At 46.8% G+C, this 52539-nt stretch overlaps 2 protein-coding genes across 2 annotated transcripts; both read left to right on the top strand.

Moving 5' to 3' along the window:
• The first annotated feature begins 4527 nt into the window (after positions 1 to 4527).
• Positions 4528 to 8158, top strand: LOC120850314. Its single transcript, XM_040222770.1, has one exon. It carries the CDS (start codon positions 4701 to 4703, stop codon positions 8001 to 8003), a length of 3303 nt encoding a protein of 1100 aa, XP_040078704.1. The 5' UTR covers positions 4528 to 4700; the 3' UTR covers positions 8004 to 8158.
• A 10458-nt stretch (positions 8159 to 18616) lies between these two features.
• LOC8039582 (4-pyridoxate dehydrogenase) lies at positions 18617 to 49222 on the top strand. The gene is made up of 11 exons (XM_029992775.2): positions 18617 to 18767; positions 30689 to 30891; positions 34285 to 34477; positions 36840 to 36971; positions 39372 to 39496; positions 40311 to 40478; positions 45119 to 45263; positions 45554 to 45717; positions 46517 to 46694; positions 47169 to 47388; positions 49054 to 49222. Exons 1-11 carry the CDS (start codon positions 18617 to 18619, stop codon positions 49220 to 49222), a joined length of 1848 nt encoding a protein of 615 aa, XP_029848635.2.
• Positions 49223 to 52539: the final 3317 nt, after the last annotated feature.

Here is a 52539-nt window from a genome sequence, read left to right as displayed (position 1 = left end):
CCACGTATAAAAAAAGAAAAAATGCATAAAGACGACTTATGCGCCAACCGCTCGACAAGTGCGCGTTACGTCAGTTATAGGTTCTGGTAGCGGTCTAAACGGTCCTTTTCAGGGCCCCCATATTTTGCAAACGGAGCTGTGTTTTTAATGCGGCACCCCGTGTCTCTGTAAAAAGTTCACAGGAAAGACCCAGCAAAGGTATGTGGTCCCCAACTTGGATATCGGGTGTTATGATTCAAATAAAAATTGTTCTTGCTTATTTCGCGCCTGTGATCAAAATAAATGCCGCAGTTGCAGTCGTCCCGCGGTGCTGTTGCTCGCCCATTGCCTCAGCTTCGTCGTCTTTGCTAGCGGCGCACCGGCGAAGCCGGCCTTTGATCCGAATAAATGCCGCCGTTGCAGTCGTCCCGCAATGTTGTTGCTTGCTCGATCGCCGTCGGCGTGTCTCAGCTTCGTCGTCTTTGCTAGCGGCGCACCGGCGGAGGCGGTTGATCTGACACGCCGCGTTCGGCTTTGGCTAGCAGACGGCGTTCGTAAAATGGCGTCAGCTGTTGCTAGCTTCACGCGACGGTAGCCTCTGTAGCGGTACTATGCGTGCTTCTATTCATTCGGCGTTCGTTGCCATGGTGACGGCGAGGAAAGCAGACGAACTTTTTGATGCGGAAGAACGCTGCGGCGCAGCGATACCAGGTGCGTTCTAAGGCCCTTCCCGCATGCTTTTCAATGGGCGGAAGGCGAACAAAAAGAGTTCGAAATAAGGACTTAACGCAGAAGGCTGCATTTCTCCAGCGCCTCATAATTTGACGAGCCTTGCACGAAAAGCATGTTTTTAGACCGGAGTTTGGAGATAGTTTTTTTTACAACAACATGGGTCTAAAGTATCAATGTGCCAACTTTTCCACTAACTAAAAAAAATTGGGGTGTGTGTGTCGTTATACAGCCTATAGAGCTTGGTCTGCTTCAACGGGCGACTTGTCTCCCAGTTGTATAGGCAAGAAATTTAGCTAATGCAGTACAACCTAGTCTCGGGTCTTCAACGTGCACCACGCAGTAGTGATACATGACCGCACGCCGGTACATGCTCATTCAGATCGAAATGGGCAGAGAAGAGGTGCAGAACCCAGGATCCCTGGGTTCTGCAGCGCGAGCTTTCGCTCCACGTGCTCCGAGCTGGTGTGCGCTAGCCCACTCGGCCACCGATCCTTTTCTTTTTTTTTTCTTTATTGCCAGACACTATTCATTTACAAAAAACACAGAAAAATTATAAAAAAGGGCAAGCTGAATTACGGCAGACGGATTAACAGGATCTTAATGTGACCAGACCGTCTAGGATTGACAACCAATCAGGCCCACCTCCCAAAACCTTGTACACTTCTCTAATCTGACTAATGCTGAGAAAAATAGTGACACACTGGTCGAGCATCTACATCAGCATGCCGCAACATGCGGCTTTTCCTGATACTGTGTAAACCAATAACCATAAGTAAATCAGACGCTACAGAGTCGGTTGGGGCAACAGGCAGGGAACGTATCCCATGTGAGCTTAAAAAGGGGTCATGAAACGATTTTCCTACTTCTTCCTCCATAGCTTTAATCCTCAGCTCAAATGCGAACTGTAAAATCACGTGGTCGTGACATTCCTTCGGCACCGGTGCGATAATCCTAGCTTCCACGGTGCTTTTTATGCACACCATAGAACTTGTCATTCCCCAGTGACAATAAGTTCCGTCAGGGCACTCATTGGCCACGAACGCGAATCCAAATATTCGTCGACGGATTGATTGTTGACGAGCGCATACGTCCGAGTGACGCAGTTCTCGTGTCCAATGCGTGAGCTGGGCTCTGATGACGTCAGTTTGGCGCCGGTGACGCGCTTTTGGAACCGCAGATGTATCATAGTGAAAAGGCGGAGAGCTTTCGAAGGCAAGAAGGTACAAAATAGTCCGCTATATTTTCAAATGTTCGTATTGAAAAGCTGACTTTTGACTTTCTAGCCTCTTTCTTTTGGCCAACTAAACGATATGCGATTAGTAAAGTCCCAATTTAAAATCATTCATCCCAACCCAAAATTCGTTTCATGGCCCCTTTAAAGGCAGTTCCTTTTTCAGAGTTCGCTGCATTGCATCCCAGTAGAACACCGCGTCCCAACAATCTAAAAACACATGCTCTATCAACTCGGGCCTTTTGCACAAGATACAGTTCACATTCCAGAGAACAAACAAAAACAAGTTCGGCTCCTTGCGGAGCATTACTGATTTCCCCCTTTATGTGGATAATTGAGGTGCATGTATGTATTAGATATATGTTATCTTATCAAGACGTGCGCGTTCAAAACGCCAAAAACATCGCGTTTTCCATCAATGACCACATCTCTTAAGAACTACTTTGCGCTGCGTATGAACAATGAGCAAAAATATTTTTTCTTGAGGTGAAGTACGTTAAAAGTTTAAATTAACAATAACTCTTTCTTCCGCATTGTTTTCTGTGATCGGATTGGCTCATTCATCGGTCGCATCATCCTATCAAGGCGCTTGACCGAAGCAATAATTTAGACAATCACCCTGGCTTTTGCTTCCTATGCCAGCTTTCTATAGAAGCTTACCAGCTAAAAGTTAACAATATCACAATCAGTGACAAAAAACAAATCGCCGAAGAATTTAACCTATATTTTCAATCTGTGTTCTCATGTACAGATATGTACACTCCAGTTGCCACCGCTGTAGCTACACTGAACGTCGATTTTATCTCCTTTCGTGGTGTCTTTGTCATGTTATTAAATCTGAATACAAAATCGAGCAGTGGGCCTGATAAGATACCGAACGCTTCTCCGTAGATATGCCGAATCTATTTCACGCTTTTTAACAGTCATTTTTCGTGCTTCTTTTCGTTCAAGTGTGCTTCCGAATGACTGGCGAACAGCGCGTGTAGTGCCAATTCATAAGAAGGATGATCATTCTGTTGTAAGCAATTTTCGTCCTATTTCTATCACTAGCAACTCATGCAAACCTATGGAACATATGGTTAGTAGCTATATTCGAAATTTCTCGGAAGAGAAGAGTTTTCTGACTTCTTTTCAACATGGTTTCCGGAGGGGGTACTCCACAATTACGCAACTAGTTACCACAGTCCATGACTTTGCTGCTACCCTAGACAAGTCTGGACAGGTCGATATTATTTTTTTAGATTTTTGTAAAGCATTCGATAAGGTCCCTCATGGTAAACTTATTTTTAAACTAGAGCGTCTTGGGCTACCACCAGAAATAGTTAACTGGATAGGATCCTATTTGTTCAATCGTAGCCAGTTTGTTGAAGTTGGTGGCCATTTTTCCGGTACCCTCGATGTTTCTTCTGGTGTTCCCCAGGGTAGTGTAATAGGTCCCCTGCTATTTCTGGTCTATATAAATGACATTGTATCAACTGTGAGTACTAATGTTAATATCCGCTTATTTGCAGATGATTGTGTTTTGTTTAAAACCATATCCTCTGTTGGTGACCAAAAAACGCTTAATTCTTCTCTTTCTCTAGTCGACGATTGGTGTAACGAATGGGAAATGCAACTGAATTCCGCGAAGACTGTTCACTTACGCATGACGAGGAAAATTAAACCTTTGAAATTCACATATCAAGTAAATAATGTTGCAGTAACCGAAGTAAGTGAATACAAATATCTTGGAGTAACCCTAACAAGCGATCTACGATGGTCAAAGCATATGGCTATTGAACTGATATGAATTTAATGAATCTGTACTTAATATGTATGATGTATTATATATGTACTATGTATTATATGTGTATGGTGTATTATATCTGTATGGTGTATTGCATATGGATGTTGTTGCTCGCCGCATGCCAAGAGGGGGTTAAGGCCTCGTCAGGCACTTTGTGCCTTTAGCCTTAAACCCCCTCTGCGGAACATGTATCCGCAGACACAAATAAAGAAAAAAAAAAAATATCCAAAACATCAGTTCCTCGGCTTTTCGAAAATTAGGTTTCCTACGACGCAAGTTAAAAAATGCTCCAACCTCCGTTAAACTCCAAGCTTATAACTCCTTGGTAAGGTCAAAAATAGAATATGCTAATATAATCTGGGATCCAAACACGAAAAAAGATGCATCAAAACTTGAGATGGTCCAAAGGAGAGCAGTTCGTTTTATTTATGGAATGTACAAGAGACTTGACTCCCCATCCTCCTTAATAGCGGCAAACAATATCACGTCCCTGGAACTGCGTAGGAAAATTGCAAGACTGAAGTTCTTGTATTTACTTTATAACAACAAGCTGTGCGTCGACTTAAGTTTATATATAACCTTGTTACGATGCGATGTTATCGCTTATCGCTGTCGCGGCCGCAGCAGAACTGCTGAGTCAGGGGGGCGTACATCTGGTGCTTGCTGCCGATATAAGCGGCATCGCCGGCAAGCTTTGCGCTCTTTTGGTTCCGGCTGCCGAACAATAAACGCTGCCAAATAAACGTCGGTCTCCGGATTCGTCGATTCTCCCGGAGAAACGTAACAGCTGGTGGCAGCGGTGGGATGGATCGACGACGCCGGGTTTCATGGGTGCTGTCGGTGAGTGCCTGAGGCTTCCTTTCCGTTCACCGAGCAGCTTAAGTGTTTAAGGCAGTTAGTTCTGTGGTGTCGCCAAACGGTTGATACGGGCGCTGGGCAAAAGTAGCCAAACTTTTTTGGAAATTTCTGAACATGGATCCGATAAATCTCGCGGCGATTGTGAAGCCCGATTTAATGCTCTTAGCGGAAGAGCTGGGTGTTAAAGTGGTCAAGGCCATGAGAAAGCCCGAGATTATCAAGGCCATTGAAGATTGTGGCGCGGGCGCCGACGAAATTTCCGAGTGTTGGAGCGAGGTGCAGAGGAGACGAAGGGAAGCGGAACTTCGCGCCGCCCAACGTGCCGCTCAAGAGGAGCTTCACGCGGCTCAAGAGGGGCTTCGCGTTGCTCGAGAAAAACTTGAGCTAGAAATGCTTCAACGTAACTTTGACGCTGGTGAGGCCATTGTGGTGGATAACAGCTCGAAAAAGTTTGACATGCGAGCCCTTTTGCAACCTTTTCGCGTCGGCGGAGACATGGGTCTCTATTTAGTAAATTTCGAACGGGTTTGCGATAAGATGGGTCTTGTAGAGTCGAGCTGGCCTCAAAGGCTCTTGAGTTTACTGCCAGCGGAGGTGGCCGACGTTTTGGCCCGACTAGATCCTACAGCAGCCGATGACTACGCGTCCGTAAAGTCTTGCCTGCTTAGGAAGTTCAGGTTGTCGCCTGAAGCTTTTCGACAGAAATTTCGAGAGACGAGGAAAGGACCGGACGAAAGTTACGCGGAGTTCGCTTATAAGCTTAAAGGCTTTCTGGAAAGTTGGCTCCGTGGTGTCAACTCTTACGAGGATCGTGAAAAGGTGCTGGAGCAGATAGCACTAGAGCAGTTTCTCTCCTGTATTCCGACAGGTCTAAAGGAGTGGATTCAGGATAGACCGGAAGTAGAAACGGTGCAGAAAGCTGCAGATTACGCGGATGAGTACTGCTCTAGGCACGGGAGGAAAGTTGTTGAAGAAAACCGTAGCTCAAACAGTTTCTACGAACGATGCGGACCTCGCACGTTCGTGAAGAAAGGCGCCGAAAAGGGCAAAGAGAGTGAAGTACCGACAAAGGGAGTGTCGGATTCAGACGAAAAGAAACGTAAAATGAAGGCGTTCGAGGAGCGTAAACCAATAGTGTGCTACAGGTGTAAACAGCCTGGTCATGTCGCTTCTGGTTGCCGCGTCCCTAAAGTTGCTCCCGTTAACTTGTGTCTGGGAGAAGCGGAGGACCTACTCAGGCCGTATCTGTACGACATGAAAGTAAATGGTAAATTCTGCAAAGGTTTACGAGATACCGGCGCCACGTATGATCTGGTACACTCGTCGCTAGTGGAGCAAGAACATTTTACAGGCGACTGTGTGTGGATCCGTCAGGCCTTGGAAAATCGGGCAGTTAGTCTGCCCGTAGCTAAGGTAAAACTAAACGGACCTTTCGGAGTAGTCGAAACGGAAGCAGCTGTTTCTGACGGAGTGCTTCCAAACTGTTCGTACATACTGTCAAACAGAACTGCAAGGCAATTGAGCGAGTCGGGTATACCGCTTGACATGAATCCTGTTCTAGTCGTCACGCGCTCAATGACAACTAGTGCAGTGCCGGAAACATTTCAGACGGAAGCGAGCGCGACGACTGGTAAAACCAGCAGCGGGCCCGATGAAGAGCCGAACGAAGGAGCTGACATGACCACGCTGGTTTCGCCGGAGAGCAGCAATTTTCGTGCGCTAGCCGGTGTAGATAAGCTTACGCTTATCGCCGAACAGTCATCAGACCCGAGTCTTTCAAAGTGTCGTGATAGCGTGGGAAAAGAAATCAAGCCGAACATCTCCTTCTTTATGAGCAACGGCATTCTTTACCGTAGTTTCAAGGACAAATCGGGGAACGAGGTAGATCAGATTGTCGTTCCATCCAAGTATAGAATTGCATTACTCGAGCTTGCTCACGGAGAAGGGTGGTCGGGACACCTAGGAATCACAAAGACCAAGTGCAGGCTTTTGGCAAAATATTATTGGCCGGGCTGCTTTAAGGAGGCTGAGCAATTCGTCCGTTCTTGCGACACCTGCCAAAGAACAGGACGACCAAACGAGCGCCGAAAGGCGCCTCTCACACTAGTGCCCCTAATCACGGAACCTTTCAAAAGGCTAGTGATAGACGTCGTAGGACCCCTACCTACAACTAAGACGGGTTTTAGGTACCTTCTAACGATATTATGCCCAGCCAGCATGTTCCCAGAAGCCGTTCCAATGAAAGAGCAGACATCGGTCGAAGTAGTAGATAACTTGCTCTCGGTCTTTTCTCGGATCGGGTTTCCTAGTGAAATTCAATGTGATCTGGGTAGCGTTTTTACCAGTGCTCTAACAACCAGCTTTTTCGAGAGGTGTGGCATTAAGATTGTTCACAGTTCTGTAAGCCACCCGCAAAGTAACAGCGTAGAGAGAGCGCACTCGGTAATGAAGCGCATTCTCAGGGCCCTTTGTCACGAACAGAAAAAAGAGTGGGACTTGGCATTGCCCGCTATGCTTTTCGCGTTGCGAACCGTTGCTCACGAGTCAACTGGTTTCACGCCAGCGGAACTGGTCTATGGACGTAATTTGCGTTCACCTTTGCGGTTGCTGCGCGAGGGCTGGGAGGGTGAAGCCGAGAACCCAACAGTGGTGGAGTATGTGCTTTCCTTACTAAACCGTCTCCACGAAACTCGTGAGCTAGTTGAGGCTAACCTGGGAAAAGCGCAGTCGCGAGGTAAAACCTACTATGACAAAAACAGCCGCCTCCGAACGTTTAAGGTGGGTGACCAAGTCCTACTTTTGAGGTCTTCTAAGGCTCATAAGTTGGAATTGCAATGGGAAGGACCAGCAACGGTCCAGCAGAGGCTATCCGAGACAAATTACGTGGTAAAACTGCCAGGTCGCAGAAAAGAGGTCCGCATATACCATTGCAACCTCATGAAGCCGTACGTGGAAAGGGTGCAAGTAGTCAGCATTGCACTAAACCAACCAGAGGAAGTTCCTACACGAATTCCTGAGCTGGGAAAAACCGACGGGATCCTGACAATCGCCGAAGTCGTAGAGGCCGCAGTCGATAAGACGCTCACCCAAAACCAGTTTTCGGATCTTACGGCATTAATTGGCAAATACCAAAAATTGTTTTCAACTATTCCCGGAAGAACGAGTCTAGTCGAACATGACATCGAAGTGAGGACTCGGTCAAATATTCAGTGTAAGGCCTATCGCTTTTCCCCCCGCCAAGAAAAGCTATTAAAGGAGTCCGTAGATCAAATGCTAGAGCTAGGGTTGATTGAGCGGTGCGAGAGCGACTTCGTGTTTCCTATGATTCTGGTAGAGACTCCAGGAAAAGAACCTCGTCCCTGTGTGGACTACCGAAAGTTAAACGCGGTAACGGTAACAAGTCTACCCAATCCCTAATATCGAAACTTGCCTTGAGAAAGTAAGCAAAGCCAAGTTCATCTCAACCATCGACCTCGTTAGAGGTTACTGGCAAGTGCCACTTACCGCGAACGCCAGTAACCTTGCCGCCTTCATGACCCCGTTTGGTGTTTTTTAAGCCGCTTGTCCTGAGCGTTGGACTGAAAAACGCACCCTATGCGTTTTCGAGACTGATAAATCTGGTACTGGTCGGAACCGAGTCTTTTGCGTTGCCGTACCTAGACGACGTCGCTATATTTTCGGACACGTGGAGAGAGCACGTTCAGCACCTAGAACAGGTGTTCTCGCGCCTGCAAGACGCAGGACTTACAGTCAAGGCGAAAAAGTGTAAGTTTGGCCGAGGCGAAGTATCGTATCTCGGACACGTAGTCGGTCAAAGAATGAGACGTCCACAAGAACTCAAGGTTCAGGCCATTAAAGAGTTTCCCTTGCCACAAACAAAAAAAGATTTGATGTCCTTTATCGGACTGGTGAATTACTACCACCAGTATATTCCCCATCTCTGAAAAGGCGAGTCCCCTGACGGATGCGCTCAAGAAAACTGAGCCCACTAAGATCAAATGGGACGATCGCAAGATACATGCGTTTGAGGCTCTTAAGTTAGCCTTGGCGACTCAGCCCGTATTAGTCAGCCCTGACTACACAAGACCCTTCTTAGTGCAGTGCGACGCCAGCGAAAAAGGACTCGGCGTCGTTCTAAGCCAAGAAAATGAAGGGGAAGAGCACCCCGTTTTGTTTGCCAGCAGGAAGCTAACTTCAAGGGAGCAAGCCTACAGTACCATCGAAAAAGAATGCGCTTGTCTCGTATGGGCTGTAGAAAAGCTTCGCTGCTATCTCTATGGTTCGGAGTTTATTTTAATTACAGATCATAGACCGCTCACATGGCTTCAGCAGCTGTCCCCCAAAAACGGTCGCTTGTTACGCTGGAGCTTGACCCTCCAGGAATATTCTTTCTTGGTTCGACATAAAAAAGGAAAGCTTCATGCGAACGCAGATTGTCTGAGCCGAGCGCTCTAACCGGCGCACAGTGCAATTTTCTGTTTCTTTTTGTCTCAGCTGCACATTTGTTAATAGTTCCATTCAATTTCATTCATTAGCTGTCTATTCCCGAAAGATCGGGAACGATATTCAAAAAATTCTGGCTGCGTTTGGGGCATATTTTGTAAGCTATTTCTTTTGAATAATTCGTGCTCTCGGTGAGTGGAAAGGGCGTTTCGGGTGCCTCCGCAGTTTCTGTGGTGCTTGGTTGTTGTTGGCCCTTCTCATTCCCCTCAGAAGCACGACGGACCTCTGTTGTCATCCCGACGTCCTGGCACCGACGGCACGTGACAGCCGCTGCTACTCCTGGGCCGCTGGCGACTTTGGCTCATGGTCGCAAGGATCGCCATCACCGCTCCTTCCTGCTCCTCTCGGACCGCACAGTCGACGCTTCCGACCAGTCAAGGACACTGAAAACTGCAGTGACGGTGTTGGGCCGCGCGTCGACGCTTCCGGCCAGTTTCGCAGACGGTGTTGGGCCCTGCGTCTCCAGGACTTCCCGCCCTTCGGATCAGCGCAAGCTGAACCTGTATTCGCTGCGAAGGTTTCTTCGAGCAACGACTGTAAAGTTCTGCGCAAGAAGCACTAGGATTACGCCGTTCGTTTGTCTGTCGAACATTCCCAAGGACATGCTTGAAACCTGGAGAGTCGCGGGAAAATTGTTTTATGCGGTTTCGCCCTAAAAGGGGGAGGAGTTGTTACGATGCGATGTTATCGCTTATCGCTGTCGCGGCCGCAGCAGAACTGCTGAGTCAGGGGGGCGTACCTCTGGTGCTTGCTGCCGATATAAGCGGCATCGCCGGCAAGCTTTGCGCTCTTTTGGTTCCGGCTGCCGAACAATAAACGCTGCCAAATAAACGTCGGTCTCCGGATTCGTCGATTCTCCCGGAGAAACGTAACAACCTCCTTATCTTCCAGAGCCACTATGAACCACCATCAGTTTTCTCTTCAACCAATATTTGCTCGAACCAACATTTTTAAGTTTTCATATATTCCACGCACCATATCAGATTGGAACGCCCTCCCTTGCAATGTATTCATAGCCCCTAATTTTAATAAAGCACTTGATCCTTTTTAGGTATTGCCATTGTGCTCTAGTGTTGTGAACCTTTTTGAACATATGTTGACTAACTTTTTTCCACGTTGATTGTTAGTTATGAGAGTGTTAGTTACTAAACATTATGAAAGCCATGTGTAATGATGGTTTACAAGTCTTTTGTACCCCACAGCTGCAAGGGCCTATCAAAAGGCCTGCAGTATGTAATAAATAAAATAAAATAAATAAAACATGTAGCTGTGCATGGGCGCCGCCATAAATGACCTTCAGTTTTTTGTTTCCTTTCGCTTCACTTCATAATTACTTCAGCAGGACAGATTATTGACACTTTAGGTGCTACTGCGTCCTTCTCCCCAGGCCTTTGCGGAGGCTTGTCAACGTCCGCTTCATTGGCTCGGCATCGCGGTAAGACAAGAGAAGGTCGGCAATGGCGGCTCAATCTGGCGCGTGTTTAAAGCGTCTATACTCCGCTTACCCTTAAGCTGAGACTAGAAGCTCCGCCTTCAGCACGAGCCTTCTGCCCTCGCCAACTCAAGTGTGAGCGCGCGATCGAAGCACTGCGGAAGTCAGCGAGCTCGCGCTGAAGGCGGAGCTTCCAGTCTCAGCTGAAGGGTGAACGGAGTACAGCCAGATGAAACGGTAAAACTGCCTGCAGTAGAGCACTGCACGGGCCGGAATTTCTAGGCCCGGCCCGGTTGAGGCACGGCCCGGCCCGGAAGAGACGCTGCCAGGGCCCGGCCCGGGCCCGGCAGAATTTTTAGACAGTAGCTTGAGCCCGGCCCGAGCCAGACAAAATCTTTTAAATATAAGCCTGAGCCCTGCCTGAGCCCGACAGATTATATAAATGAGCCCCGAAAAAGTTTGCAGGCTTTAACCTAAAAACTGTCTAAGCATAAAGCGAGCATATTTGATTTAAATTTCTTTCACACTGAAACCGAGCTTCTTTTTTTTTTTTTTTTTGACACAATGGATATTTCAACTTACACGATCAATTTTCGAGAATATGCGCGAAATATGCACGCCATAAGTGATTTTTAGAAGAAAGAAAAAAGTGGGCAATATTGTATTTATGTATTTCTTGAAGAGATATATATATATATACTGTATTGGACTTTTGTTGTTCAATTAGTTTCACGGAGAAAATTCCTATCTACATGTTTTTGTGAAGAAGCAATCGCATCCACGCCAGTACATCATCAAAAGGCTGTATCTTTAGTGGCATAGTCAGGCCCCCTGCGCAAAGTAAAGCTCACGTTTTTACTTCTTTCTTTTCTCCTTTTTTTTTTTTCCTTTGCTTTAAAAGCAGTGAGAAAAAACACTCATATTTTACCCTGCGACTGGAGTGCCTTGGTTTTCTCGACCGCACTTTCCCACTGTGCTGGTGGAATCTATACGTTTCCTTTTATCCACGTGAAAACTTTTCAAGTGCAAAATGTCGTTTTTTTTTCTTTCTTTTTTGAACGGCGTTGCAGTGCTTTTGCATTTCCCTTGTTTGTTCTCATTGAACCTAAAAGATCAGTGAGCACACTCCTTGTTATCGACAGTCTAGAATTTGCGGCACACGACTGCCCAACCACGGCCTGAAAGGCTGTGTTCAAGCCCGAGCCCGGCCCGGGCCCAAGAAAATGCTTACTACCTGGTCCAAGTCCGGTCCGCGGGCCGGGACGGGTTCGGGCCTTCGTTCTGACCCGAGCCCGTGCAGTGCTCTAGCCTGCAGCACGCGTTCTTGCCACTTCAAGATAGAAAAAGAATAGAACCCCATTTCTTTCTGCCATTTGCAGTGCCAAGAAGCCCGGATGATAGTAACTGATAGAATGGAGAACGACATGGAGTCTCTTTCGGATGTCCGAGCTCCAGCACGCACTCGTTGCCTTCCGCCGTGCTTTAGTATGCGCGTGCACGCTCGAAGCTCAGGAGACGCCGAAGCGTCATCGAAGGTGGAAAGCCCGGCCTTGAAGCAGGACAACTGTAAGACCTTCCTTGCGTTCTCATCTTCACGTGTGCTGCACGCTGCCGCAGAGGAAACATGCGTCAGCTGTTGAACGTTGCTTGTGCTGCCTCGAAAGGCACCCGCTACAACCGCTTCAACGGGAATATTGACCAAAGAGTACGGCGACTGCGATGACCCGATGGATAGTGATGGCATTGGCCCCGGATCAAGTGGTTGGCAGCACAATAGGAGATAGGGATCACAACCCCGTCCTCCACTTCTGGTCTCTTCGATTCTGCTTCTCGTGACACAAAGCCATACATGGTTAAATTACTTTCAGAATGTAATTTAATTACAATTACAATTACTTTGCTTCAAAAATAGTTTAACTACAGTTACAATTACTACTACGTGAAAGTACTTATTTACAATCACGAAGTACTTTTAAAAAGTAATTCAATTACTTTACAATTACTTATTTCTAAGAGTGACCCGACTTGGGCCATGTAACTTTAAACCAGTTGTATAGTAGAAGGGAACGTATTTGTTCATTCCTTGCCCCAAAAGTTTGAGGAGGCGTAAGCATCGCTGCATAAATGCCACGTATTGTACTCTCCTTTTGTGAATTTTGTTAAATTCATGATAGAACTTGACAGCTTAAGGCAATGAAGTTCTACGTTTCTTATATTTTCTTTTTATAAATAAAAATAAATTAGTTCATATGCTGGAAGACGCCAGATCGCTAAAGAAAAAAATTGGCCTGACAGAGTTTTGTCAGCCTGGGAAATGAAAATGCGACAATGAGTCATATATAAATATTTTGCAAGTGTTACTGTAAAACTAAAATCCACACGCGCTAATACGACCTCATTCACATGCAAACTTCATGGTATTGTAAATTATTTACATTGAGTTGAAATTATAATTGCTCAGGAATATATAAGAACCGATCCGGGGCTCCCGAATCATTAGTAACAATATTCACAGCTGCGAGGTCAGTCTCCAAGATTCTTATGCAAAAAATATACGAAGTAAAGTCAACAGAAAATAAAATTGAAAATAATACAAAGATACAATTATGCGACAGTACTGGAAAAGAAACATCAAGAGCTGGCAAAAAAAAAAATCTTTATAGACAATAAAATTTCCTAGCTCAACTCAAAGCTGAAGCTCAATTTTTGTTTTCTCAATATTTTGGCATTCTTACGTTATTGTTTTATTTCTTTATTTCTTTAATTTACAATACTGCAGGCCAGTTCTCTGGCTTAAGCAGGAGGCGCAAAATATACAATGGGTGCACATGAAAAAATGACAAAAACAATAATACAAAAGAAGACAAGGCCACTGCTGCGGAATGAATTATCGAATTTAGTACCGTTCTGATGCCTGAATTAAATTGGCTGACTGAATAATGGTTTCTAGTAGCAAGTTCCAGTCCGAAAAAGTGCGAGGAAAAAAACTATGTTTAAAGGTATTTGTTCTTGTGAAGATGGGCTGTAGTGCGTGATCCCTAGTGTGTCGCTGCTCGCACAGCAGACGGCGCAGCACGGCGCCGTTGAAGTAGGCTCCAAAGAGGATTGTCTCTCAGCCCGCAGTGTAAGCAACAAAACAAGAAACAATGCGACGCTATTTATGTTGTGCGTGTGTGTGAGTGCGTGTCTTTGTGCGTGTGTTTCACCGATAGCTAGGTTGCGTGTGCGCGCGCTGAGGCTTTCAGAGGTTCTGTCGGCGCCGCAAAGTTTTGCAAAAGTAATTGTAATCGTGCCTGACATTTTGCAATTACTGACACTAGAAAGTAATTAAATTACAATTCATTTTGGCCAAACGTAATTAATTACAATTACAAATTACCAAGAAAAGTAATTAAATTACAAAAATTTAAATACTGTAATTGAATTACTACCCAAGACAAAGCGCATGACTTGACGTAAGCAATCTGTCGAAATATCTATGCGGAACGCAAGTTCGTCTGCTTCTTTTGCGGGGGTTGTGGTGACGTCAGAGCGCTGAGCTCTGATTGGCTCTGATTGAAATGATAGTGGGCAGATCTCAAGGCAGCTTGCTTCGAGGTCTACCCACTATCCTTTCAATCAGAGCCAATCAGAGCCCGACGTTCTGACGTCACCACAACCCCCGCAAAAGAAGCAGACGAACTTGCGTTCCGCATACGGGTAGAGAAGCTGAGGGAGAGGATAAGAATAGAGCGCCTGGGGACGTGAGAGCGCCGATCTCTGGTTGGGATGACTAGTGGGTAAACGCAAACGCTAGCTGCCTTTGTCTTTACTTACTCTTCGAACGCGTTCAAACGGCGAACGGCGTTCGGTGCTGGTGTCCCTGCGCGCTTTCATGTCCCTGTTTTCCTCGAGCTGACAGGGTGCTGGAAGCGTACGTGCTCGCGGACAAATCATCTGCCCACCTTTCTTCGCAAACCCCGCTCGGCACGTGAGGCCGTGCAGAGGGCGCGATCACATGGTGCAGGATCGACAGTCCACCCTGTCGGCTTAGCTGTGAACGGAGCGTAATTTATTGACACGAATGACAGGCAGAGATACGCTTAAGGCAGTAGAAAGCTAAGCGTTCATTAGGGCGAACTCATTCCCAAAACAAAACCAGAGGAACAGGCGTCGCGGGCGTCGAAATCGGCGGTACAGTTGGATAAGCGCTGGTGAAAGACTGCCCCTCTGCAACCACGTGAAGGCTCTTTACATCGCGTACCACCCAGAAAGTCCTAAAATAACACTATGTACAAGCGGAAAATAAAGGGAACTTGCGAGTTATTTCTGTATCCTTCCAGAAACTAACGAAAAGATAGAAGAAGGGTTTGCGGCTGGGATTCTTACCTGGCACTTCTGTGTGAGATCCGGGCACGACCACTGCGCTACTCTCCTTTTTTTTGTATTACGTTTTGTTTGCCACTTGTTTTCGAGAATGCGGAAATATTGGAGTAATTTAGTAGTTGTTCAGTCACTCCTGCTGCGCTATCCGCGATCCGCTACGACCTCCGCTATTTGTAGCGTAGCGGAACTACCATTTTAAGTTTTAGTAGGACGTTCGCAACCCGCTACGGATTACAGCGTTACGAGAGCTAATGCAACGCCACTCAGCTGTTTCAGACACTAAGGCTCGCGTAAAACAGATTTGTAAAGCAATTCTTTTCATTTTTTTATTAACGTCGTTAAGATAATAGTATACTTTAATCTTTATTGAATAACGTGCTAATCGTTGCTTCTTTTGTATGCAAATTACTATTATGTTTGTAATTGAATACAACTCATGGCCAAGCTGTCCAAGACAATCCAATTTGAGTCGAGGGCCAAAGTAATCGAGAAAACTCTTCGACAATAAATTACAACAACTGTAGCTCTTCCGTTGTGTCGTTGTTCACCGAAATGTGAACGCCACGGAAAACCTTCCAATCTGCCTGCTCGCTCGCTGCCTTGGTCGGTTTTGTCCTCACGACAAAGCGGCCGAGCAAGTGGCTGCACCCTTTGCTCACAAAACCATGGATAGCGAAGATTTTATGTTGCCTTTTTTCTCTCGTGGCCGTATTTACCATGTTCGCCATAAATGGCTACTTGTTGCAGTCCTGGAACGGCTTTGTCGCGACTTTTTTCTCGCAGCAACCCCTCAGAACCGCGATCCCGAAGCGGACAGACCGGACAGGCGCGGCGTGACGGCCATCTTGAATTGCGTTCTTCGCTGGCTGTCCCTTATCTCGCCAAAACTCGTTCTCGCGAGACCCACGCTAGCACGCCGCGCTAGGCTCCTGGCTATTTTGATCAGATAGCTAGCAGCGCGCATGCGCATTAGCGTCGTCGCTCTAGCATATAGCGTAGCGGGAGCAGTGCTGAAAGTATCCCGTAAGCTGAGGGGGGGGGGGGGGGGGGGGGTAACGAGATGTACTAGATGTGCATAAAATAAACCCAACTGTTGACTTTGCCCACGGTGTATCTGCGACCCTCATATTGCTATTCCACAAATGTCACATCCCTGAAAACAAGCTATTTTATTGCAAGATATGATTTTGATTTGACTAATGTTGGGGGCTGTGGAGGAGGGTCTCGGAGCAGCCGTTAAAATCAGTGGGAGGTCTGAACCCCCTGAGACCCCTCAGGCTTCAAGTCCTGAATGGGAGAGCGAAAACGATCTACTGAAACTCTCTCTTGCCTAGTGTTGTCTTTATTCGAGGAGAACGCGCAAGCGTTCACAGGTAGATGTATTGAAAATTTTCAGTCGCAGACTGGTTATCAGTCAAGAAAACACTTGCCCAACTATTGAAGTGCGACGGTATGCACAGATATACAGTCTGTTAAAAGTATTATCACGCCGACTTCTGCATGGGGGGCTTATAAGGCGGTCAGAGTTGCATAGTGCATGGTCAACCCGTCGCAGATCTTAGCTGCCTATACTATTCCTTAGAGCGTGTGTTTTGTTTTTCGTGCCGATGCTGTCTGCTGTCGACAGGTGGAATCAGGACAGAGTTGGATTTATGCTCTTCCGACCCGTATCACAGAGCATCCGAGGGCTGCGTTCGGCGAGAAGGCAAGCACTTTTCACGATGAAGGTCTAGGAGCAACTCGCCAGAGAATGGGGTGCAAAATCTCGCGCTCAAGAACCCACCAGGGTTCATATGCTGAATTTTATCCCACCTCTGCCCGTTTTGATTTGGAGGATCAAAGCATTGTGCGCTTGTGCTATCACGCCTAAACCATGGTTAGGAGCCATGCTGCACCGAGTGAATTTTACTTGTGCAGCGTGAAGCCGCCAGTGACACTTGTTAACGAAAGAGCAGATTACGACTTTTGAGGACTGCACCTACGGACTTTCTTGCGAAACGACTGCTTATAGGGTCGTGGCGCCGGTTGATTTATACTCATCCGAGCTCGACAACTCGGGTACGCCGTGTTCCTGACATCAACAACACGCATTGTGACGTGTTAACGGCGAGCGGAGGGGCTCATATCGGAGCGCGGACAAGCTGCGTGCCTTGCCAACGAAATGCTCTCGAAAACAATAGTTTTTCCCGCGTTTAACTGAGGATAAATGCAGCTACAAATCTCGTGGGTTTAAGAAGTATGAACAATGGGACTCTTACCATGTAGTTTAGCGAGCGGTGGTAACACAAAAAAGGAAAGGGAGGGGGGAAGGGGGACATAGCAGGTGGTTTAGACCTTGACAGTGGACGAGCCTTACGTTCGCTGTTAAAAAAAAACAACACGTAGTTTGTTCCAGGATATTCCGGCCCTCAGCGGCAACACCATTCCTCCTCGGGATCCAGCTGTTTTCGCAAAACGACCTTATGGAGAAGGGGCTGGCTGTTGAGTAAGGAGCGTCAGAACTAGGGACCGCACTCGTACAGGCGCTCTCGGTTCAGACCCCGAGAACAGTGATCGCCTTTGGTCGGAGCGCTGGTAAGATCCTGAAGATACCCCTTAAGCTTGGAACGACTCGGGTAAGCCATGAGAGTGTTAGCCGGGATGGCCGATTGGCTCAGTACCACCCTTCTGTGGGAAAGAGATGCCAAGAGCGGTTACAAAAGTAGTTGGTACTGTGAACACTGTAATAATACACTAAGCTACTTTTATAATGCAACGTGCAACGTGTCTAAAGGGGGGCCCCCTGGGCCCCCCTTTAGACAAAAAAATCAAGTGTGTGTTATTAGTTCTCTTTTTTTACTGCAAGAGTAGATTACGCATTGCCGAACGCTCAGTTTCCGACGAAACTCGCGGTCCAAACCAGACGATAAATATTTATTCGAAATAAAATTTTCAAAACTTTCGATGATATAATGGAACCTGCTCCCAGTATAGTTCATTCCCGTGTATTCGTTGGCTTCGCCTGACACTATTTTCCCATTGAAAAAATTTTCCTAACTTTCTCATAATTTTTGAATAAGATAACGGTTAATTCTTAAGCATTGGCACCCAGTCCGAAGCGCTTGCGCTATTTGGGCCGTGACTTAGCGTTCGGTAATGCGAGTTAAATTTTTAGGTCGAAAATACCATGTATACGTTTTTTTGGGACACCCTATACTCTAACTATGCAGTCATATTCATTTTTCTTCAAGCATTATGTCATTGGTTCCTTTTTTTTTTTTTGGTAAAGCGAATTACGCGAGATTTGCTTCTTGCTGACATATCGTTTGAGGCAGTCTCCCGCTGAAGGTATGCAGTCAAGTCAGCACCATTTTGGGTGTCCTTTGAAGTAATGATGTGCAAATCAGTCTCAAGAAACCATGTCCTGAATGTTTTACAACCTGTGGTGCAGACTACATTCCGTTCACCCTTAACAGACTATAGAAGCTCTGCTTTCAGCGCGAGCTCCCTAGCAATTCCGCAGATGCTTTGGTTGCGCGTGCCTGCGCGTTCAGACTTGTGTTAGCAAGGGCAGAAAGCTTGCGCTGGAGGCGGAGTTTCTAGTCTCAGCTCAACAGTAAACGGAGCATAGTTTTGGTGGACCAATCAGGTGCAATGAAACGCAGCGAGGGTTTTGCGAAAGAGTATATTGCAACGACGTCTGCTCGCTTTTTCAGTCGAGGAGCAGCGTTGGTGCGGCGTCCGTTCCGACATGTTGACCAACATCGAGGTCCCGTTCCTGGTGCCCAAGTGGGCGCTCTTCCTGCTGGCGCAGCTGCTGGCGCTGATGAAGCTTGCCTATCCTCCGTCGATGAGCGTCTACAACACCGAGAACCTGCTTGACGAGTACGACTACGTGATCGGTAAGCCTAGACAAGTTAGGAACGGTATCTTCACACACTACGGCACGCTCTGCAGTGTATACATGAAGAACTGTAAATGGTAGAACTACAATGCACTATAGTAACTGACAGAGCAAAATCAGCAGGGCGTGTCTTTCGAACACCCGGCCTCCAGCAGGCGCGCCATGCCGTCCGCGCTGTGCTTTGGTTGCGCGAGCGTGCTCATTGTCGAAGAGGTAGCTCTCGCTGGAAGCGGGACGACTAAAGCTCTTGTCTGCTATTCTTACCGTGTCAGAGACTATGGTAGAGCGCTATACCTGAGTAGACCACTCCGAAAGTTTTTGGCGCCAAAAATGACTTGCGCATTACGCACTTCCGTCAACCGGATTGGACCAGAAAAAGATAATAGCCAGATAAAAAAAAACCGAGAGGTTAACCAAGGCGGTTTGCTTCGGTTGAACTCGTGAGTTGGGGAGAGAGATATTGATATGAAAGAGCGGGGAAGGAGAGAGTAGATTGGAGCCAGAAGCATCCCCTTAACGCACTTGAAGTTACGCTGTCGTGTGGCCAAACCTCTCACCAGGTGACGTCAAATCGAAGGTAGCATATAAGCTACATAACGCACGCTTCCGACCCGCGATGCCCTCGGAACTCCACTCATTGGTTTCTCTTTAATCAGTGTGGACAAAGAAAATGACGAACAGTATCGAAATGACTACGCGATCACTCTTGGCAAACTGAGGCATATCCCTTCCTCGATCCTCCTCGCCACCGGGACCGCGTGGTGACTTGAGGAGAACACCGATTGTTCTTCCCTCATGCGGTTGACCGTCTAAATGCCGGTTCAGACACTTGCGTTTGAGTGCGTTTGACTGCGTTGTGTCGAGAACCGAAAGCGAGTCACCGACACATCTGTGCTTCGTATGAAGCGTGGAATCCAATTCAAGCAATCATCTTGGCACGCAATATAAGCAGCAGGAATGTCCTGGTTTCTCGCTGCCGCAACGCAGTCAAACACAGTCAAACGCAACTGTTTGAACCAGGCTTAAAAAACAAAGGGATTGGCCCATCGGAGTGCATCTCCGCGCCAGCGATCCTGTTCCCCGTTACCAACGCGCGCAACTCACGTGTGCTGCCACCAGTCTTCGCGTGACAAAGGTGAACCCAAAAATCAAAGCGTACTAATACGACGTAATTCGAACATCACAGCCTTTAATTTCGCCGGCGAGTGTCACATTTTCTTCTCTCCTACGAGGGAGGCGAGGTGGTAGTCGCGCGTTTTAGCCATGGGGAGCAAGACCTTGGCGACGATAAGCGTTCTAATAGGAAACCAAAACTTAAAGGGCTCATGAAACGATCTCGAGTTGGAATGTTCATGACTTTGCTGAGGCGTACAGTTCCCAAGTATACTCGCACAGATCGCTCAGAAGCTTCTTTGTCGCGGTGAACACGGCGCCACGTGCTCCCGTGTTCCTGTTAACGGCAATTTCGAAGAAAAAACAGAAACAAAAATTTTAGCGTTTTTTTTTTTTTTTTTGGTAGGGCTTTTTTAGTGCAATCCTTTTTAGACCTTGGCGACTCAAAAGAGATTCTCGATAAATCATAAGATGATGTTCCGAGGTTTCTAGAAAAATCGCTTGACAAGCACGAGTTCACTCAACAAAACACCAGGGTGCATGGATGAGCACCAGGTTTTTTTAACAGCTGAAAACTACTCGGCACGAGGAATTTGAGATATGAAGACATCCTGTGTGGTATACAGACACACGAGGGATACATACAACAATACCCTTCCCGAAACCTCTGTCTAATGTTTGAGGTGTAAGGGAAACATGGCCGCCATCAGTCGCAGCCACATACAGCTGCGCTGCGCTGCCGGGATATTCGCTCTGTTGTGCGCTTTCTTTCTGCTCAACCACTGCCGGAGAAAGACAGTCACCGAGGAGAAAGCAGTAGACTTGCGAGGTGAGCTCCGGTCAACCGTCCGAGAGTGCTACGGCAAAGGTCCGCCTCGGCTCGCTTCCTATCCTTCAACCCCTACACGGTTTTAAATATTCTGCTGGTGGGACTCCTTCTGCTCTCCGGAGATATCCGCTGCAACCTCGGGCCCTTCCGCTTGATATACTACAATGTAAGAAGCCTTCTAAACAAGATCCCTGAACTGCAGTCCGACCTGAGCTGCAATCCGGCAGACGCCGTCTGTGTGTGTGAAACGTAGCTCGGTGACTCCGTCCCGGATCGCGAAATAATTTAGTCCTGAATACGCTGTATTTGGAAAATAGCGACGTGGACGCAGAGGGGGGTGTTTTACTTGCCGTAAAGTAGGAATTTTCGCCAACGCACCGCGCAGACCTTGAAACCCCAACTCCCAATTGTTATGAACCCAACTTAACTGCCGCGGCAGGAAACTGCTGCTCGGCTCACTCTACAGGCCCCCAATTTCAGGGCACGGTCTCTTTTCTGAGCTCTGTGAGGTTTTCGACCGAATCAGCTCTCAGAGGGACCACTTCATGAACATCTTACTAACTGGTGACTTCAACCTTCATATCAACAGGAACTCCGCGGACCCGCCGACGCCAACTAATTTGACGAAGGCAAAGTTCTTAGACTGGATGCACTTTTCGAACCTGAAGCAGCTTGTCACTTCACAACACACATTCATGGCGACAACCTTAATCACACCCGAGGTCTTGTGCTTCGCCGGAACCAGGCTCACCTACAATCGGTATCAAACCCACCATCCCTATCAAACTTCGACTACATAAAGATCTAATCTGTGTGGCAGCTTGGTTGTACAGGCAAACGCTTCGTCTCGAAGCAGTTTCTTTTGTTCAACAAGGACGGACGTGAAACACTGGAACGCTCAGTTGACTCAACTCCCTGCAGGTTCCTATGCATGAACTTTCTGACCGACTGCAATCCTTTTTACTTATTCTACGACATGTTCTGGGCAAGGGCTCTACATACTCAGAACTCACCTAAAAAAACAAGAACGTTAAACCGTTGATAACAGGTGCCATCAGGAAATTATCAATGAAAACCAAGCGCCTCTTCAGAAAGGCATTGGAAAGTCAAGACACAACACATTGGTCAGTATACAAGGACCTCCTTCGAACACTGAAAAAGGAGATACCAGTGTCCTACCAAAGATACCTTTGTGACATCGGACATCGCCAGTTAGGCCAGAACGTGCCCCAAGCGGTTCTGGCAGTAAGTTCGACTCCCAGCCGATGAATGGTATACTGCTTCCCAACTCCACTTTGAACGCGGCCTCTCTGACAATCCACAGGACATATTGCAAACTCATTTGGCGAATATCTCAGCAAGGTAGTGCCCACTTTCAACAACCCCTGCCCCACTCCGCACGGAGGCAGCCCCTCGGCAGACCAGTTCACTCACACGCAGGCCACTCCTGTGTTCGATCCTCCCTTTGTGAATGCAGACGAAGTTAAATCTGCCATCTCCAAGAAGAAAAGCAGTGCCTCACCCGGCCCAGATGTCATACCCCCGCCACTACTCAAGGCCTGTGTTTCTTCTCTCTCCCTTCCTCTCTCCAATCTCTATAACTACGCGTTTTGCCAGGCCCTCAACCCTCAGGTGTGGATAATGGCACACCTGATCTCCGTTCACAAAGAATCAGGTAAACCCTTGAACGCTCTTGAAAACTACCGTCCAATTAGCCTCACCTCCATCCTTTGCAAAATTTTTAGAAGTCTCATTTGTCGGGAAATTTCCGAGAATCTTGAAACGTACAATCTCGTCTGAAACACCCAACACGGCTTCAGTAAAGGACTGAGTTGCGAAATTTTGCTTTCCATCCTGCACCATGACCTGAATGGTGTCCTCGACACCTCCAAAGAAGCTGACGTTCTTTCCCTGGATTTCTCAAGTGCATTTAACAGTAGTAACCGCAACCTCCTCATCACCTTTGGCATATCTGGGACGACCCTAAAGAGGATAACAAACTTCCTGACAAATCGCCGCCAGCGAGTCCGCTACCAGCTTGCCTCTGGTCAGTGGCACGATCTGAAGATGGGCGTGCCAAAGGGATCCGTGATTGGGCCGCTTCTGTTCAACCTGTACATTAACGAGCTAGCATCTGGCATTGAATCGAGCATCCTACGATACGCCGATCACCACATACTCTGCCACACCATCCACTTCACTAATGACCGGCGGATGTCGCAGTCCGACATCTTCAAGGTCTCCAGGTGGTCTGATCGTAATGGCCTGTTCCTCAATCCAGACACTCACTATATCTACTAATTTCTCGAACACGAATACTCGGCGACGTGACCTACATGGCCCACGACACACGTCTACAGGAGGTCACCGAGACTAACCTTCTCGGCATTTGTTTTGATCGAAGCCTGTCTTTCAGATCACACGTCGACTGTATCTGCAAAAGAGGAAACAGTCTAAAAGGGTTTATAACCCGGACGTCAAGGACCACGCCGCGCCACGCCTTCTGCAAGCTGCACACAGCTCTTGGACTGCCACTGTTTAAATACTGTGCCACCATCTGGAGTCCCCCCCCCGGCCGACCTCCAAAGCGGCTCGAGTCCGTACAAAGGAAAGCGTTGAAGACGTCTGTACACTCACAAAATAAGGCAAGCAAACTACCCTACGAGGGGCGGTTACAGACCCTGCGGTGGTCTCGAATTGGGAGACGTAGACACTCCTCCAGGCGGGTACTCCTGTAAAAGTTTCTGCACGGTGACTGTCCCATCCCAGCAGGTTACCCGGGGCGGTCGAAGGGGACCCACTCAAGCCTGATCAGCGTCTTTCTCGCACCACTAGTGCCTCCTCCACCCTCTTTGTCCAAGCCCTCGAGCTATGGAACTCCTTGTCGATTGATGCTAGGGGGACCCAAAATGTCGCTGAGTTCAAAAACTTGGTGCGGTACAGTGATGTGTAAATCCTATGACCAGCTGCACTTCGTAGGCAACCCACCTCACCTGTACATATACGATTTCATTATCTTGTGTTCTTCACTTTTTTACATACAGCTGAGAAGGCAGCCAGCAATTCGTTGTACGGGCTTCTGCCTTTTGGCTGCCTCAGGCTCTCGGCTGTATGAAAGTTTAGCCAATAAACTCCTTTGAACCTTTGAAATGACGAGGATGAAAGGGGACGTTTTGGTTCAGCCTTGACTTCGCCCTTACAAAAAACGGTGATGCTTTTCTGTGGAAAGGCTGTTAAAAAAGTCATCAGAGGATATAAAATGTCCATATATTTTTGTCTGACTTTCTCTAGCTTTTGGCCTACTTTATAGCAAGAAAGTCAGCAGACTTTTTGTCGCCTTCAAGATGTTTTTCTGTAGCGTTTCAATTGAAAGGCTTTTCAACTGAAAAGCTACAGAAGATTAAAAAGAAAAAGTTATTTACAACTTAGCTATTCATTCAACAAAGTTCTGGAAGCTTACTATGGCTTTCCACTCTCCTCCAAATTGGCTGCAGCAAAATAACGTAAAAAAAGCGACTTAAAAAAAAAAGTTTTTTTTCTTTATTGAACACACAATGCAGCATACGAATGCTAAGTCAATAGACACACAAACCGCCCAACAACTTGTGGGCTAACTAAAATTCCTTCATATTTTTCAGCGACTCTAACAAGTGAGCCCAGTCGGGCGTAGTGTCGGGAGACTTGACTTATACAGACTGTACCTGCGTTACCAAATCAGTAAAATGAAGCCGCGCAGGTTTAATGTGCAGGTTTGCATGATGCAGTTCCATCCGGGTTTTTCACAAACTAAAAAGGCCAAGTACCATAGATAAACCATAAGGAACCGCGTCTTCTTCGACTGGCAGAAAACGAATAGCTTCATGGGTTATAGTTAGATCCTTCTTCAACGTCCTCTGTAGAATGTCCCACAAAAACACCGCGTCCCAACAATGAATAAAAATGTGTTCCGTTGTTTCTGGTACCTTGCACAAAAGGCAGTCAACCGACCAGGGAACAAAAAACCCTCTTTACCTCAACCACGGCTTGACAGGTAAAGTGCCACTGGGTGATTTCAGATAAGATCGACCAAAGGATGGCTAGTCGACATTTTCAAATCAACTGATGTTTTTATATGTTATTGTCTAGTGTCTGGTATGAACGAATCCAAACTTAGTTTTGACTAGAAAAAATACTTGGGGACAGGAAAAATCGTAAGGCATGAGGTGGTGGACAGTTGCATTAACGCGCACTGATGGAGGGGGCCCGTTTGAGAGTGAATAACTAAAGCGATAACATTAGGAGAACTCTAATACGTTTTAGGCGCAAACTATGGGTATAGCTTGCTTGTAATATAAAGTAATCATATTTATTTAAAATATATTTATTTTTCTAAAAATTGACAAACATGCCTGCTCGAACGACAAATGGCAAACTTTGGAGGTCTGTATCTCATGAAATAATTTAATCATTATGATATAATTTGCAGATATTATTCTACTACTATATAGCTAATATTTAAAAAATAACTAAGGTATCTGTGTGATACAATAGTTAGGATATATTTAGTCAAACATGGAAAAAAAATCAAACAAAGAAAAATTCCGATGCAAATAAAAAAAACTACCACCCTCGATTTTTTTTAAATTTAGGTAAACTGTTACACTCTATTTCGGCATTCATTTCCATTAAAACATGTTGCATCATTTTATTGAGAAAGAAGATACAACTCCCCAAAGTAGGGTCCTTTTTCAAAGCCTACACTTAGCAGTGTTTTATACAAGAACTGACTCTGAGTTCCAGTTTCATGAAACCAACACACATCTTTTATATATTTTTATTCAGATGAGGCCAATGATAACTAAAGAAATCGTTCACACACTTAAATTAAGGAGAAACTACTGTGTACAAAGAGGTATCATATTACGGACTAGTGATCCGAGAAAAGATCATGCAGCCATCGGCCACTAGGAACTTTGTTTACTTTATTCTCCTGCGACACTATATGCTATTCCCTCTTCCGCTCTACCTTCATCTCTCTCTCTCTCTCATATATATCCCTGATATATATCCAGAACAAAAACATGTTCAAGCATTCCCTTTCTGCGTGGTAGTGTTCTGTGGCTAGCAAAAATCATTTCCTCGCTAAGCTCACGATTATGGCAAAATAGTTGCCGGAAACCGCAGACGACACTCGTCGCTAGTTCTGGCAAAACGGCCGATACAATCTTTTTTCCGCATTTCCCCGCTCGCTGTCAAGGACAAGGGGGTTCGCTTCAACCAGCAAAACATGGCCGCCGACGCCTGTTTACTGAGCAGTCATGCCTGTCGCCATCTCACTCGCTGGCGTCACGGGCGATAATATCAGGCACAAAGGGGCACACCAACCGGCAGCATTATCCCCAAATACTCGAGCCTCGCGTAAATACATAGAGTGTAAACGCTGTCGCCATGTTATCGTAGTAAGACCGCCCCCCCCCCCCCCCCCCCCTCCCCCAACGAGGGACTGCAGTACGCGACGGTGTACTAACACAACGGCGACGATATCGACATCGCGGGCTCCGAATTTTCCCATAGTTCTACTCCACGGGCATTTCTCGAAACGCTTGATATTGTGTACGCCCGCCTGGAAGGATTTCAGGCGCGTAGTTAAGATAAGGCGGTTCTCCGCGGCAAAAGAAAGCAATTTCACAAAAGCTTAAAAGCGGCGGCGACGCGTGTGCGGTGAACGCTTGTAGTTTTGGTGTAGACAGGGTGTGTGTGTTCTCGTTGTTGACACCAGCCGGCGATAAGGCACTGCAGGCGGTAGCTCAGTACAGCAAGGGCTAATCCGAGTGACCATCAACGTAACCCCACCGCCAACCCCTCGCGAACCGGTCGCCGACATGGCTCAGGCTGTGTCATGAACCACGTGGTAGAAGCTCGGGTGCTTTCATATCAGCGCGTGGAGGGACGACAGTGCGATTCCGGAAAGTCTTTTTCGAAGGCCGCTGACCACAATTTTTTGTCTGGAGACTTTCCCTCTTTCTTCCTTTGACGTGGATCAAGCTTTGCCGACAGCCTCAGTTGTGACCTCTCTTTTCAAACGTACGTTTGCAGTGAGTGAGCTCCTCAGCCTCGGACTTGTCACTTGTGCACCCAGTAGTTCTTTCACTTGGCAATTATATGCCATCAGTTGGGGTTTAATTTCTATTATGTATGTATACATTATGAAGACGTCCTGCAGCTCCGAAGGAGTGTTTTGTGCAGATTACTTTTGCAAACACAAAAAGAATATACCAAAGCAGCGGAATTTTCGAAGTGTTGGCGAGTTGGACCTAAACTCGTTGAAGCAAATTCTTCCGCCTGACTGTTCTACCAAAGTGAGTGCGACGGACTACCTGTGCTACCATTGCTTCATGCACATCACTAAGGAGATCTCGATGCGAAGCTCAGAGCAGTGCCCTGACGTATTTGTGCCAGCTGAAGAAGCAATTGAAGATCTAAATCGCAGCATACTACCTACAGATGTGTCGCCGCGGACAACCAAGCGTCGTAAGAAGTCGGGACAGGCCTGCCTATGTCAAGAGAAAGCAGACAGAACTGGAGCAGGTTGCTGTCAAGAATATACGCTCAAGGCTACGTATTGCGTACGACAGGGACGCACCATCGGGGTCGTCCGAACCAACATGCTCCACATGCACTGAGTGGGTGAACAACTTTCGGCAGGCCTTTGAAACCGCCACCTCTCTCCGGGAACGTTGTCAACTGCTTACACTCCTGCCGTCAACACTGACGAAGAATGAGGTTCAAAAGATGATTCCACAGGCCTCAATGTACCTCATCAGTAAATCCCGAAAACTCAAGGAAAAGCATGGCGTGTGGTATGAGCCGGATCCTTACACGAGGTGCAAGGTGAGCCCTGAGAACCTGTCTGCTGCCCTAGAGTACTTCACGAAAGACGAGCTACAATGTTCGCGCCAAAGTCCCAACCAGAAGGACGTCATCTCTGTCATGCTCAACGGAGAGAAAACGTTCGTGCCAAAGCGCTTCATGACATGCTCAATACAAGAGGCCTTCCGTATATACAAAGACAAGCATCCCGATTCCGGCGTTGGGCGAACGAAATTTTATTCGTTGCGCCCTAGATGGGTCCAATGTATTCCACACCAGGAAGTGTGCGTTTGTGTGCGCTGCGCCAATTATTATCTTTGTATTGCCGCTCTAGAGAACGTTACAGGCTCAACATTCAACACTGGTGAAATGAACTCGGCATTTCTGTGCGACCCAGCAACAGAACTGTGCCTTCAAGGAGACTGTGATCACTGCCCAAAAGGCCAGTTTCTTACACTCCAGGAACTTGATATCCCGGAGGATGAAGAGATTGTGCTTGCAACATGGGAGTCCGGCGACCTTGTGAAAAAAACTTTGGAACCTGAGACTTTCCTAAAAGTCATCCAAGTGACGGTTGGAAGTTGGGTACTTCACAACCATATCCGGCAAACGCAAGGTAAAGCGATCTACGATGAAAAACAGTGCATGCAACGCGGGAGCATTGTCTTTCCTTTTGACTTTGCTGAAAACTGGACCATCGTGCTTCCTGACGAAGTGCAAGCATATCACTGGAAAAAAAAAACAAGTTTCGATATTTACATGTGTAGTGACGACAAGAAAATCTACAAACAGCTTTGCCATCATCAGTGAGGACCTGTGTCACGACGCCGCTCACGCTTGCTTGGCTTTAGAAAAAGTGAAGGAGTGGGTTGAAGACAACGTTGCGGTATACTCGTACGTGACGTACGTAAGTGACGGCGCCGCCAGTCATTTCAAGAATCGCTACCAGCTTCACCAATTTGCAAAGGACGATTGCCCACAAGCCCAGTGGTTATTTTCTGCATCTGGACATGGGAAAAATGCATGTGACGGAGTTGGCGGACTCGTGAAGCACCAGGCCACGCTGAACAACCTGAGAGAACGTTCAGTAAGCGCAATTCAGACGGCCAGGACAATGGTGAGCGTTCTATCAAAGAAACTGAAAGGCGTGCATCTTGTATATCTGGACGAAAATGAGGTTGTTCGGTATCGTGAACAAAAAAAAGAAGAGTGGCTGACGGTGCGCGCCTTCCCTGGCATTCAGTCTTGGCACGCGTGGCGGCTCAGCAAGTCATCAACAGAAGGGACCTGTGACGTATATGTAGCACGGACAGTCGGATCTGCTTGGAAGCAACTTTATTAAATGGGTACAGCGAGGAAAACCTTAGCGTAAAGTGCCGAATTTGATTTCCCAAGGACTGCTCATTTTGAATGCAGGGACATCTTATTTATCACATTTTTCTTCACGGGGTATTTAACCTACTGTTTTTGTTGGTGGTTACTAATAATTTTTATCTGATCACTATAAAAAAAATCCCAAAATGTTATCCTCGAGCAGGATAAAATATATCGGCTTGCCACGATTCATTCATACACCGAGAGCATCGAAGCTGCTCCAGTTAGGCACTATGGCATCCGTCACCTGAAATTGCTTGTAATTGTAAATACACAGCCAACCTAAATATCTTACTATTATATCTTTGTTTTTGTGTGTGGAAGTAAAGTTATTTATTTTACTCTAGATGTAAAATATACCGGAAGGTACACCTTCACACTGCATCATCTTTTCTCAATTCATTAGTCTCTAATATGATACCACTTTGTACGCTTATGTAAAATGCTGTATATAGTTTCTCCTCCCTTTTACTGTGTGACCGATCGCTCTTTTTATCAATGACCTCATCTGAATAAATGTATATAAAAGATTTGTGCAAGTTTCATGAAACTGGAACTCAGAGTCACTTCTTGTATAGGACACTGCTAAGTGTAGGCTTTGAAAATGGACCCTACTTTGGGGAGTTGTTTCTTCTTTCACAGTGCAATGATGCAACATGTTTTTAATAGAAATGAATGCCGAAATAGAGTATAACAGGGTACCCAAATTTAAAAAAAATCGAAGGTGGTGTTTTTTTTTTATTCGCATTGGAATTTTTCTTTGTTTGATTTTTTTCCCATGTTTGCCTAAATATATTGTAACTTTTGTGTCACTCAGATACCTTATTTATTTTTTCAATAATAGCCATATATTATTAAAATAATGTCTGCAAGTTATGTAATAATTATTAAATTATTTCATGAGATACAGATTTCCAAAGTTTGCCATTTGTCGTTCGAGCAGGCATGTTTGGCAATTTTTAGAAAACTAAATAAATTTTTAATAAATATTATTACTTTATATTACAAGCAAGTTGCACCCATAGTTTGTTTGTAAAAAGTTTTAAAATTCTCCTAATTTTATTGTTTTATTTATTCACTTTCAAACTTGCCCCCTCCATCAGTGCGCGTTATTGCAACTGTCCACCTCTCCCTGCCTTACGATTTTTCTTGTCTCCAAATTTTTTTTCTGGTCAAAACTAAGTGTGGATTCGTTTATACCAGACACTAGACAATGTCATATAAAAACATCAGTTGATTTAAAAATGTCGACCAGCCACCCTTTGGTCGATCTTATCTGAAATCACCCCACTATGTAGTTTCAAGAAAAAGGACTTGACTGCGGGAGGGACACATTTTTTTTTTACGCGACACAATACGTTTTGCCCTGGGCAATGGCTGTAGACAGTGCGATACAGGGGCACGGGAAAAAGTATTTCAATCAAATCTCGCGGCAACCTTTTTTTCTTTACGCTTATGATGATGTATCCTTCCTTCAAATTTAATGATCAAAAATTTGAGTTGAGAAAGCACTCTTTCAGCATGAATTTCACTGCAAATCCTGCCTCTATAAATATTATAAATTGATATTATTGTTCAAATATCGGCCTAAAAATTAGAAACTTGCCAGATCAAAAAAAAAAAAAAAAGAAAAAGCTCCACAGCTCAAAATAACGCGTCGCAAAAAGTAAAATAAAAAAGTAAGCTGCTTGGGTGCCAAAGATTTATGTCTTCCCATAATAAAAGGAAGTCCGCGGGCGTCCCTTCCGACGCAGTGGGAGGCGGGTCGGCGGGCTGCCTACTGGCGAACCGACTGACCGCCAATCCCAGGGTAACCGTCCTGCTGCTGGAGGCCGGCGGCCTGGAGGATGCCTCGACGGACGTGCCTCTCTTCGCGCTGCTCCACTTCAACGGTCGCCACGACTGGGCCTATCAGACCGAGCCTCAGAAGCACAGCTGCCAGTCCATGAAGGACAAGGTGAGTGATCCTCGGAGCACGCTGTGCACTCAAGTGGAGGACCCTGTACCCAGGTCCTCCACTTGTGACCTCACTTAAAGGGGGAATCGAGTGGATTCTCATATCGTATTCATGGTGATAACTGAATCTACGGGCTCTAGTCGTCCTAATATTAAACAGACATCATGGGCGGCCGATTTTCCCATTAAAATCTAATCAAAGATCGTTAAACTCACCTCGTTCTGCACATTTCAAACAATGAATGGCTGTATTGTCACGAATGACAAATGATGAGGCGGCGTGTAACTGGAGAAACCAAACGTTTAATGGGTCAAATTTGTGACCAAAAAACAAAATAGAAGAAGGTTAGCGTCGCAGGCGTCGATGTTGGCGAAACAACACGATCGAGCGCTGGGGCGCGACTGACTTGTACTGCAGCAAAGTGGTTAGGTGGGCTAGTTGGTCCATAGTCTTTAAAAAGTAATAGTGCCGAAAACACAGACAAGTAGGAAGAGGTGAAGGAACACAAAGCGCTTATGTTCGTTCAACTGTGTTCGTTCACTTCTTCGTCCTTGTCTGTGTTTTCGGCGCTATTACTTTTTAATGATTGCGCAGCTTCTTTTCAGCTTTCCTGGGATCCTAGAATATTCTGTTTCGATTCTTCTCGAGCTGTACATTCTGAACATGAATAGGCTAGACGATTCTCCAACCTTCTCGTATCCTTCTACTTTCATAAAGAAAGATAAAACGACACACAGTACCGGGAATCGAACCTGCGTGTAAGCCATACACGCTGCCAACTTAACTACGTAAGTTTTTTTTTTTCTTTTTTTTTTTTTTTTTGATGACGGTTATGTAAGCAGGCGGCAGTTTTACATTTTTTACGCCCGAAGATTTTACGTTTTTGTCAAAATATAATGCCCAACGCGCCTAAAAGAAAAAAAAACAATGATAGTGACGTTCGGAATTTTTACGCAATTATAACTATTATCATCGGTCATGGATGTGGTGGAGTCCCAAGGATGGCCTCCCCTATACACCGTGCCTCCTTCCAAAAGAAAATACTGTCCGTGTATTTCAATTGCTGTGAGTTTAGGACGTTTTGCCATCTAGAACTGGTGACTTTTTATTGACTAAAGTCCAACAAACGATGTGCCATCAAAAACAACCTTCTACGGAAAAGCGCTTGAGTGCCCCTTTAAGCCGTCGCACTGCTCGCACATCATAAAAAAAGACGCGGTGTTCGCGGCAGAAATGATGACGCAGAGCTATCTGCGGACACACCTCACGCATGTTTGAAGCATGTTAACTTCATACGTTTGAAGTTAACTTCGTACATGTGAAGTTAACATGCTTCAACATGTACAAAAAAAAAAAAAAAGAAAATGAAAGACGTTTACAATCCCTGTAACGTCGAATTAAAGCGCCCTCTTGAGGAGGATGAGGGGAAGGAACCATAGAGTTATTATAATAAACGCTAGAGGCTCAGCTGGCGCTAGTGTCTATGGGACTTTCGGTTGCAAATTGAAGCAGACAGCATGCAGTCTACTTTTCGAGTCTTTCTGTGTATTCCTATGGGAAAACGCGCGTGAATTTTGACTCGTCGCCGGAAAATAACATTAATAACTTTTGTTATTTCGGTTGTACCAGGTGGTATGTACCTTTATTAATATTGTGAAAGTGTAATTGCTTTAGTTACAGCATTTTTCCTTTACCACTGAACTAGTTAAACTTCGCTATATTTCAGGCCCAAACCTCTGTTTCACGGCAGGTATGTAGAAACGAGCGACGATTCCAGGCAAAATAACGATCGAAAGGAATGTAGAGCGTGTTCAAAGTGCGCCAGCATTCCGTTGGTGCTTATATATTGTTAGTATGCCTGTCCTCTCACTATATGAAAATTCCCCCGCCGTGCATCTTTACGAGTGGTTAAAAAAACGTTCGAAACGTAAAGAATAAAGTACGTGGGTTACGAAAGGTGTATTTTTTTATTATTTCTTATGTTGGGCAGTTTTTATCGCGCACCTGTTCCCTGGCTTCCCCCTATTTGCAAAGATTTGGAGCGTGCGGGTGATGATTTGAACACAGAACAAGCATCTTCGCATGTATTCATGAGCAGAAAGAATAAAGCAGTACTTATTTATTGCAAATCAGACTATATTACGTGACTTTCAATTTATTTTGATCGTCTGCAAACACAAGGAGTTACTTATCCAGTGTTACTGCGTAGTTCTTGCCGTCTCTCTTGGTTTTCCACATGTCCTTCGTTCGTTTGGCACGTATACCCCCATGCTGGAAAGCGCCGGCGCCGTGTTCGCGCTAACAATATCCGACAGTGCACATAAATACATGTACGAAGCGGCTTTAGCACTGTTTTTCATGCCACGATTTTAAAATAAAAACGCCGTAACTGACCAATTATTTCATCTGCGTGTCTGGGAAATGTTCCAATGTGCCTAGTAGGTACGAATTATTCGTGATATTTGCTCTTATAATCGAGCGCAGAGAGGAAATGCACTCGCTTTTTTCCGTAGAAATGCATTACCGGAAGTCGATTTCGGACTGCTTGCTGTCTGCTTCAATTTGCAACAGCACACTAGCGCCAGTTGAACCTCTAGCGTACATTATAATAACTCTATGGAAGGAACGAACAGGAGGGTATACTCTCCTCCTCTCATGCTTCTCTCCCCTTTCGTGGAAAATTTTCTCTAAATTTTCTGCTAAATTTAGCGGAAATATTTTACGCTAAATTTAGCGGAAAAAATTCCCCGCTAATTTTAGCCGGAACATTTTTCCGGAAAACTTAGCGGGGAAGTTTTTTCAGGTGAATTTAGTGGGGAAATTTTTCCGCTACATTTAGCGAGGAAATTTTTCCGCCAAGTTTAGCGGGGAAGTTTTCCATTAAATATAGCGGGAAAATTTTTACGCTAAATCTAGCGGTGAATTTTTTTCGTTAAATATAGTGGGAAAATTTTTGCACTAAATTTAGAGGAAAAAATTATAAATTTACAATTATTATAAAGCTAGAAAGACGAGCTCACATAAATAAATAAAAAATTTTTTGTTGTTGTTAGTTTGGTTGTAATTTTCAAGATACTTTTGCTGCCAAGAATCCATAGGCCATGATCCGAGACTCTCGTGCCACCGGCTCGATATGCTTGGGGCTCTAAACTCGTGAAACACAGAGTTGGTGCCGAAGTTCAAGAAGCGCACCGATTGGACTATCCTGACGATGACTTCGCGCTTTTTTCGCCAGCGTCCAATCGGCGCGCTCCGCGAACTTTGGGTTCCAACTTTGAGTTTGACGAGTTTAGGGCCCTTGGTGTCTTTGCGATCCAGGACCGCAAGACTGATGGAATAAGTCGAGGCATGACCGACAAAGCGCCGTCTAACTGTTACGGTTACTTCGTGCAGGGCAGTCCGTGGCCCAGGGGCAAAGTCCTGGGCGGTAGCAGCGTACTCAACTTTATGATGTACGTTCGCGGAAACAAGCGAGACTTCGACTCGTGGGCTCACGACTACGGCGCCCAGGGATGGTCTTACGAAGAGGTGCTGCCCTACTTCAAGAGCGTCGAAACGTTTCACGTGGATGCATTCGCTGACAATGGTGGGTCAAAGAACAAACAGGAGAGAAAGTGCGAGCGGCGCAGCAGGTACAATTCTGCCAGCGCCAAGCCTTGAGCGCTTCCATGTCGTCTTAATTGAATCATCGTTCGAGACAACTTTCTCGCGCTTGAAAGTTCGGCTTTACTCACACTTAAAAAAAAAAACGAAGTACAAGAAGTGCTTTGTTCTATCTTCCGTTTTATTGCAATTCGGTGTCTCATCGCGTCCAAACGCGTCCAAATCGCATTTTAAAGCGATGTAGCTTTGCGGGCGACGCTTTGCAGAGGTTTCGAGCTCGTGGGCTGTTTTCTCCGCTATGAAAAAAAACCCTTGTCTCCCCTCTTGGCGCGAGGAGATGGACATCGGAATTTCCCGTCGGCCCCACAGCTCGGAGAGAGAAGCGAGGGAAGTCCCGGCATCCCGCCAGTAACGACGCGACGAAGGGAGATTTTTGGTGTCGTCTGCTTGAAAGACTTGTTTTCAAACATTACTCGCGAATCCCACTTTGGCAATACCCAGTTGCCACGCGTAATTCTGCATGGTTTTAAAATCTTCGATCGCAATTTCCCGCTTACTTCGCGGGTCACCGAGCACTCGTGGCGGTCGTCAGTGGCAATGACGCCGACCACGACGGCTATGAGATGTAACCACGTAGCACCTCCGTCGTCAGGTACGTCACGGCACCGTTCCACCCGCATTTCGTGACCGTGCTACAGCCATCGATTTCATTTCTTCGCGCATTATTGGCGAAAAAAAGAACTTTTTTTTTTTGAAAACCGTAAAATCCCTGCTTTTGCATTATAAAAACATTTTTTTACAATGAGTTGGTTTAGTGGTTTTAGATGATGCTTATCAAGTTTCTCATTGGAACCATATGTTTATTTTTATTAATTAAAAGTTAATTGGTAACTTTTAGATTTTTATTGAGCTAATTAGTATGTTCTTTGCAGTTATTGACGTCCAACGCCGCTGGCAGTTTGTTCCCAGACGGTTTTTTTCCCAACCAGCATAGTTTTAGGGATTTTTGAAAGCCTTCGCTGAAACACCTTGTATATTCAATCCATTTCCTAGAACCCTCTAGGATTTGCCATCGCAAGCCGCCGGCTGCGTAGTCAAATTCCTCGCCTGTCCCGTGAAGCGTACACATACCTCCACCAGCACGCTGCGTCGCATTCCAGCGCGATGACTTCACACGTACTCCCCCCCTTCCCTCCGCGGCGACGCGCTACTCTCTCCGCCGCCGTTGCCTCCCACTTGGTCACGACCGTCACAACACCTCCTAGACTAGGAAGGCCTCAGCGCTTGCGAGTCGGGATGCATAGATGGCGGGAAGGGGAGTCCATGGCCCTGGCGGCCTGTGGACCTGGTCGGCACCACCACCGGTGCCAGTTACCGGTGACCTCTCTTCTCGACGTTTGTGAAGATGGGCATACGAGTGTGCACGTGCCCGGATATGTAGTACATGTAAGTCGAAACACATGTTTTCTTTCAGAAGTATGTTTGTGCTTCAACACCCAGTCGACGTGTGGTGCACGTGGTGTGTCTTTATGTGGTGAATGTTCTTTATGGATACACAGGACGATTTCATTCGCAGGATTTATAGGCGAGATCTACCATAACTTCAACTTGATTTGTGGTGTAGATGCAAGCAACTCTTGACAATAAGCTCTCTGAACTGCTTGCATTCACGCAGAAAATATATTTCTGAGGTTGCGTTGTTGCCCAGACTTAAACTTAAAAGCAGGTGCAATCACAATGTTTTGTACCAAAAGAGTTTTTTAGAGTCTTCGTCGAATTGAATGCTGCCAGACACAGATAAATTGATGTGATGTGACTTGTATATAAGCAAGCAAAAGTAATGAATTTACCACACCAATGTCCTTCTCTTTCGGCCACACGGAAAGAGCGCTGAGGCCTTCCAATCTAAGAGGTGTTGATCGTCACGAGAACAAGCACACGCCACCGATCGGCACCACACCGCTGCGGCGCGGATGCTGTGCCGAATTGTCGGTTGAGCAGCGATGCACCGCCGTATCTGGAGCAGCACGTCGGCGATCACGTGCACCACTGTCGGAACCACATCGGCAATAAGTCAGGCGCAAGTCAGAGCTGCCTCAGCGCTGTTTTCCAACGCCGATGCGGTGCTGCGCTCCAAAGCAACCTTTTACGCACCATACACTGCTACTGCAATAGATGGTAATAGAAACTCAGTTGTTGTCTTCTTCAAAAAAGTGCAAAGCGTCTTTGGCATCACTGGATTTACTTGCTTTCCAGCTTATTGAATGGGAAGTCTGTTTGTACCTTAAAAACAATTTCTCGCTACGCCGCTGGCTCACACTTACTATCTGATCCCGTCTGTGCAGGTTATCACGGCCACACGGGCGAGCTACCAATCAGTTATCCCAACACTCAGACGATTCTCAGCGAAGTGTTCCTCGAAGCAGGCAAAGAATTGGGTTACAATTACGTCGACTACAACGGTCCTACGCAAACGGGCAAGTGCACTCTCAAATCAGACTCTCGTCACAGAACTCTGGTAAGGACAATTAAGGGAAGCGCGATGGGTACAAATAACTGATAAAGCAATAATTACTTAAAACGGATAAGCCCAGGGATCAGAGAATGTGTCTTGCTTGCATTATGTGCGGTGCACTATGATTTGTTATGCTTGGTTACGGGAAGCCTGGTTTCGGGTACGTTGCACGCACGACACACGCTTCTTGGATTTAGAAGGAGCATCGAGCTAAAATTAAACTGCTTCAAAAGTAAATAGTGTTTGGAGTAACACGCCTGTCGTGGAGATGGTACCTCGTAAGGATGTGAAGTCCCCCCTAGTTCAGTCTACGACGTGTCGCTGATCGGCTGGCTGCGCCGGTTGCGGCTGATACGGGGGAGTACGTACGTACGCCGTCTGAAGGCGCTGCGCTCGACAGTTTTACCCGATATGGGAGGTGGCGTCACGCCGGGTCGTATATACAGGGTGCGTTTATTTGCACGTCCAACAAAACTAGAAGAAGAAGAAAAAAGGTGGGGAACTTTTACATGGGCGCTCTCTTCACTGCGTATAATTAAAGGGCTCGGCGGACGTTAGACGGGGCAATATTCATCGCAATCCATCGGATAATACTAAAATTGCCTAATTAACTTTTAAAGTATTTGTTTTATGAGTTGTGCTCCAATTTTAGTTTTAAAGTCTAGACACATTTATACACTTTGCATAAAGTCCCGCGCGTATGTTCCGTTACATTCGAGCGTACTGCTTTTCGCGCGAAATCCAGCCCTTAACAGATTCTGCGTTAAAACCGTAACGAACGGACTATCTGTCGGAATGCTGCAAATTCACCAGTACACCCGAATAGGTTCTGCAGTGCGAGTCTTTCAGGAAAGTCACGATAGCTACAAGAACCCAAGGAATAGAAAATGTCGTGAACATTCACAAGAATGTCCGTTCTCAGGAGGCGTACACGTGAGCCGCTCTTCTAGGCAGAACGGCACGCGAAGATGTTCCACGAGAAAGAAACAGCATTCAGAATGCCCTGAATTCAAAGCAACGTATATATATATATATATATATATATATATATATATATATATATATATATATATATATATATATATATATATATATATATATATATATATATATATATAACGGGCATGGTGGCGGGAGGCCGAAGGCGTGGGTATAAAACTGAGAAGAAAAAAACCCTTAGTGAAAACAGCAACAACGGACGATTTAATCTTCGACGTTTCGGCCGGAGTCCGGCCTTCCTGACGAAGGCCGGACTCCGGCCGAAACGTCGAAGATTAAATCGTCCGTTGTTGCTGTTTTCACTAAGGGTTTTTTTCTTCTCAGTTTTATATATATATATATATATATATATATATATATATAAAAACACTATCGATCTGTAAATTAATTAAAACATACGAAAATCAACCAGACACGTATACATTGAGTAAACGCCAAAGGTGATGAAAACGAACAAACAAAGATTGGAATAAAACCAGGAAGAGAGAGTTTACTGAGCAAACCCTTATATTTTTCGCGAAATATCGTTTCATCATCTTCGGTAGCAGTGAATATTGTCTAGAAGAAAATTCCGGTAGCAATGGGCAAAGAGAGAAGCGAGAAAAGGAATCTATGAGTGCGACAAAGTTTTGCAGTTTTGGATTGGACAGATCGAGCAAAATGTGTGAGGGATATTTGCAGTCGGTGAGCATGAACAATGGTCTGTTGTAACGCGTGAGACTTGTGAAAAAGGGAATAACGAGATTGTTTACTGCGGTCATATCCAGAAGGTAGGTTGGAAAGGGACTTTAGTTATACCACCGGAGGCACTGATTGCCTCCCCTGGTATAACTTGACGTTTTCTGTATTTTTTTCTCTCCTTCACTAGTTTCCGTTTTTCAAACCAGCCTCAGCTTTCAATTCATCATGTATAACTTACACCAGCTCGTTTGCACTTTAACGATTTTTTCATTGCACTGATTATTATTATTCCAACGAAAGTAGTAAAGAGAAAGAAAACGACGTTGGTGGAAAGCGAAATGAAGCTCACACACAGTACTGCCTCATTTCCGTTCCACCAACATCGCTTTCTCTCTCTCACTACTTTTTGTGGAAGAAGATTGATGAATGAAGAGGACGGCTCTGTTTCTTAATTGTTTCTGATCATTCCTGAAAAAAAACATTTCGCGTCCACAAGGATCCTTTTGCGTAAAAGACAAAACGCGGAGAAAGACGACGCCCAGTTTTCTCAGTTTTTCGTGCAGTTAACAAACCTCGACTATACGACAAATGAGGCATAGAACACTCACGAGGTCGTCGCACGCTCGCGATGACTGACTGTCCAAACATATTCACACGATGCATTTTGCTTGACGATCCGCAGGTTTTTCACGAATTCAAGCAAATGTGATGGGCGGGCAACGCTACAGTTCCAGTAAAGCATTCATTAAACCTATTGTGGAGATACGGAAGAACTTGCACATCTCTCTGCTTAGCCTGGCTACAAAGGTAAATACTTCTGAGCTGGCGCCGAGATTGTCGCTCCCATCTAGAACCATTGGTTTCGTTTCGGTACTTTATACAGTGTATTTCTCTTAGAGGCACCTGTTTTTATTAAAAATTAAGGAAAAAATACTCGTATTCACCTCAATGGAAGAAACAACAACAAAAAATCAAGTTTTGCGCATAGTTTTTGCGCTGTGCGAAGCAGTTCTTACAGAATTTGATTGTCGAAGAAATAAGCGATGCCTTTGGCGTTTGAAACGTGTACGTCCTGATAAGAAAACATATGCCTAATCTAAAATGCACCTACATATATCTTAATTCTCTACATAAAAAGGGAAATCAGTAATGCCCCGCGGAGAGCGGGACTTTTTTTTTCTTCTTTTTGTTCGATGCTTAAGATGAAAGCGAGTATAGTGTTAGGGTTGTTTCACCCCCGGATCTAAGTTAATAACCATGAAGGACTCATGAAAAAAAAAAATTAGTTAGTTCGTTGGGTTATTAGTTGAATCGTTTTGATTCAGTTTTTTTTTTTTTTAATGTGCATAATGGTGCTGGTCGCATTTTCGAGTCGTGCACTGTCGCCATTAGCGCCCGCACTGAGCACCAAAGTGGCGAGCCCATAAGAGAATGGGGGAAGTTAGTGCCGATTCTTTATAGTATTCTTCTGCATCTCCGCTTTCTCGTTAAAAGAAGAAAGCATGTTTAACTTCGACAGCGATTTTAAGATGAAAGTGGTGCACCCGATGAAATTAAAGCCCTGACCGAACAACTTCCACGAACATCTGAGCGCATGTGGCCGGCTTGATTCTGCACGCAGATTCTGTTCAAGGGGAAGCACGCCTATGGCGTCGAGTTTGAGAAAGGCGTCGACGATCTCAAGGTACTGGCGAGGAAAGAAGTCATCGTGTCGTGCGGCACCATCGGCACGGCTCAGCTCTTGATGCTCTCGGGCGTGGGGCCGGCCCGTCACCTGCATGAGCTGAACGTAAGTGAACTCCCGACACGGCTTCGTGTTAGCGCCTATAGCTGTGCTATTTCAAACGGCTGGTTTGAGATCTATCGGTTATTGCGCATGCTTGTTAATTCCCTGTTGGGGAGGAGATTGGGCAGTCATGCCTTTAGCGGTACGCTTCAGCTGTGGGAAACAACAAACCGAATTTTCTTGTTTCTTTTTTGATCAGAGATATCGAAGATGACGATTCGAAGGCCGCTCCTCGTGCGACGAAAGCACTGATCAGAGTGAAGCACTCGTGCTCAGACCGTAGGCTAGATTCAATTTCTTTGTAAGGCAGTGTTAGTAAACCCCGGGCTGTGGGGACAAGCTCGGTAAAGCGCCCTTTATAGCTTGATCTCTTTATAGCTCTATCTCCTGCCCAAGAGCCTTTCCGATCACCTCTATGGATGGGTGCTTCGTGTACCTGCAGGCAGTGGTGTACACAAGGGGAGGGAAGGCGGGGGGGGGGGGGGGGGGGCGTCGCACCCCCTTCCCCCTTCGATATTTGCAGGCTGTGGAGGGGGGAGGGGGAGTGGGGAGAGGAGGGGTGATTGGACGAGGTCAATGCTTAGATGAACCCATCTAAACGAAAGAATCACGGAAGAACCAGCAGATGCTGAGCCCTATCCTTGCTACTAAAAAAGAGTAATCCAACATTTTTTTTTTCTCTCTTTCGGTCGTTTTTCATATTCATTACCACCTAGCATCATCCTTCTGTCGCTCATTGTTAGAAAGAAGAAAGGTCTCGCTTTTTAAAAGAAGGAACGATTGCAGCAATGAACGGTTGCACAAAATGAAGTTTCTACCAAAAGCAAACACCCTCCTCTCATCCTCCTTTCTTTCTCTTTCAACATTCTGCCCCGTCGCCGTCAAGTTAGCTCGGTGGTTCATTCAAAATCCAAGGATCCTGGGTTCAATTCTTAAAGGGATACTGAACCAAAGAATTTAGTGCCCATAATAAGTGGCGCACGTTCTTTCCGCAAGCCAGCAGCCGCCGGTGTGCGCGAGCACACGCAACGAAAGCTCCTTGTCTAGCATTTCCAGGAGGCATGCTATGTCAAGAGGGCTACTGGTACCTCGGAGGTGCACGCCAGACTTAACCTCTTTTTGCTTGAGGAGCGCTTTTAAGGCGTATTCAGGATCTTCTGGAGCCGCCGCAGTTTCAGAAAACAAGGTAGGATCATGCTCGCATTGCAAAACTGTGATCCGCTTCCAAGTCTTTGTCAAATGCAACGTGGCCCGGTACTTTTGCTCATGAGTGAGAAGAAGGCGGTAGCGGGGATCTATGTACAGTGCTGAACAAGACATCCGTGTCAAGAAGTTGTCGCTCCCTCTTGACTGACCAAGGCTCCCTCTTGACTGGACCAAGGCCTTTGCTAATGGCGACGATATCTTGGAAGTGTCCATGGAATATCTCAGCCATGCGCAGTAGAAATCTTCTAAAGTGAGCTGTTCCTTCTGAAATGGCTTCGTCGCCACTTCTGCCGGGCGAAGCGATACTGCGAGCATTTCGACTTCCGCACATACGTTTCCGGTCGACCTGGAGCTTTCTTCTTTTGAGAGCAACCCTCCAGCGAAGCCTCTTAATTAAAGTAGCCTGGTGAGCATATCATGTAGCGTTGACATCCACCGCGTTGGACAATTAAGCATTAGTTTCTTCAATCCTAGCTTCCTGATCAGGGAAATAACACATTGGACAAGTAGTCTTGTAACAAGCGCACGGCTTTCCCAGGTTCGCGCGAAAATAAGTTTTTTTTTTTTACTTTTTTTTTTTTGGTTACTGTGTTTTTTTCCACGCACTTTTCACGCGACCTGACTTCGCGTAATAACCGAAAACCGCATGGAAAAGGTATCGGTTCCGCTCCGGAGCGATACATATTAGAGAGTATTAGCTTACCGCCTACCGGGCGACCGGGGGGTTACCGCGACCGTCACTGCAGAACTGCGCATGCGCCAATTATGCCACGCTACTCGGTTTACCGCGTTTACCGTCAATGGCGACTGCCGGGCATCGGCTCCGACGGCCGGCGTAGACTAATCACTTACTGTTTTGGAATGGCGGGGGAGGCGTCTAGAAACAATCGTCGCACCACATAACATGGGAAAGGGCAAGTGAAGCGGCTCTGGTTGGCCTATAAAGGCTTTCGCCTACCCGAGGTCCATAGCAAAAATCCGGGCTTCCATGGCCGCCGGACAGGCCGGTTGAATAGGTGGATGGTAACTGCTATGCCCCTTGTTTCGGGCGGCAACCTGAGCCACCTAGCCGACATTAGAGACTGGTGCTGATGGCAATGGAGCTGCGAATGCAAACAAGCAGCGTACAGGATGATGCTGTTTGCTCGCATTCGTGGGAGAACGGTGGCCGAGTGGGCTAACGCACCACAGCTCGGAGCACGTGTAGCGAAAGCTCGCGCTGCAGAACTCAGAGCACTGGGTTCAAATCCCCGTCCCTGTCCGGTTCGATCTGGACGAGCATCGTACCGGCTGCGTTCGTATAACCATGACTGGTGGTGCACGTTAAAGACTCCAGGTTTTCGGTCGTACCGCACTGGCCACACTGCCCATCTACAGCGAAGAAACAGTATCGCCAAATTCAGGCAGACTAACCTCGCGTTGTGTAAATATTCACACAACGACCAATTTCACTTTTTCTTTTGGCTTGCATTCGTTCCAATAAGCTTTCTATTCATTTGCGCGCTCCAATAAATTACCAGTTGCCACAAATCTCTTCAAGTAACCGCATGTTTTTTGTTTTGTTTTTTTATCACAGGGAACAAACAAATATAGACGCTTTACACACGCGCCAAATTACAGCCACCATTGCTGACCTTCTCTTGTCTTACCGAGATGCCGAGCAACTGAAACGGTAGTTGACGATCCTCTACAAAGGCCGATGCTTTAAAAAAGGACACAGTTGAGTCTAATATGGCAAGAAGCTGTCCTGCTATGGTAATGGTGAAGTGAAATAAACGGAATAAGAAGAAACAAAAACTGAAAGTCAGTTATGGCGGCGTCCATTCACAGCTGCTGCAAAGCGTATATATGAAAGAAAAGTAGAGGATCCAACATTACATTGCAATTTCTTAGCAAGCTAGCCAAGACTAGACTGCAGCGTCTTAGCGATCATGGCAATGGCGCGTAGTGAGAAGGTAGTATGTGGCCCTGCGCCTGTTTTGAGAATGCGTTTCAGCGCGTCCGATAATATATGTCTTTTGCATTTGCTTTTGCGCGACCAGTATCCAACAGCTTAGCTGACAAATTAAGTTACTTGGTCGTATACCAAGGAAGTACCACTATAACTACTCGTAATGAGGAAAATATTTTTTAAAAGTGGCTTTTTATGCGGCATTTGTCCAAATAAATGTACCGCTTTAAAAACGAACCACGCCGGTATTCACTATCATCATCATGACTTTTTCCAGCCGTTGGAGAAAGAAGAAACTTCCATAGGCGCGGTCAGGCGCGGTTACGGTATGCTAAAACGTTCTTTACCCGCTACGCTCTCGGTCCGGTACCGGCTCGATGGTCGCGGTCGCGGTAACCCCGGCGGTCGCCCGGTACGCGGTAAGCTAAAACTCTCTATTATTTCGTTGCAGTTCAACTCCGGTTCGAGCGAAAATAACGTGTTTTTTTTCGGTTTTTGGTTCACGGTTCGGTTTCGGTTCGATACCCTGCTCCTGTCTAGTTGTTCAACAGTCATCCAATCTCCCCCCTCCCCCCCCTCCTCCCCCCCCCCCCCCCCCCCCCCCCACACACACACAGGTGGATGTGGCTGACCTCGGCGGCTTACATCGATTAGCTGGCTCTGGTCCGCTTAGCGAAGGGGCGCCTCTACTGGGGTCTTTATTTCACCCCAAATAAAGTAATTTCTTTCTCTTCGTCTCTCTCTCCATTAGCAATACTGTAAACGACTTAAATTTTGCGAGGACCTAATTTTCGCGAATTTCGCGAATCGCCTACAATTCGCGAAAAATAAGTCCCGCGAATGATTCCGGTATAATGTAAATACATTGGAATCTATATAGAGATCCCACCGCGTCGCGAAAATTTGAAACCGCGAATATTCCAAAACTTCAGCTTTTACCTAAATCGCGAAATATTGAGCTTGCGAAAAATAAGTCGTTTACAGTATATACGCCGCGGTGTATGTGTGAACAGTGTTTTGAACTGGCAAATTTCACGGCCTAAAGGCAATCAAAATGGCTGTCATCTGGATAATCGTTGTTGGACAGCAGTGCGAGGTTTGGCTCTGCAACGCGTAAGTAATTCTAATTTTGTGAAATACGAGGGATATAAGAGTCTTACCTCGCACTTCCACGGCAGCAAGGTGTAAGCAAACACCTTCATTCTGAAGCCGATCATCCAGCAACCAGGGAGCGTGATTCTCACACCGCGGTACCACCATCGCCAAAAGTTGCGAATAGCGTCGTATAGTGCATAAAAAATGAAGAAAAGGTGGTGGCCTAAAATAATTTCGCCTTCATTACACGTGTGGTCAGAAGGCCGCCTCTGACAATCTCCAGGTTAGAAGCCACGGCGTCCTTGCCGTTGAAGGAAATAGGTCGTGGTGCATATATGAACGAATTTGACGCTTGACCTGTTGTGGAAGTGCCGAACCGTTGCCTCGTCAGATTCCCGTGGTGGCGGACCTGCCGGTGGGAGAAGGCCTGCAGGACCACCTCTACGTCGGGGGAATAGCCGCCACCATGAGGAAGAACGCCGAGCTGAACCTGAACACCATCTCCATCGTCACCACTTACGCCTTCGGCGCCAAAGGTGATACACTAGCGATTGTATTCGTATACGACCGTCGCAGCAGACAAACTTCGTTATTAGCTCATGTTAGCATACGAACCATGTATAATATAGCTTTCTTCGGGTGAGAATTAGATTGAATCTCACTCCCGATTTTGTTGCAAACAAAATCGAACCAGGTTCATGTGCCTTTCCGTCGAATTGCGAGAAAAGTGCCACAAACGCCGAAAGTGGTCGGTCTCGTCACGCGCACCGACTTGGGATCCGGGCTGCCGCCTTCGTTCGTGCTCACACCGCATGTTCTGGCGCAGGGCCCCTGGCCGTGCCGGCGGGCATCGAAGCCGTTGCTTTCGTGAGCACTCCGTACGTGAACGCCAGTCTGGACTTCCCGGACGTCGAGATCGTGCTCATGTCCATCTCGCCCAGCAGCAGCGAGGGAGAGCGCTACCTTCTGGACAGCGGGCTCACGAAGGAGGTAAGCTCTTAAGGCGACAGAAAGCGCGTTTCGTTTTCTGTCCAAAGCGTACGTTGCACCAACACCTCATAGGATGCAAGTTCATTCGATGTCGTAAATTCGTAAGATTGTCGATGCATTAGCAGGTTCCGCTACTCCTGTAGTCTGCGTTCATCCTGCGATCTGGGCTGCTGATGGCGAACTTCCGCAAGTGTTTTTGCTATGTGCATTTCAGAGGGCTGTCTTTTGCAGGGGTAAAGCCCCTGAATGATCTAAGCTTCGAGATTGGACACTCCATTACCCGACTGTATTGTGGGCGCCGCCACTTTGGTACTTAGCGCTGAACGAGAGCTATACGAAAATGCGGCTTTCTGATTCTATAGCCTCGTGTCAGGAAGATGAGAATGACATCCTTTAGCTCTGTCGCGGTCTGTTTTACCATTCCGGGAGGACGGAAAAGCGTTGCCGGCAATTTCAGATAAAGCTGGGGATAACTGGAAACGATAATTTTAAGCTATACAAGATGATCGAAATGTCGTTACTAAGCGTATACCTTAGCGGCTTAGGCAGGAGATAGGCGAAAGCTCGTTCTGAGAATGTTCTGTGTATAAGCGCGTTCAGAGATGACTCCAAAGACAGCCTTTCAGCTGCAATAATAAAAAAAAAAAATAAAGAAGAAGAAAAAAAGGCGAGAAGGCTCATGTTTTTCTGCTATCCCCGTTTTCGCGCTATACTGTGTCGCGCTGCGTGCATACGCACAACTGGAAATGGTATCCGATCTCTGCAATATATTTTTATTTTGTCCCCCCGTCTGCGAAAGGTGTACGACGCGTACTACAAGCCTTATCGCGGCAAGTTCGGCTTCCAGTTGGCGCCCGTCCTGAACAGGCCCAAGTCCAGGGGCTACGTCCGGCTGAAGACCACAGACCCGCACGACAAACCTCTCATCAATCCCAACTACCTCTCGCATCCCGAGGACGTCAAGGTTGCAGCGCTCGGCAAGTACAATGTCATAAAATACTTTTAAAGAAATAACAACAACAAAACATCAAAACACGTTTCCGTGCATATAATGAAATGTGTGTTTTGTTTCTTGCTCCGCGTACAACGTGTGCATTACAGCGGACAATACGCGCAATGATAACCCTGCCCTCCATGCTTCTGTACCGCACTTGCCAATGTTCGAAAAAGCTTTGAATAAGATTACAGATATGTTTAGGTCCTTTTCTTTGAACTTTGTGATAACTCTAGAGGTTACGGAGCTTGAGGGAGCCGCAGCGGCAGGAAATTTGGCCGTGAAAACTGTATGATAAGGAAAGAATGCGTGCCCGCAACTTTCCCTCCAGTGTTTTGCCTTAGAAAGTTGTCCTCGAGTGTGGGCATGCATTTGTAAGAGCGTAACTGTCGTTATACTTGGTATGCCCGTACCGTAACGAAGAGCGACGCACGTACAACAACGAGTCCCTCTGCAGGCGCCAAGAAGGCCGTGGAGATCATGCAGACTGCGGCGTTCGCGAGACTGGGCACGCGGCTGTGGCCCGGGGTGTTCCCGGCCTGTAAGGACGAGGGCGACGTGTGGAGCGAGCAGTACCTGCGCTGCATGGCCAGGCAGTACACCTGCACCACCTGGCACCCCTGCTGCACGGCACCGATGGGTGACGGCCCCCACGCCGTGGTCGACAGCAGGCTCAGGTGCGGCGGGGTCGGAGGGGGTACCGGTCTCGGGTGCATCTCGACACAGCCTCGCGGGAGTGAACCCACGGGGAAGATTCTGAAGCCCTGATTGGCCTATCGAATTCCGCTCGCAGATTTGTAGCGCGCATATTCCACGCGCAGATCTGGCTCAAGTTGATCTTTTTCTGCTCGCAGATTTGCGGCAAAGCAACTCTGCGGAGCGCTCCCGACCGCACCGCGACCACTCCGTCAACTTCGGGAGATCTTTCCGGAAGTCGAGAGCAGCGCGTCACTGCGTATGCGCGTCGCGGGCCAAGCATGTCCGGTCTGGTCCGGTCAGTCGCGGTCGGTTGTTTACGCGGGTGGCGACGGAGAGTGGGTGCGGTGCGTGCACTGCGTCTCATACGCTCTTACCTCGTACGGTTCAGGGGGCGCAGAGGCGCGACATGAGTGTGGCAAATCGTAAGCGCTGACATCTGCGATCCCGAGAGGAAGAACGAGATAGAGCACAAGATAAAATTCGGAGGAAGCAGACGCAAGGTTAAGCGTGTTTACTTTGCCGCAACTGTTTGTTTACCTTTGTACACTGCATGCCGCCGGTGTCTTGTTGTGCAGTAAAGCAAGAACAGACTAGGCAACAACCATCCGGAAAGGCTTGCTTTGTCTGTGTGTTTAGTGATGTCTCACCAGTGATCTGAGCTCCGCCCCTGGCGATCACAGCGTGCCCCGCCTTTCCGGGACGGCGAACGCGGATATATTCCTCTCTGTTTGTGACATGCACCCTGTGGTTAGGTGCTCGGTTTATGTCGCGGGTATTCATTCTGCTGGTGAAAAGCAACAGTTTTGATTGGTCATCGGAGTTTCATTCAGCCGTCAAGTTCAAGCTCAGACAAATTCAAGCAGCGACCATTTTCAAGGTCGTTCGAAAAATGCGACTCCATTTCCGCTCGTTGATTTGGAGCGGGTGCAACGGAGCGGTTTTTCTCCTCCCTCGCAGATTTTGGAAACCGATCCAGATCTACCAGTGGAATTCACTACTCCCGCGCTGCACCTCAACTGCACTTGGCGGCGCGTGCTCTTTTTTGACGCCTCAGTCTCCCGTGGTTTTGGGAGGAGAGGAGAGGAAAAAGGGGGGGGAGGGGGGGACGGGGGTTTAGGCTATTCTGAAACTGGCGTTGGCTGTTTCTGGCTTCAGACACTGCGTTTGTGTGTGCGTCTATTCAGCAGACGCTTTATTGCCATGGTGACGGTGGCCGTAATAGGTTGACTTTTATCGTGCGGAAGGAGACGACGGGGTGGTGAGCTCAGCTGCGTGCTCAAACTTGCAAGGCGTTTTTCTCTTCTTTTTTCTCTCTTTTTTTCTCTTTTTTTTTTTATGTGCAGAACGCGAGCAAAAAGAGTTCGATATAAGAATCTCACGAAAATGTCTGATTTTCGCCAGCGCCTTATATTTTTACGACAGATGCAGAAGAAGCGTGTTAATTCAGCTCGAAATTTTGACAAATATGGCTTTACGACGTTAAACTACTGATGTGCCGAAATGCGTTTTATTTGATAGAACTCCTAGCCGCTTCTAATGAGAGCTGTTGAGCACCCAAGCAGACCCCGCGCGCAGCATCATGTGTCTATCGCGCACGTCGACCGTGACGTCCGTGAAGCCTCTTTTGCTCTTTCTCACTGCAGGGTCAGAGGCGGGGTGACCGGACTGCGCGTCATCGACGCGTCCGTGATGCCCAGCGAGATCACGGCCAACCTGAACGCGGCGGTGCACATGATCGCCGAGAAGGGAGCCGCCATGATCCGGGAGGAGTACAACCCGGAGCCCGCCGGCCTCTGGGGCTTGGTCGGCTGACCTGCTCCGGGCTGGGACCCCCGCCCAGTGCCCCATGTGGATGATGATGATGATTGAAGCGTTGTTTTGGAGTGGGGAAGGGGGAGGGAAATGGAATGGGTGAAAAGGGGAATTGAGCCACAGCGCACTCGAAAGAAAACCGAAAGAAGAAAAGCTGGAAGCGTGCAGCTTAATCTTTCGCACGAAGCAGCTTTCCGCGAACCCACCTGTCTGACCAACCCTTCCTAGATGAAAGGCCGTGGTACTGAATCCTTTACGTCCCGTACCGCAGCTTCTTAATTTATTTTGAACATCGCAGCTTGTTTTATTGTTTTTTTTTTAGATGCGATATGGAGTCGGTAAAACTGAAACCCAATACCATTTTATAGTTTCTTTATCTCCCGAAAAAAAAAAAAACGGTCATGTTGGACAGAAAAACACTTGGAAGGAGTATGTGTGTGTGCGTCTGTGTGCATGCCACTCAGAAGGAAAGGCGTGCGCATGACGCCCGGCCTGTCCCAAGCGGCAAACACAATGAAACTCGACAAGACTACCCGCTTTGAGACGCTGCGAGACGCGCTGGAGGCGACGCAGACGTTAGCTAGATGGGCGGCGTTGCGAGTCGCTTGGGGGGTAAAGGCGCGGGCTTTGTCTTCTAAGTGGTATTGGTGTGCGTATGTGCTTGTGCAGGGGAAGGGGGGAAGAGAGGGTTGGACTCGAGAAGTGAGCCATAGATCCATTGCGGACCGCAGCCAATGCGGACCGCAAGTTCGTCTGCTTCTTGCATAGGAACTGCGGTGACGTCAGAACGACGCCGTGCTCTGATTGGCTCTGATTGAAGGATAGTGGGTAGACCTGAAAGCAAACTGCCTCGGGGCCTACCCGCTCTCCTTCAATCAGATACAATCAGAGATGTGCTCCGAATTGTTGTGAGTTCATAGTGTTGGGAGTTTCTTACTAGTAAAACATGCGCACAGAGTAAAACTAAACATTTTTTTTTATTTTGTTTAGCCAAGGCGAGTTTTATCATTTGGTTTGAGAGAGTTAGGTACATTCTTAAAAGCTTCATTTTCATATAAGTGTCTGGGTATGAACTCACCTTGTTAAAATTAGCGCAAATACAAGGGAGAAAGAAAGTAGAGGAAGGATGGAGCGCTACTTGCAACTGGCGTTCATTAGTAAACGGGTGAAAGACAGAGGAGAAGTTCTGACTGTTAAAGGAGGAAGACACACGAATGAAAATACATGGAACATTGTCAGTAGAAGGAGGGGTAAAGGAGGGAGAGAGAGAAGTAACGATAAGATATAAAGAGAAGGAAAAAGAGGGGTATGTCTAAGCTTGATGGCTGCACACCTGCGTCGGTCACACCCCAGTATCGGCCGCACGCCAGTTGTAAGCAGCACTTTATCTTGTTTCTGCGTTCTTCCTCTCTTGTCTTTGCGTTAATTTTAACAGGTTGTATACCCAACTAGTTCACCAGACAATTTTAACGCAAAATGAATTCACAACGGGGCAGGTTATCTCAGGGAATATGAAAAATACGTAGCTGTGAAAAGAGAGCGTCCTCTATCTTTTACAGCGAAGCTGTTTATGGCTAGAGTTCCGTAGATGTTTCGTGTGCAGTGACTAAAAACTTTACGCTCGCACTGCCGACACGTGCAGCGCGTGAAACACTATTCCCTGCATTTTCCTTGATGCTTGAGTAATTTAGCAAAAAGCTCTACTTAATAGCTTAGTTATCAATAGGCACCATTTTCAAAATCAGTAAACTCTCATGTAGAAAATAAAGGTTTCTCAACGATTTGCCACTGTGCGACCGGCGTCGGCCATGTCTACGCTCGTACCGCCCTCTCTGTCGCCGTTCCAAGCCCCGCTTGCGTGCGCCCAGTTTCCTTTCCTTCCGGTTTCCCGGGGCTGCGGTCCCGTCGCGTGTGTCTACTTTCCGCCAAGTGGCGGTCCCGTCGCTCGTGTCTAGTTTCCTCCGGCTCCTCGGGGCGGGTTTGTGTCGTGTGCTAAACAACTTCGCTGGTCATCCATTTTCACAGAACGGAATGGCTCATGATTTTTTTCTTTTTCCCTTTCAAGAATACAGATGGCGCGCAAGACGTGGCGGCTCATTCGCGCCATCTAAGAGTCGCTTACTCAACAATGATTGTGTGAATGGTGAAAGCCGGTCCGCGGACTCCGCCATGTTCTTTATGAAAGAAATAGACGCCTCAAACGTGTTGCCGGGGGGACCTTGTCCCTTTCTCGTGCGCGGTTGCTGCTTGCCGTGGATTCGAGTGCGCGCGCGCGCGGTGAAGACTCCGCAGCAAACAGCAAATGTGCGCGAGAAAGGGACAAAGTCCCCCCACAACACGTTTGAGGGGTCTGCTTTTTCCATAGAGAAATATGGTAATTTGATTACGGGCATCTTCGGCCAGTGTGCGAATCGCGCGGGGGCCGGGTTCGCATCGGCCTTTGCGCTTTGTGGGTGGCACTTGTAGCTGCTCGAAGGTAGGGCGCGTGTAAATATGTCTGTGACAGTATGGATAGGCATTTATATATATATATATATATATATATATATATATATCAAGTGTCTCTTAGCAGAAGAAACAAAAAAATTATCGAGCTGTAAAATGTTACCACTCAACAGAGTCGTGTGTGTATGAGGATGATAATCGAAAGCTGTGCTGTTTTCCGGCTGATCGTACCCGATCTATGTTTGGGCGGTAAATATTGCTGGTTTTGGCATAATCTTTGTAGTAGCAGGATTGTGGCCGTATAATGTTTTAGAAAAGTAAAACAAAAGGCTCGAGGTAACCTACCCACTTCTTATCAAATACGAAAGCACACACGCCGCTCTTCTCACCCTTCTTTAACTTACGGCGTACAAAGCGCTGACCTTGGGCGTGGAACGGTGGAGCCGCTACCTCGCGGACACGCAGTGTCATCGAGTGAGCGATCGTTCAAACTGTCGTGTGCCTTGCGGCGCGAGGAAGGAACAGACAGCAACGTAGTTTCCAGCAGAACGAACCCCTTGGTTTATTCCATGCGCCGTATTGTCACGCGCCGTACAACCAATAAGAGGCGAGCGAACGCGGTGATCAGTGATAACACAACAGTGCGATAACACAGCCAGGATGACACCACACAAACTTACGCGCAGCGGCCAATGGAAGCCTCGTCGACGCACGCCAGCCAACGGAACTTAAGTGTAAAAGGTGCCGTTGGCTAGTTTTGCGCGTGGTTTTATTAAGGTGCCGTTTTGCATGGTTTCAAAACTGATGACCTCGGCTCGCTCCATGAGACAGATAATGCTTTCGCATTGAAAGGTTTGGTCCCTCTTTTACGA

Source organism: Ixodes scapularis, unplaced genomic scaffold, assembly GCF_016920785.2.
Source record: "Ixodes scapularis isolate PalLabHiFi unplaced genomic scaffold, ASM1692078v2 PGA_scaffold1__304_contigs__length_218370807, whole genome shotgun sequence".
NCBI classification, from domain to species: domain Eukaryota; kingdom Metazoa; phylum Arthropoda; class Arachnida; order Ixodida; family Ixodidae; genus Ixodes; species Ixodes scapularis.
Note: the sequence above shows the minus strand (reverse complement) of the source record. Positions and strands in the feature narration are given on the sequence as shown.

Coding starts and splice junctions, on each gene's coding strand:
- LOC120850314 (XM_040222770.1), top strand. CDS start 4,701: ATGGATCCGATAAATCTCGCGGCGATTGTGAAGCCCGATTTAATGCTC.
- LOC8039582 (XM_029992775.2), top strand. CDS start 18,617: ATGTTGACCAACATCGAGGTCCCGTTCCTGGTGCCCAAGTGGGCGCTC. Junction 18,768..30,688: donor CGAGTACGACTACGTGATCG/GTAAGCCTAGAC, acceptor CTTCCGACGCAG/TGGGAGGCGGGTCGGCGGGC. Junction 47,389..49,053: donor GTGGTCGACAGCAGGCTCAG/GTGCGGCGGGGT, acceptor TTCTCACTGCAG/GGTCAGAGGCGGGGTGACCG.